General features: G+C 38.8%; 1 long non-coding RNA gene across 1 annotated transcript; it reads left to right on the top strand.

The window, feature by feature from the left end:
* Window positions 1-17,551: 17,551 nt before the first annotated feature.
* Window positions 17,552-48,661, top strand: LOC128652849 (uncharacterized). The gene is made up of 2 exons (XR_008401308.1): window positions 17,552-17,635; window positions 48,191-48,661. It is a non-coding gene; the product is annotated as an uncharacterized LOC128652849 (long non-coding RNA).
* Window positions 48,662-72,089: the final 23,428 nt, after the last annotated feature.

Here is a 72,089-nt window from a genome sequence, read left to right as displayed (position 1 = left end):
TTCATTTTAAAAATGTCAATGAGTATTACATTTAAAAGCATAACAATGTGCATACAAATACAGAGTAAATCTCACACTTATTAAAACCTTATGTTAAAAAGGCCTGTATGTCTAAATCAATATTTAACCCTTGTGGATAAAGAAAATCCAACTTTTTTATCCAGAATGTTTCTCGTTGTCGTAGTTTGAGCAGCCTGTTGGTGTCCCATATGTTTGGAGGGACCCATTCTATAACTTTAATTTCTAAATCTTTCGGATCACAGTTATGGGCCAGCTTAAAGTGCTGGGACACGCTATGAGTTTCCAGCCCCTTTTCAATATTATTAAGGTGTTCCCTAAATCGATACTTTATTTTTCTTTTAGTTCTACCTACATAGATATAATTGCATTTGCACTTAAGGTGATATACCACATGGGTACTCATACAGGTACACCTATCCTTATTAGAAAACTGTCTCGAATTATTAAAATTTTCAATGACATTGTGGTTATTAGGTATATGTGGGCACATTACACAATCTTTCTTCTTGCATTTGAATGTACCGGTACTCGTCCCCCAGTCTGATATCTTTACTGATGGTTTGCTCCGAAGTTTACTAGGAGCCAAGATATTTTTTAAGTCTCTATTTTTCCTAAATACCATTTCTGGTTTCTCTCCCAATAATTTCTTTAGGATGGGGTCCAGTTGTAACACCTTCCAGTGTTTATTCATTATGTCCTTAATCTTATAATGTTGGTTATTGTATCTTGTGATACATTTTGGATTTTTATTCTCCAATACCTGATGTTTATTGGCTTTTTTGCTATTTATTTTGTCTAATAATTGTTTTCTATCCATCAGATCCACCTTATTTTTCATTGTAGAAAGGAGCTCACTGTTATACCCTTTGTCTAAAAAATTTTTAGTTAAGATATTAGCTTCATGATTATAATCATTTTCATTAGTACAATTGCGCCTAATGCGCTGGTACTGTCCCAGTGGTATGTTGTTTTTCCACTGTTTATAGTGGCCACTTCTTGCATTTAAAAGGCCATTTCTATCGGTTTCTTTTCTAAAAAATTTTACTGCTATTTTGTTTTTATCTATAAATAATGTTAAATCCAGGAAACTGATCTTCGTCTTTGATTGTGTATATGTAAACTCTAGATTATAATCATTATGCCAACGTATATATGTACTATAGGTACATAGACGATATCATTATGATTTGGGAGGGAGAGTCCAAAGAAATAGAGACATTTATAGAACATATGAATCATAATGATTATAATCTAGAGTTTACATATACACAATCAAAGACGGAGATCAGTTTCCTGGATTTAACATTATATATAGATAAAAACAAAATAGCAGTAAACATTTTTAGAAAAGAAACCGACAGAAATGGCCTTTTAAATGCAAGAAGTGGCCACTATAAACAGTGGAAAAACACTCTTGTAAGGTGTATCCAGTCCACGGATCATCCATTACTTGTGGGATATTCTCATTCCCAACAGGAAGTTGCAAGAGAACACCCACAGCAGAGCTGTAATATAGCTCCTCCCCTAACTGTCATAGCCAGTCATTCTCTTGCAACTCTCAACAAGCAAGGACGTTGTAGGAGAGAGTGGTTAAATATAGTTAGTTTATTTTCTTCAATCAAAAGTTTGTTATTTTTAAATAGTACCGGAGTTGTGCTATTTTATCTCAGGCAGTAAATAGAAGAAGAATCTGCCTGAGGTTTCTATGATCTTAGCAGGTTGTAACTAAGATCCATTGCTATTCTCACATATGTCTGAGGGGATTACACAGATGAGGTAACTTCAGCGAGAGAATGGCGTGCAGTTTATTCTGCTATCAGGTATGTGCAGTTATACTTTTTTCTAGAGATGGAAAACACTAGAAAATGCTGCTGATACCGGATTAATGTAAGTTAAGCCTGAATACAGTGATTTAATAACGACTGGTATCATGCTTACTCCCAGGGGTAATACCCTTATGATATAAAACAATATAAAACGTTTGCTGGCATGTTTAATCGTTTTTATATATGCTTTGGTGATAAAACTTTATTGGGGCCTAGTTTTTTCCACATGGCTGGCTTAAATTTTGACTAGAAACAATTTCCACTGTTGTAGTATAAAAGTTACAGTTGGTGCAGTTAAAATTACAAACTGTGACATCCAGCTTCCCTCAAAGGCCCTCTGAATGCTATAGGACATCTCTAAAGGGCCCAAAGGCTTTCCAAAGTCGTTTATTGGGGAAGGTAGGGCCACAGCTTGCTGTGGCTGTTGGTTGTCACTGTTAAAAAATGTCTATTTCGTTTTTTTTTTTTTATCCGTTTTTTGAACTAAGGGGTTAATCATCCATTTGCAAGTGGGTGCAATGCTCTGTTAGCCTATTATACACACTGTAAAAATTTCGTTTGATTTACTGCATTTTTTCACTGTTTTTCAAATTCTGACAAAATTTGTTTCTCTTAAAGGCACAGTAACATTTTTTATATTTGCTTGTTAACTTGATTTAAAGTGTTTTCCAAGCTTGCTAGTCTCATTGCTATTCTGTATAAACATGTCTGACATAGAAGAAACTCCTTGTTTATTATGTTTAAAAGCCATGGTGGAACCCCCTCTTAGAATGTGTACCAAATGTACTGATTTCATTTTATGCAATAAAGATCATTTTCTGTCTTTAAAAAATTTATCACCAGAGGAATATGACGAGAGGGAAGTTATGCCGACTAACTTTCCCCACGTGTCAGACCCTTTGACTCCCGCTTAAGGGACTCACGCTCAAATGGCGCCAAGTACATCTAGGGCGCCCATAGCGTTTACTTTACAAGACATGGCGGCAGTCATGGATAATACACTGTCAGCGGTATTAGCCAGACTACCTGAACTTAGAGGTAAGCGAGATAGCTCTGGGGTGAGACAAAATGCAGAGCATACTGACGCTTTAAGAACCATGTCTGATACTGCCTCACAATATGCAGAAGCTGAGGAAAGAGAGCTTCAGTCAGTGGGTGATGTTAATGACTCAGGAAAGATACCTGATTCTAATATTTCTACATTTAAATTTAAGCTTGAACACCTCTGCGTGTTGCTTAGGGAGGTTTTAGCTGCTCTGAATGACTGTGATACCATTGCAGTGCCAGAGAAATTGTGTAGACTGGATAAATACTTTGCAGTGCCGGTGTATACTGATGTTTCTCCAAATACCTAAAAGGTTTACAGAAATTATTAATAAGGAATGGGATAGACCAGGTGTGCCGTTCTCTTCCCCTCCTATTTTTAGAAAAATGTTTCTAATAGACGCCACCACACGGGACTTATGGCAGTCAGTCCCTAAGGTGGAGGGAGCAGTTTCTACTCTAGTAAAGCGTACTACTATCCCTGTCGAGGACAGTTGTGCTTTTTTTTTTAGATCCAATGGATAAAAAATTAGAGGTTACCTTAAGAAAATATTTATTCAACAAGGTTTTATCCTACAGCCCCTTGCATGCATTGCCCCTGTCACTGCTGCTGCGGCGTACTGGTTTGAGTCTCTGGAAGAGGCTTTACAGGTAGCGACTCCATTGGATGACATACTTGGCAAACTTAGAGCACTTAAGCTAGCCAATTCTTTTATTTTGATGCCATTGTTCATTTGACTAAACTAACGGCTAAGAATTCTGGTTTTGCTATACAGGCGCGCAGAGCGCTATGGCTTAGATCATGGTCAGCTGACGTGACTTCAAAATCTAAGCTACTTAACATTCCCTTCAAGGGGCAGACCCTATTCGGGCCTGGTTGAAGGAGATTATTGCTGATATCACTGGAGGAAAAGGTCATGCCCTTCCTCAGGACAGGTCCAAATCTAGGGCCAAACAGTCTAATTTTCGTGCCTTTCAAAACTTCAAGTCAGGTGCGGCATCAACTTCCTCTAATAATAAACAAGAGGGAACTTTTGCTCAATCCAAGATGGTCTGGAGACCAAACCTGACCTGGAAAAAAGGTAAGCAGGTAAAAAAGCCTGCTGCTGCCTCTAAGACAGCATGAAGGAACGGCCCCCTATCCGGGAACGGATCTAGTAGGGGGCAGACTTTCACTCTTTGCCCAGGCGTGGGCAAGAGATGTTCAGGATCCCTGGGCGTTTCTAAATTATATCCCAGGGATATCTTCTGGACTTCAAAGCTTCCCCCCCCCTTCACCTTTCACAATTATCTGCACACCAGATAAAGAGAGAGGCATTCTTACACTGTGTACGAGACCTCCTAGTTATGGGAGTGATCCATCCAGTTCCAAAGAAGGAACAGGGACAGGGTTTTTACTCAAATCTGTTTGTGGTTCCCAAAAAAGAGGGAACCTTCAGACCAATTTTGGATCTAAAGATCTTAAACAAATTCCTCAAAGTTCCGTCGTTCAAGATGGAAACTATTCGTACCATCCTACCACTGATCCAGGAGGGTCAATATATGACTACAGTGGATCTAAAGGATGCTTATCTTCACATTCCGATACACAAAGATCATCATCGGTTTCTCAGGTTTGCCTTTCAAGACAGGCATTACCAGTTGTAGCTCTTCCCTTGGGATTAGCTACAGCCCCAAGAATCTTTACAAAGGTTCTAGGGTCGCTTATGGCGGTCCTAAGGCCGCGGGGCATAGCAGTAGCCCCTTATTTAGATGACATCCTGATACAGGCGTCAAACTTCCAAATTGCCAAGTCTCATACGGACGTAGTACTGGCATTTCTGTGGTCGCATGGGTGGAAAGTGAACGAGGAAAAGAGTTCTCTATCCCCACTCACAAGAGTTTCCTTTCTAGGGACTCTGATAGATTCTGTAGAAATGAAAATTCACCTGACGGAGTCCAGGTTATCAAAGCTTCTAAATTCCTGCCGGGTTCTTCATTCCATTCCGCGCCCTTCGGTGGTTCAGTGTATGGAAGTAATCGGCTTAATGGTAGCGGCAATGAACATAGTGCCGTTTGCACGCTTACATCTCAGACCGCTGCAACTATGCATGCTCAGTCAGTGGAACAGGGATTACACAGATTTGTCCCCTCAACTGAATCTGGACCAAGAGACCAGGGATTCTCTTCTCTGGTGGCTATCTCGGGTCCATCTGTCCAAAGGTATGACCTTTCGCAGGCCAGATTGGACAATTGTTACGACAGATGCCAGCCTTCTAGGTTGGTGTGCAGTCTGGAATTCCCTGAAGGCTCAGGGATCGTGGACTCAGGAGGAGTCTCTCCTTCCATTAAATATTCTGGAACTAAGAGCGATATTCAAGGCTCTTCAGGCTTGGCCTCAGTTAGCAACTCTGAGGTACATCAGATTTCAGTCGGACAACATCACGACTGTAGCTTACATCAACCATCAAGGGGGAACGAGAAGTTCCCTAGAGATGTTAGAAGTTTAAAAAATAATTCGCTGGGCAGAGATTCACTCTTGCCACCTATCAGCTATCCATATCCCAGGTGTAGAGCACTGGGAGGCGGATTTTCTAAGTCGTCAGACTTTTCATCCGGGAGAGTGGGAACTCCATCCGGAGGTATTTGCACAACTGATTCATTGTTGGGGCAAACCAGAACTGGATCTCATGGCGTCTCGCCAGAACGCCAAGCTTCCGTGTTACGGATCCAGGTCCAGGGATCCCAAGGCGACACTGATAGATGCTCTAGCAGCACCCTGGTCTTTCAAGCTGGCTTATGTGTTTCCACCGTTTCCTCTGCTCCCTCGACTGATTGCCAAGATCAAGCAGGAGAGAGCATCGGTGATTCTGATAGCACCTGCGTGGCCACGCAGGACCTGGTATGCAGATCTAGTGGACATGTCATCCTTTCCACCATGGTCTCTGCCTCTGAAACAGGACCTTCTACTTCAGGGTCCTTTCAACCATCCAAATCTAATTTCTCTGAGGCTGACTGCCTGGAGATTGAACGCTTGATTTTATCAAAGCGTGGCTTCTCCGAGTCAGTTATTGATACCTTAAGACAGGCACGAAAGCCTGTCACCAGGAAAATTTACCATAAGGTATGGCGTAGATATCTTTATTGGTGTGAATCCAAGGGTTACTCATGGAGTAAGGTCAGGATTTCTAGGATATTATCTTTTCTCCAAGAAGGTTTGGAAAAAGGATTGTTAGCTAATTAAGCGTCTGGCAGATGTTCCAGACGTTCAGGCATTTTGTCAGGCTTTAGTTAGAATCAAGCCTGTGTTTAAACCTGTTGCTCCACCATGGAGCTTAAACTTGGTTTTTAAGGTTCTTCCGTTTGAACCTCTTCATTCCATAGATCAAGCTTTTATCTTGGAAAGTTCTTTTTTTGGTAGCTATTTCCTCGGCTCGCAGAGTCTGAGCTATCTGCCTTACAATGTGATTCTCCTTATCTGATTTTTCATACGGATAAGGTAGTCCTGCGTACCAAACCTGGGTTCTTACATAAGGTGGTATCTAACAAGAATATCAATCAAGAGATTGTTGTTCCATCCTTGTGTTACACAATCTGGACGTGGTCCGTGCTTTAAAGTTTTACTTACAAGCTACTAAAGATTTTTGTCAAACATCTGCTTTGTTTGTTGTCTACTCTGGACAGAGGAGAGGTCAAAAGGCTTTGGCAACCTCTTTTTCTTTTTGACTAAGAAGCTTAATCCGCTTAGCCTATGAGACTGCTGGACAGCAGCCTCCTGAAAGGATTACAGCTCATTCCACTAGAGCTGTGGCTTCCACTTGGGCCTTTAAAAATGAGGCTTCTTTTGATCAGATTTGCAAGGCGAAGACTTGGTCTTCGCTTCATATTTTTTCAAAATTTTCAAAATTTGATACTTTTGCTTCTTCAGAGGCTTTATTTGGGAGAGAGGTTTTACGGGCAGTGGTTCCTTCCATTTAAGTTCCTGCCTTGTCCCTCCCTTCATCCGTGTACTTTAGCTTTGGTATTGGTATCCCACAAGTAATGGATGATCCGTGGACTGGATACACCTTACAAGAGAAAACACAATTTATGCTTACCTGATAAATTTATTTCTCTTGTGGTGTATCCAGTCCACGGCCCGCCCTGTCATTTTAAGGCAGGTAATTTTTAAATTTAAACTACAGTAACCACTGCACCCTATGGTTCCTCCTTTCTCGGCTTGTTTTCGGTCGAATGACTGGCTATGACAGTTAGGGGAGGAGCTATATTACAGCTCTGCTGTGGGTGTCCTCTTGCAACTTCCTGTTGGGAATGAGAATATCCCACAAGTAATGGATGATCCGTGGACTGGATACACCACAAGAGAAATAAATTTATCAGGTAAGCATAAATTGTGTTTTTTTTGTTGCATCAAAATCTTGTAAAAACAAAAAGAAGCGGTGCTACGGGATAAAATTAAGAGTCCAAAATTACTTTATTGGTTTGTACCACAGCATGGAACAAATAAAACAAACACTTGCAAGTGCAAATTAAGAGCTTGACGCGTTTCGGCTTACGCCGTCATCAGAAGCTATAACTCTATGATCCTCCATCTATCCTTATAAAGGCTCTACTTCTTACTGATTTGTTAACAGATGTATTACATCACCAGATAATTAACACAGTAATTAACCTCTTACAAACTGTTCTTCCATGTTCAAAAACCTCCTATGCTGGTGTGTTTATTACCAGAAAGTCTAAATGCTTTTGTTTAATACATATGAACTCATGTGCTATATATCAATGATAAGTCTATACTGTATGCTTTTTATTTGTATTTTTACTTAGTTATAAGCTTAGATAACAAACTTGATTAGTTAAGCATATCTACAAGTATACTCAATTGTTGTATATCTCTATTAAGTTTATACTATATTAATACAATTGCTTTCTTACTTGAATAAGCTTGGGTAACATATTTTGTTTATTCTCCCTTAAACCTTTGCTTTATACTATATAAACCACCAGTTGATAGGAACGGTCTTGTTTTTTATTTTTTATTTTTTATATGTACAAAAACTCTTTACCTCCATACATTAATTAAATCTGCTTCAGTATTGAAACCTAATGGAAGGCGGGTTTGCATGGAAAATATCCAAAATGCCTCTCTTTTGGATAATAGCAAGTCAATATTTCCACCTCTCTCTTTAGGGCACACTTTTTCTATCACTTGCCACCTGAAGGTCTTTACATTTTCGTTGTGATATGTTATGAAGTGTGCTGCTAGTGCAGAGCACGGGGTTGCGCTAGAGATGTTATTTAAATGCTCTCTAATGCGCTCTCTCACCTCCCTGGTGGTCATGCCCACGTATTGCATCTTACATTCTGTGCATTGTACCATGTAAATAACATATTTGGATCTACAGTTTGTACAACTTGTAGCCTCATAAACACGCTGTGTTGTGCAAGATTGAAATCGTTTAGATACAACTGTATGCCCACATGCTTTGCAATTAGGCTTGTGACATTTAAAGTGTCCTTTACATGTTAACCAACTACTTTGTTCTACTTTCTTCTGGTTGACTACACTAGGAGATAGATAATTACCAAGAGTGCGGTTCCGTTTAGACACAAAACAACAGCCTTTCTTGACAGTTTCGTATAAGACATTATCTCCTTTGAGAATTGGAAAATGTTTTTCCACTATCTTTACAATTCTGCCGTACTGGTTGCTATATTTTGTTATAAAGGTGGGCATATCTTTATTGCGTTCCCTTCTAGGTTTAATTTTGTCCAATAAGAGCTCCCTTCTATCTAAACCTTCCGATTGTACTATAGCTTTATCTATTACTTCACTCTTGTAACCCCTCTCTAAAAAGCGTTGCTTTAATTTGAGACACTCTGTTCTATATGCACTGTCTTCTGAGCAATTTCTCCTCAGTCTGATGCATTCCCCTTTAATTATCCCAAACCCAGTGTATTTGGGATGTAGGCTCCTAGCATGGAGGATAGCATTTGACTGTAGTGGCTTGCGATACAATTCACTCTTAATTCCCTTCTTCTCTATATCACCTTTCAAAACCACATCCAAAAATGGGATTTTTTATCCACTGCTACTGTATATGTAAATCTTAAGCCAACGTTGTTGGCATTCAGGTATTGGATGAATCCTTCTACCTCCATCACTGAACCTCGCCAGATGAAAATCAAATCATCTATAAAGCGATGATAGAAAAGGATGTGGTCTTTGTAAGGGTTACCATCTCCATAAACGTGGAACAGCTCCCACCAACCCATAAATAGGTTGGCATAGGAGGGGGCAAACTTGGCCCCCATAGCTGTTCCACGCTTCTGGAGATAGTAACCCCCATCAAACAAAAAATAATTGTGATTCAAAAGAAATTTTGTCACTCTAATGACGCACTCCTTTAGAGGTTCGTCATAGTTAGTAAATTTATCAAGAAAGAATCTAACTGCCGTTAATCCTTTACTGTGTGGGATGCAGGAATACAACCCTACTACATCCACAGTTATCCATAGATAACCATCTTTCCACACTTCATTTTCCACTAGTCTCAAGAGATGCTTAGTATCTCTCAGATAGCTGGGGATGAGTTTAAACAGTGGCTGAAGAAATGAATCTATCCAAGAGGAAAGGTTCTCAAAAGGAGAACCTATTCCAGAGACTATTGGCCTTCCCTGCACTTTTTCCAGGGACTTGTGCACTTTTGGAAGATGATGGAAGATTGGTATTATTGGCTCTGTTACAAAAAGGTATTCTAATGTAGAGTCATCTATGATGCCTTCTTCTCTAGCATCATCCAATATATCGTACACAAGTCCCTGGAAAATCCTAGTTGGATTACTATGTAGCTTGCAGTACACCTCTTCATCAGCAAGCTGCCTCTCTGCTTCTTTGATATAATCCTTTTTCCACATAATAACTGTATTACCCCCCTTATCTGCCTTTCTATACACAATATTATCTCTCTCACGGAGTGATTTTAGTGCCTGTCTTTGTTCATGATTAAGGTTATTAGTACCTTTTTCTATCTGTATCTTGGAATGCAATAATTTTAGATCATCCTCTACACGTTTATGGAAGGTTTCTAATACCTCCCCTCTAGTTTTAGTAGGGTAAAAAATAGATTTCGGTTTAAAGCCCACACTGCCTTTTACAAGCCCAATGTTGTTTCTATAAGTCTCCATTTCCAACTCTAATAGAGACATATAATCTTTCGCTTCATCAAAGACTACATCACAATGAGCACCCATACTTAAGGGGGACAAGTTTTCTATACCTTCAAATGATATTTCATTAATGTTTGCAAAGTACTTTTTTAATGTAAGTTTTCTCACAAAGCAGTTTAAATCAATGATAGTGTCAAAGAGGTTAAAGTCACAGCTAGGAACAAAATTTAAACCAAGACATAAAACATTCATTTCAGATTGATTGAATGATTCTGTGGTCAAATTTATAACTGCTAAATTTTGTATTTGTTCCTCCCCCTGGCGGCTCTCAGCCCATATCTTTTTGTCACTTGGCCGCTTGCCTCTCCTTTTCCTTTTTCGTGTGCAACCCCTATTCCCTGTTTTGTTACTGCCTGCTGAAAAACCTGATTTTCATCTCTTTTTTTATTAGTTTTAATTGGATTAACATTGCTCGTGTCTGTTGTTTTCTTTCTCACTGATATTTCTGCCTGATTCTGTATGGGGCTTATTACATTGCTATGCTGCACTTCTATTGTTTGTATTAAGTCTCCTGAGCTACTAGCCATACCTTCTGATTGATTTATTTCCTGTGGTTCTCTTGTCTCTTGGGCCTCACTACCACTTAGCGGGTCTTCGTGTGCCTGATCCAATATGCTAGAAACTTGTTCATCATCAGTTGAAGACAGATCTGTATCTGAAAAGGAAAATGACACATGTTTAGTTTTATCCTTTTGTCCTTTTTTCTTGTAAGAACGTTTGGATCTATTTTTTCTTTGCTGGTTATTAGGCCATATGTACACACTATTGCTTTTATAATCAGCAACGTCCCTATCAAATTTCTTTATTTTAAGAGAGTCTATATCACTCTTGATAGCTGTAACTGAGTCCTTGAGTATTTCATCCAATCTCTTGTACTCTTTATGATCCAAGAATATGTTCAAATCTTTTTGCAGTTCTGTTATTTCTGATCTTAAATCTTCCAAGTGTACTTTCTTGTATTTAATTAACATCAACATTAGACCTGATGAACACTCCGATAGAATAAGGTTCCACTCATTGATAAAATCCTGATCCGTAACAATAAATGTAGGGAACTTGTAAACTCTAAGCCCTCTTGGTATAATTTTTAGAGAGATGTACTTCTCCATTATGTTAACATCCCACCATGCTTTATACTCTTTAATTAACAAAACTTCCATTTTTTGAAAGACATCAGTTATAGTAGTCTTTTTGGTTTTGTCCGATAATAACACATCTAGTGATGGTCTCATATGTTCCATATCAGTAACTGCCCTCAAGGAAAATGGCACAATATCCATGTTGCTGTGTATTTATATAAATTTTCTTATATTCAGAATGTACTTAAATTCTCTTAGACAAACCAAAAGCAATGTAATTTGAAAAGAAAAACTTTGGTATTCTAATATGCCCCCTTTGAAACATAAGAAAAAAGTCGCTACAGTTAAGGCAAAATACTGGTGTATCAATACAATGAGAGTCCCATAGAGAACTTCGGCAAAAGAGGGGTACAGCAAGTAATGAGGAAAAGAACAGACTTATCAGTCTAGGAAATGGTCAGCGCTGTCAAACCACTCAATGCTTATTGTTTCTCCCGGCCCATTATATCAGGACCTAACATGTTTTTACATTCGGCAATTATCCATGTTTGTAAAGATAAAACTGGGTATGAAACCCCTTACCGGTTACATCAAGTGACTGTCCGTGTAGATACAGTGGTGTGATTCAAACAATCCGGTTTAGTGCGAAACTTCAAACTACCTGTGCTTGTGTGATCCTTGGGATATCCCCTCTCGATGCTCGTTACTCACGCTCTAGCTTACGCGGTCATCCGCGCTGTCGCACCGCGTGACGTCATCAGGGGCCGACCCCACTCACAGCTCCGTAGCAGTTCCGCAACAAGCTCCGACTCCAGTCCTTGATCACTTGGTAAAACGGAAATCCAGTTAGGTAACGAGTGGATCCTTGATACACCAGTTTGCAAACAGGGCATAGAATACACAAAATCCCGGCAAACCGCTAGCTGACCTCCTCCAGTCAGTGTAAATTAGACTTGAAAAAACAAAAAGAAGCGGTGCTACGGGATAAAATTAAGAGTCCAAAATTACTTTATTGGTTTGTACCACAGCATGGAACAAATAAAACAAACACTTGCAAGTGCAAATTAAGAGCTTGACGCGTTTCGGCTTACGCCGTCATCAGAAGCTATAACTCTATGATCCTCCATCTATCCTTATAAAGGCTCTACTTCTTACTGATTTGTTAACAGATGTATTACATCACCAGATAATTAACTCAGTAATTAACCTCTTACAAACTGTTCTTCCATGTTCAAAAACCTCCTATGCTGGTGTGTTTATTACCAGAAAGTCTAAATGCTTTGTACACACATTAAGTCCTCTAATGCAAGACAAGAGGTAATGAAATAGTTAAATAATTGAACACTGGCTGTAACCGCCTATAAAAGGCAGGCAGTCAGAGATAAGCAACACTCTTGAAAAAGTTCCAGCACGGAACGAAACGTACGTCGAGTGAGGGGGCATTATTATTGCTCTTAAGATTGGGATTTTTACAAGTCCGGTGAGGCCGCAATTGTTGTGTTTTTCCCTTGGATTGAATTACACATAGCGGGCTGAGGACTCTGTATTATGCATGGTTTATTTGCCATTTTCTAGTCCAGTTTAATTATCGCTGTGTGAAAGAGATATATTGCTCTATTGGGAGGAGGATCCTAATCAAGAGCATATACCAGCAGAGACTAACCAACAGCGAGGAGTTGGTTCACGGAAGTAGCCACCGGATTGGTCAAAAATTCAACACACCCACAGACAGCCGGGGTACTGACGCTACAAGCAACGATATTGGAGCTGAAGGAACGGAGAGCTCACCGGGTGATTTTATACACCGCTTGTTTTATTTTTTTAAATTGTGAGTATGATTCTTATGTGAGATATATGTTGTTGGCCTAATAAATTTGTACATGTTGTCTGCACTTAGATGCGTTTGAGCGCTCTCTCTTTTCTATTTTTTCTTAGATTTCTGCATCAAGTTCGTTATGGGACTTTTTTAAGAAGCTGCCCGCATTTTAACTACCCTAAAGGAACATTGACTTTTTTAGAACATTTGCTTTTGGAGAATTGTAAGAACTTATTTTTATATGTCATTTCGAATGTTATCTCTGCACAATATTAGGGGTATTATCTATAAGTGTATTTGAATAATACTACTCAGTAGAGGATAACTGGTACATAGATTGTAAGCAGCGCCTTGTATATCCTTTCTTTTCTGTGTTTTTCCAAAGACAGAATTGTATGGTTGTTAGGGAGAAAGGGATTTAAAATGACGCTCCGTTGACTGTCTCATAGTGATTACAGAGACAGCAGCTGTTTAGGAACCTGCTTTATTCCCTACTTACTCCCTTCCTTCGCACTGACAGTACTTTACCCATTTGCAGTCTGTTACCGTGTTAATCTATGTGTGCTGGTGTGAGGGTAGGTTTACTGTATGCTGAATCTAGGCTACATAACAGTACTTTTTGCATTTTGATTTGTTGATAAGTATCCCCCCTCACACCCCATGTTGCGAAGGTGACGGCCTCCCATGATTCACAGTTTTCTGAGCTTTGAGACTTTGTTCTTTTTTCATATATGTACACACATTATATATATATACATACACACACACACACATATATATATATATACTGCATATATATATATATATATATATATATATATACATATACACACACACATATATATATATACAGTTAAACAGTTACACACACAAACACTGTCACACACACACACAGTCACATGCACACAAACACTGTCACACACACAGTTACATGCACACAAACACTGTCACACACACAGTTACAGCATCTTATAAAGTTACAGCATCTTCCTTATGGGTTAGCAGACCCACAATTTGAGCTGTGTCTTAACTATAGGAGCTATGCCACAAGCTAAATGATGAGCACCCAGGTCTAAAGATACTAGACACAAGAGAACAGCAAAGTAAGATGTTTATTACTAATTATAGAAAGAGAACACAGTAAGAGTCTCATAGTTCAGAGAATCTAAGCAAACATATTTAACCATAATAGGATAAATAAATGATATAATGGAAAGGAAAAGTGTCCCAAAGCATCATTACAGTTTTGCAGAATAAAGAAATAATGAGCAAGGGTCTTGTGTGCTATTGAGATTTCCAGAATTTAAAGAAATTCATCTGATTGCAAACAAGTAATATAAAGAGAAGAGTAATCAGCTCTTAGCTGTCAGAAAGGATTGAAATGCAATGCAATGCCCAATAGACTAAAACACTGTGGAGATGGTACCAGGCCCTGATCAATAGATTTGAATCAGAGTAACAAAAGAGCATTTGCTGCTGTAATACTGGTACTTTACCAGCTGCCAGCGTGCCGTGTCACGATGACATAAAACACGTTTGCTACCCATGGCTTATTGGTAGTGTCTTCTAGCCTTGGCATTAACCCCACTCGCTGAGAATGCCCCGTCGCCCGTTTTACAATGGTAGTTCCCAACGTCCGATTCCGAATCCAACGGAATCATACAGGATGCGGATCATTGTAGAGTAGAGCTTTGTCCACTTTGCTTGGATAATCCAAGCAAAGTGAACAAAGATCTACGCTACAATGATCCCATCCGCGTCCTGTATGATTATGCATTTAGCAGAATTCACTCACCTTACTGTACCCTCACTGCTCAATTGTACAGCACCGAACTGCTCCTGCAGACATCCACTTACACTGCCGGTGATGCAAAATCTACGTCAAGCGTGAAGGTACAAATCAGCTACAGCGCATCTAATATAACATATACGCGAGCCCACCCTGAAATGGCTGTCAAATTGCTGCGCTGGTTTGACATTATGACAGTCTGTCTAGACCGTGGTGTCACCCGGGTGCGGTCCGCACCCCCTAGTGATGCCACTGCATAAAAATATATAATTAAATATTTACAAAAATGTGAGGGGGTACTATAAATATACACACACACACATATACTTTTGAGCCATTCCCAGTCATATAACATGCAATATCATTCATATTCATTTTTAAAATGACCAGATAATTAAATTCACTACCTACACTAAAAAAACAACTGCTATTAACTTAACTGCTATCCGTCAGGAGCTGACCAGTGAGCCAACGTCTGACTTCTAGCCTGGTTGTGAATAACCCTTATGGGGAGCACGTGTGGGTTTCTGCGAGGTGACCAATTAGCCATCGTCCCTGCCCCTAGTCTTCTCTTCACTTGTGACCCTTAAGAATTTGTTTCCAATGACTTTACTGCTTCTAGGGAAGTAGGGAAAAGACAAAGGGGGATATTTATCATAGGTCTGTTGGACCTGATCCGACAGTGCGGATCAGGTCCAACAGATCTCGCTGAATGCGGAGAGCAATACGCTCTCCATATTCAGCATTGCACCAGCAGTTCTTGTGAACTGCTGGTGCAACGCCGCCCCCTGTAGACTCGCGGGCACGCAAGCAGGGGGTGTCAATCAACCCGATCGTACTCGATCGGGTTGAATTCCGGTGATCTCTCTCCACCTGCTTAGAGCAGGTGGACAGGGTTATGGAGCAGCGGTCTTCAGACTCGCCAGAAACACGGGACCTCAAGCTCCATACGGAGCTTGATAAATGGGCCCCAAATAGTTAGTTCTGCCTCACTTCCTGTCTGCCCTCACCTATATTCTTTTCCATGCTCCAACTCTTTCTTTTGTTCTTCCTTGCTGCTGCAGCCCCCTCCCCTCTTACTTGGGGAACTGGCTGCCGCAACTCCCATCCTCTTTTCTATTTACTACTACAGGAGCTCTATCCCTTAAACTGTTCCCCTCACATTCTGTCCAATATGCTGTTATTAATTGGCATTTTCTTAGGAAACAATGAGGTAAGATTTATAACTGCAGTGTTTGCAAATGACTAAACACAACTCAAGCACAGAGGTGTGTAATTGCACAGCACCGAAGGCTTTAAAGTAGATAATGTTTTTTATTACACATAATAAAACATTTTATGCAGAATTCAATTCAGTTTAATATCCCTTTATCTGTTCCATGGATTCTGCACTTATCATTGCTATTGTGGCACTTTTCACTGGAATTTCTTTACACCCACTTATTCATTAGAACTTTCCTGCCAACTTGCCAAGGGTATATCCCATGCCCATCAACTGCTTCTTTCAAATTGCCCCCCATCCTCAAAACCAGGCTGTCTAGGGGTCTAGGCTAGCCGATCCATCTATCTCCATAGTCCCCGTAATTGTTCATTTCAAATCCATTTCAAATGAGCTATGACAATGCTTGAATCTCAAAATAATTTATGTTAGGCTAATAATGTCTTTTTTAAAGGGATAGAAAGGTCAAAATTTAAATGTGCATTTTCAATATACTTTAATTAGCAAAGATGCTTCTAGGAAAAGTGGTTTTCAGCAGCATACTCAGATGCTGTGAGGGCCAGTGCACCAGTATTCAGACATCAGATCTTCTCAGAAAGTCAGCAGTGGCTTAAATGCCACAAATTAAGTCTTCACTGTCACAATACACACAACAACAACTCTCTGAGCTTGAACACTGGTGCACAGGCCCTTACAGGATATGTGCATATGCCGTTGAAAACTGTAATAACTTTTACTAGAAGCATTGTTGCTAATGGAAGTATACTGCTAAAATGCTTCTTTTAAAAATGGAAATGCAGCCATGCACATTCAATTGTGACCTCTCTATCTCTTTAAAAGGATAAGGTTTACTTTCCCCAGAAGGGCAACCACTATTTATTACTAACCATTTATAACACTATTATGAATTTAATGCGCGTTGGGATAGCGCAACTTCAGAGCTCTGGCTAACTGTAACACTCAAATAAAAAATTGCACAAAACTCATCAAAATACATTTACACTCCCAATAACACAATCTAATAAAAATTATTTGTAAAAATTTGCATTAATAAAGTTATAAGGGTTCAAAGATATGAGGTCTCAGGTGCTAGGGGTGGAAAAAGGACAGCAAAGGGCTTAAATATAGAGATACATACATATACATGTCTAAATATATACAGTATATATATATCTGTGTGTGTATCTATCTATCTATCTATCTATCTATCTCTCATCTATCTATCGATATAAATATATATATATATATATATGTATATGTATATATATATATATATATATATATATATATACAGTAGTGCACAGGTAAAGGAAGTGAAAACTCTTGCTTTTACCAGGGGCTGCTCCAGCGTCTCTCCCGGAGTGAAACTCAGCGTTTGCAGACAACATACATAACAAGAAAAAGAATCCCATTTACTGGTACAGCCAAGGTGAGAGAGATGCAAATTTTAGAGAGGCACATAGAGAACTACTACGGAGTGTAAGTAAAATGCGCACCTTTATTGTAGACGGTTAAAACAATCACAGCAGTTGAAAACATGGCAGTGACCAAGGAGCGTAGGTACTATCGGAGGGTGACGTCATCTGACGTTTTTCACGCCTTTCTGGTGCTTTGTCAAAGATAGATGTGCAGGTAAGCGGTGCCTTCTTATACGCTAAGGGATTGAATTTAGGAACCGCCTCTACACATTATACAGGTCACCTCTATTTACGTGTTAACAGTGTTTGCTATACACATATACAAAATATCAAAATTAAAAACACTATTGGCTAGATTATGAGTTGTGCGTTAGGGTAAAAAAGCAGTGTTAAGAGGTCCTAACGCTGCTTTTTTACTCCCGCTGCTATTACAAGTCTTGAAGGTTTAGGGTCACCACACACTTCTTTGGCCTTACTGCAAAACGACTTACGTAAACTTCGTAAAGTCTTTTTTCTATGGGACTTCCATAGCGCCGTTATTATGAGTCTGTCCTGGGAGGCTAAAAAGAGAGCGGTACACCCTCCCCCTCAAGAGTCCTAACGCATTTAAAAGTCAGTAGTTAAGAGTTTTATGGTACAACGCCGTAACATAAAACTCATAACTAAAGTGCTAAAAAGTACACTAACACCCATAAACTACCTATTAACCCCTAAACCGAGGCCCTCCCGCATCGCAAACACTATACTAACATTTTTAACCCCTAATCTGCCTCTCCGGACACCGCTGCCACCTACATTATATTTATGAACCCCTAATCTGCTGCCCCCAACATCGCTGACACCTACATTATATTTATTAACCCCTAATCTGATGCCCCCAATGTCACCGCAACCTACCTACACTTATTAACCCCTTATTAATGCCTCCACTATATTAAAGTTATTAACCCCTAAATCTAAGTCTAACCCTAACACCCGCTAACTTAAATATAATTTAAATCTAAAGAAAATTACTATCATTAACTACATTATTCCTATTTAAAACTAAATACTTACCTATAAAATAAACCCTAAGCTAGCTACAATATAACTAATAGTTACATTGTAGCTAGCTTAGGATTTATTTTTATTTTACAGGCAAGTTTGTATTTATTTTAACTAGGTAGAATAGTTACTAAATAGTTATTAACTATTTAATAACTGCCTAGCTAAAATAAATACAAACTTACCTGTAAAATAAAATCTAACCTAAGTTACACCTAACACTACACTATAATTAAATAAATTAACTAAATTAACAACAATTAAATCAATTGTTGTTTATTATTTTTTGTAATTTAGTGTTTGTTTTTTTGTACTTTAGCTAATTTAATTTAATTGATTTAATTGTTGTTAATTTAGTTAATTTATTTAATTATAGTGTAGTGTTAGGTGTAACTTAGGTTAGGTTTTATTTTACAGGTAAGTTTGTATTTATTTTAGCTAGGCAGTTATTAAATAGTTAATAACTATTTAGTAACTATTCTACCTAGTTAAAATAAATACAAACTTGCCTGTAAAATAAAAATAAATCCTAAGCTAGCTACAATGTAACTATTAGTTATATTTTAGCTAGCTTAGGGTTTGTTTTATAGGTAAGTATTCAGTTTTAAATAGGAATAATGTAGTTAATGATAGTAATTTTCTTTATATTTATTTAAATTATATTTAAGTTAGGGGGTGTAAGGGTTAGGGTTAGACTTAGGTTTAGGGGTTAATACATTTAGTATAGTGGTGGCGACGTTGGGGCGGCAGATTGGGGTTAAGAAATGTAGGTAGGTGGCGTCGATGTTAGGGATGGCAGATTAGGGGTTAATAATATTTAACTAATGTTTGCGAGGCTGGAGTGCGGCGGTTTAGGGGTTAATATGTTTATTATAGTGGCGGCGATGTTGGGGCGGCAGATTAGGGGTTAATAAGTATAGGTAGATTGCGGCGACATTGGGGGCATCAGATTAGGGGTTAATAAATATAATGTAGGTGTCGGCGATGTTGGGGGCAGCAGATTAGGGGTTCATAAGTATAATGTAGGTGGCGGTGGTGTCCGGAGCGGCAGATTAGGGGTTAATAAGAATAATGTAGGTGTCAGCGATGTCGGGGCAGCAGATTAGGGGTTAATAAGTGTAAGATTAGGGGTGTTTAGACTCGGGGTTCATGTTAGGGTGTTAGGTGTAGACATAACTTTTATTACCCCAAAGGAATCAATGGGGCTGCGTTAAGGAGCTTTACGCTGCTTTTTTGCAGGTGTTAGACTTTTTCTCAGCCATCTCTCCCCATTTATTCTTATGGGGAAATCGTGCACAAGCACGTACGACCAGCTCACCGCTGACTTCAGCAGCACTGGTATTGGAGTGCAGTAATGAGCAAAATTTTGCTCAACGCTCACTTCTTGTCTTTTAACGACGGGTTTGTAAAAACTCGTAATACCAGCGCTGTAGGGAAGTGAGCGGTGAGGGAAAACTGCTCGTTAGCACCGCATAGCCTCTAACGCAAAACTTGTAATCTAGCCGTATGTATCTTGTAACAAAGATTTGGATAGCAGTTTGTAATAATATATGCTTATTGAAATTGAGATCAAATGGCAAGAGAGTTAAAGTGAATGTAAACTCTGCTTCCTCTCTAAAGTTCGGCGTAACAGTGACGTTTAAATAACATGACTTTAATTCATCAAATTTTTTAAATAACCGTAATTACCGTGATTTTTAATGTTTATAGCCTTGCACCCGTCATTCTAATCCTCCGCCTGGCATTTGCGATCACTCATTGTCATTTTTATGCACGATCCTTAGAACCAATAACGGCTTTAACCACGGGGGGACCCAACCCCTTTCTATGTCGTCACGCGTCCGTATTGCGCTTGCGTTAGACAGCTCTTCCAACATGCTTATCAGAAACTCATTCACATTTCGCGCATGTGCAATTGAAAACATTTACGGAGTTCATTCATTATAGAAATACTATACCGCTCGGTAAGTTTAATTTTCAAAGAGCTCCGTATTCTCTAATAAAATATGATTACATGCTAAAGGAATAATGCTTATATTTATAGTTTTAAAGATTATTGTTATGATTGCAACAATTAGAAAATATCATATTATATATATATATATATATAGATATATATAACAACATTTTAAATTAGGGGGAGATAAAAGTCGAGTTTAAAATCCTCCACTACGCACAAAATATAGAAAAAATAATTCATTGTGTAGTTCATTAACAAATCTAAACAGGCCCAGAGGCTTGTTTTCCCACAGAAAAACTATGAATTACATTGTTTCCAATGCAGCAAAGGATTCTGGGTAAGATATGCAAATTAAGTACACAATGACACACCTTTTTACTGGCGTAAAGGGAACCTGCTGAAAAGCAGACTGAAGTAAAAAGCCGTCTACTTTACCTGCCTTCGCCGGTCCAATATGCCCGCTTAAGCTCGCCTACCATCGCCGCCGCGGACCTTCAAAATTTCGCCTAAGTTATCAAAAAAGCTGTCAAAAAGCCGCGCACCAAGTACGGGGCGATGAGCAGCGGACTGTGAGAGTTATCACTCATCCGATCTCGCTGCTCTTTGGCTTTTTGACAGCTTTATTGCTAGCCTGTCACTAAGCACCCACACTAACTACACTGTTCTACCCCCTATACAGGCGCCCCCGGAGCCCCCCGCAACTAAATAAAGTTATTAACCCCTAAACTGCCGCTCCTAGACCCCGCCGCAACTCTTATAAATGTATTAACCCCTAAACCGCCGCTCCCGGACCCCGCCGCCACCAACATTATACCTAGTAACCCCTATCCTGCCCCCCCTATACCACCGCCACCTATAATAAAGTTATTAACCCCTATCCTGCGGATCCCGGAGCTCGCCGCAACTAAATAAATAGTTTAACCCCTAAACCGCTGCTCCCGGACCCCGCCGCAACCTTTATTAAACTTATTAACCCCTAATCTGCCCCCCCTACACCAACGCCACCTATAATAAGTTTATTAACCCCTATCCTGCCCCCCTACACCGCCGCCACTGTAATAAAATTATTAACCCCTAAACCTAAGTCTAACACTAACCCTAACACCCCCCTAACTTAAATATTAATTAAATAAATCTAAATAATATTTCTCTTATTAAATAAATTAATCCTATTTAAAACTAAATACTTACCTTTAAAATAAACCCTAATATAGATACAATATAAATAATAATTATATTGTAGCTATTTTAGGATTTATTTTTATTTTACAGGCAAATTTCAATTTATTTTAACTAGGTACAATAGCTATTAAATAGTTATTAACTATTTAATAGCTACCTAGCTAAAATAAAGAGAAATTTACCTGTAAAATAAAAACTAACCTAAGTTACAATTACACCTAACACTACACTATACTTTAATAAATTATTCCTATTTAAAACTAAATACTTACCTGTAAAATAAACCCTAAGATAGCTACAATATAAATAATAATTATATTGTAGCTATTTTAGGATTTATATTTATTTTACAGTTAACTTTGTATTTATTTTAGATAGTTAGAATAGTTATTAAATAGTTATTAACTAGTTAATAACTACCTAGCAAAAAGAAATACAAAATTACCTGTAAAATAAATCCTAACCTAAGTTACAATTAAACCTAACACTACACTATCATTAAATTAATTAAATAAATTACCTACAAATAACTACAATTAAATTAAATTAAATTAAATAAACTAACTAAAGTACAAAAAATAAAAAAAGCTAAGTTACAAAAAATAAAAAAATAAGTTACAAACATTTTAAAAATATTACAACAATTTTAAGATACTTACACCTAATCTAAGCCCCCTAATAAAATAACAAAGCCCCCCCAAAATAAAAAAATGCCCTACCCTATTCTAAATTAAAAAGTTACCAGCTCTTTTACCTTACCAGCCCTTAAAAGGGCCTTTTGCGGGGCATGCCCCAAAGAATTCTGCTCTTTTGCCTAAAAAATTAAAATACAACCCCCCAACATTAAAACCCACCACCCACATACCCCTAATCTAACCCAAACCCCCTTAAATAAACCTAACACTACCCCCCTGAAGATCATCCTACCTTGAGTCGTCTTCAGCCAGCCGACCACCGATGGAACCGAAGAGGAGATCCGGAGCGGCAGAAGTCATCATCCAAGGGGCGCTGAAGAAGTCTTCCATCCGATGAAGTCATCATCCAGGCGGCGCTGAAGAGGTCTTCCATCCGATAGAAGTCTTCATCCAGGCGGCGTCTTCAATCTTCATCCATCCGGAGCGGAGCAGAGCCATCTTCAGACGAGCCGACGCGGAGCCATCCTCTTCTTCCCGACGACTAACAAGGAATGGATATTCCTTTAAGGGACGTCATCCAAGATGGCGTCCCTTCAATTCCGATTGGCTGATAGGATTCTATCAGCCAATCGGAATTAAGGTAGGAAAAATCTGATTGGCTGATTGAATCAGCCAATCAGATTGAAGTTCAATCCGATTGGTTGATCCAATCAGCTAATCAGTTTGAGCTCGCATTCTATTGGCTGATCAGAACACCCAATAGAATGCAAGCTCAATCTGATTGGCTGATTGGATCACGCCCCCTGGATGAAGACTTCTATCGGATGGAAGACCTCTTCAGCGCCGCCTGGATGATGACTTCATCGGATGGAAGACTTCTTCAGCGCCCCTTGGATGATGACTTCTGCCCCTCCGGATCTCCTCTTCGGTTCCATCGGTGGTCGGCTGGCTGAAGACGACTCAAGGTAGGATGATCTTCAGGGGGGTAGTGTTAGGTTTATTTAAGGGGGGTTTGGGTTAGATTAGTGTTATGTTTGTGGTGGGTTTTAATGTTGGGGGGGTTTCTATTTTTATTTTTCAGGCAAAAGAGCAGAATTCTTTTGGGCATGCCCCGCAAAAGACCCTTTTAAGGGCTGGTAAGGTAAAAGAGCTGGTAACTTTTTAATTTAGAATAGGGTAGGGCATTTTTTTATTTTGGGGGGCTTTGTTATTTTATTAGGGGGCTTAGATTAGGTCTAAGTAGCTTAAAATTATTGTAATATTTTTTAAATGTTTGTAACTTATTTTTTTATTTTTTGTAACTTAGTTTATTTAATTTAATTTAATTGTAGTTATTTGTAGGTAATGTATTTAATTAATTTAATGATAGTATAGTGTTAGGTTTAATTGTAACTTAGGTTAGGATTTATTTTACAGGTAATTTTGTATTTCTTTTAGCTAGGTAGTTATTAAATAGTTAATAACTATTTAATAACTATTCTAACTATCTAAAATAAATACAAAGTTACCTGTAAAATAAATATAAATCCTAAAATAGCTACAATATAATTATTATTTATATTGTAGCTATATTAGGGTTTATTTTAAAGGTAATTTTGTATTTCTTTTTGCTAGGTAGTTATTAACTAGTTAATAACTATTTAATAACTATTCTAACTATCTAAAATAAATACAAAGTTAACTGTAAAATAAATATAAATCCTAAAATAGCTACAATATAATTATTATTTATATTGTAGCTATCTTAGGGTTTATTTTACAGGTAAGTATTTAGTTTTAAATAGGAATAATTTATTAAAGTATAGTTTAGTGTTAGGTATAATTGTAACTTAGGTTAGTTTTTATTCTACAGGTAAATTTCTCTTTATTTTAGCTAGGTAGCTATTAAATAGTTAATAACTATTTAATAGCTATTGTACCTAGTTAAAAATAAATTGAAATTTGCCTGTAAAATAAAAATAAATCCTAAAATAGCTACAATATAATTAGTATTTATATTGTAGCTATATTAGGGTTTATTTTAAAGGTACGTATTTAGTTTTATATAGGATTAATTTATTTAATAAGAGAAATATTATTTAGATTTATTTAATTAATATTTAAGTTAGGGGGGTGTTAGGGTTAGTATTAGACTTAGGTTAAGGGGTTAATAATTTTATTACAGTGGTGGCGGTGTAGGGGGGGGCAGGATAGGGGTTAATAACTTTATTATAGGTGGCGACGGTATAGGGGGGGCAGGATAGGGGTTAATAGGTATAATGTAGGTGGCGGCGGGGTCCGGGAGCAGCGGTTTAGGGGTTAACATATTTATTATAGTGGCAATGGGCTCCGGGAGCGGCGGTTTAGGGGGTAATACATTTATTTAGTTGCGGCGGTGTAGTGGGGACAGATTAGGGGTGTTTAGACTCGGGGTACATGTTAGGGTGTTAGGTGCAGACATCTCCCATAGGAATCAATGGGATGTCGGACAGCAGCGAACATGAACTTTCGCTATGGTCTGACTCCCATTGATTCCTATGGGATCCGCCACCTCCAGGGCGGCGGTTTGAAAACCAGGTACGCTGGGCCGGAAAAGTGCCGAGCGTACCTGCTAGTTTTTTGATAACTAGCAAAAGTAGTCAGATTGTGCCGCACTTGTGTGCAAAACATCTGTAGTGACGTAAGAATCGATCTGTGTCGGACTGAGTCCGGCGGATCGAAGCTTACGTCACTAAATTCTACTTTTGCCAGTATCTAGGGCTTGATAACTAAGGCGAATCAGCCTCGCCACAAATACGCTGCGGAATTCCAGCGTATTTTAGGTTGACAGCTTGATAACTAGGGGCCTATATCTCTTTCTCTTGCTCTCTCTTTTTCGCTCTCTCTTTCTCTCTCTTTATCTCTCTATTTCTTTATCTCTATATATTGCTATCTCTATTTCTTTATTTTTCTTTCTCTATATGTCTATTTCTCTCTCTATATTACACTCTCTATCTCTATCTTTCTCTTTTTCTCTCTTTCAATCTTTGTCTTTTACTCTATTTCTCTTGCTCTCTCTATCTCTCTCTCTCTCGCTATCACTCTTTCTTTTTTACTCTCTCTCTCACTCTCTCTCTATTTATTTATCACTCTCTTTAATTATCTCTCTCTTTTTCTCTTTCTCTCTATTTCTATCTATTTATTTATTTGTCTCTCTTTATCTCTCTCTCTGTTTATCTCTCTCCATATATATATATTTCTTTCTCTTTCTTACTTTCTCTCCATCTATTAGTCTATCTTTCTATCTTTATTTATATCTCTCTTTATCCATCACTTTATATATATCTTTTTTCTCTTTATATTCCCTCTTTCTATTTCTATATCTCTTTTTTTTAATTTTCTTTCTCTCTCTCTTTTTCTCTCTCTCTCTATCTCACTTTCTCTTTCACACTTTATCTCTCTTCCTCTCTCTTGTTTTATCTTTATATTTTTCTCTTTCTTTATCTCTCTCTCTTTTTCGATATTTCTCTCTTTTTCTATATCTCTTTATCTTTTAATCTCTCTCTTTCTCTCTCTATTTATCTTTCTCTATCTCTCTTTTTAGCTATCTCTCTTTCTCTTTATCTCTGTCATTCTCTCTCTTTCTATATTTCTATCTCTCTCTCTCTCTCTCTCTCTCTACTTATCTTTTCTCTTTCTATTAATCTTTCTCTCCCTGTATCTTCTCTCTCTCTCTTTCTCTTTCAAATTTTCTCTTTTTCTATCTTTCACTCTCTCTTCATCTTTCTCTCTATATTTCTCTATTTCTCACTCTCTTTCTCTTCTTTCTTTCTCTTTATCTTTTTCTACCTCTCTCTTTTATTTATTTCTCTCTCTATTGTCTCTCTTTTCTCTCTTCTATCTCTCTCGCTCTATCGCTGTCTATCTCTATATTTCTGTCTTTCTCTCTCTCTTTTTATTTATCTTTCAATTCTCACTATCTTTCTCTCTGTCTCTTTATCTTTCTCTGTCTATCTATGTCTCTCTCTCTTTATCTTGCTATATTTATTTTTCTTTCTCTCTTTTTCTCCAACATTGGTGTGTCCGGTCCACGGCGTCATCCTTACTTGTGGGATATTCTCTTCCCCAACAGGAAATGGCAAAGAGTCCCAGCAAAGCTGGTCACATGATCCCTCCTTGGCTCCGCCCACCCCAGTCATTCTCTTTGCCGTTGCACAGGCAACATCTCCACGGAGATGGTTAAGAGTTTTTTGGTGTTTAAATGTAGTTTTTATTCTTCTATCAAGAGTTTGTTATTTTAAAATAGTGCTGGTATGTACTATTTACTCTGAAACAGAAAAGGATGAAGATTTCTGTTTGTAAGAGGAAGATGATTTTAGCAGACAGTAACTAAAATCGATTGCTGTTTCCACATAGGACTGTTGAGATGAAGTAACTTCAGTTGGGGGAAACAGTTAGCAGACTCTTCTGCTTAAGGTATGACTGGCCATATTTCTAACAAGACTTTGTAATGCTGGAAGGCTGTCATTTCCCCTCATGGGGACCGGTAAGCCATTTTCTTAGTCAAAAACAAACAGAATAAAGGGCTTATTATGGGCTAAAAAACTGGTAGACATTTTTATGGGCTAAATCGATTGCTTTATTTGTGCATATTATTCAAATTTAGGCTAACTATTGACATTTATAATCTGGGGAACGTTTATAAAACGGCAGGCACTGTATTGGACACCTTTTTCAGTCAGGGGGCCTTTCTAGTCATAGACTGAGCCTCATTTTCACGCCATTAATGCGCAGTTGTTTTTTGAGAGCAGGGCATGCAGATGCATGTGTGAGGATCTAAGAATCTCTGAAAAAGCTTTTAGAAGGCGTCATTTGGTATCGTATTCCCCTCAGGGCTTGGTTGGGTCTTAGCAAAGACTGTATCTGGGACTGTATAGGGGTTAAATTGAAAAACGGCTCCGGTTCCGTTATTTTAAGGGTTAAAGCTCTGAAATTTGGTGTGCAATATTTTTAAGGCTTTAAGACACTGTGGTGAATTCCTTCATACTTTTTCACATATTCAGTAATAAAGTGTTTTCTGTTTGAAATTTAAAGTGACAGTAACGGTTTTATTTTAAAACGTTTTTTGTGCTTTGTTGACAAGTTTAAGCCTGTTTAACATGTCTGTACCTTCAGATAAGCTATGTTCTATATGTATGAAAGCCAATGTGTCTCCCCATTTAAATTTATGTGATAATTGTGCCATAGCGTCCAAACAAAGTAAGGACAGTACTGACACAAATAATGATATTGCCCAAGATGATTCCTCAAATGAGGGGAGTAAACATGATACTACATCATCTCCTACTGTGTCTACACCAGTTTTTCCCATGCAGGAGGCCCCTAGTACATCTAGTGCGCCAATACTTATTACCATGCAACAATTAAAGGCTGTAATGGATAACTCCATAGCAAATCTTTTATCCAAAATGCCTACTTATCAGAGAAAGAGCGATTGCTCTGTTTTAAACACTGAAGAGCAAGAAGACGCTGATGATAATTGTTCTGTCATACCCTCACACCAATCTGAAGGGGCCATGAGGGAGGTTTTGTCTGAGGGAGAAATTTCAGATTCAGGAAAAATTTCTCATTAAGCTGAACCTGATGTTGTGACATTTAAATTTAAATTAGAACATCTCCGCGCACTACTTAAGGAGGTATTATCTACTCTGGATGATTGTGACAATTTGGTCATTCCAGAGAAATTATGCAAGATGGACAGGTTCCTAGAGGTTCCGGTGCCCCCCGACGCTTTTCCTATACCCAAGCGGGTGGCGGACATAGTAAATAAAGAGTGGGAAAAACCCGGCATACCTTTTGTTCCTCCCCCTATGTTTAAGAAATTATTTCCTATGGTCGACCCCAGAAAGGACTTATGGCAGACAGTCCCCAAGGTCGAGGGGGCAGTTTCTACTCTAAACAAACGCACTACTATTCCTATCGAAGATAGTTGTGCTTTCAAAGATCCTATGGATAAAAAATTGGAGGGTTTGCTTAAAAAGATTTTTGTACAGCAAGGCTACCTTCTACAACCAATTTCATGTATTGTTCCTGTCTCTACGGCAGCGTGGTTCTGGTTCGAGGAACTAGAAAAGTCGCTCAGTAGAGAAACTCCATATGAGGAGGTTATGGACAGAGTTCACGCACTTAAATTGGCTAACTCTTTTATTTTAGATGCCGCTCTGCAATTAGCAAAATTAGCGGCGAAAAATTCAGGGTTTGCTATCGTGGCGCGCAGAGCGCTTTGGCTACTATCTTGGTCAGCGGATGTGTCATCCAAGACAAAATTGCTTAACATTCCTTTCAAAGGTAAAACGTTATTTGGACCTGATTTGAAAGAGATTATTTCAGACATCACTGGGGGAAAGGGCCACGCCCTTCCACAGGATAGGTCTTTGAAGGCTAAAAATAAGCCTAATTTTCGTCCCTTTCGCAGAAATGGACCAGCCTCTAATTCTGCATCCTCTAAGCAAGAGGGTAATGCCTCACAACCCAAACCAGCCTGGAAACCAATGCAAGGCTGGAACAAGGGTAAGCAGGCCAAGAAGCCTGCCACTGCTAACAAAACAGCATGAAGGAGTAGCCCCCGATCCGGGACCGGATCTGGTGGGGGGCAGACTCTCTCTCTTTGCTCAGGCTTGGGCAAGAGATGTTCAGGATCCTTGGGCGCTAGAGATAGTTTCTCAAGGTTATCTTCTGGAATTCAAGGAACTACCCCCAAGGGGAAGGTTCCACAAGTCTCACTTATCCTCAAACCAAATAAAGAGACAGGCATTCTTACATTGTGTAGAAGACCTGTTAAAGATGGGAGTGATACACCCAGTTCCAATAAAGGAACAAGGAATGGGATTTTATTCCAATCTGTTCGTAGTTCCCAAAAAAGAGGGAACGTTCAGACCAATTCTGGATTTGAAGATCCTAAACAAATTCCTCAGGGTACCATCGTTCAAAATGGAAACTATTCGAACGATTCTACCCACCATCCAGGAAGGTCAATTTATGACTACCGTGGATCTAAAGGATGCGTACCTACATATCCCTATCCACAAGGAACATCATCAGTTCCTAAGGTTCGCTTTTCTGGACAAACATTACCAGTTTGTGGCTCTTCCATTCGGATTAGCCACTGCTCCAAGGATTTTCACAAAGGTGCTAGGGTCCCTTCTAGCGGTTCTAAGACCAAGGGGCATTGCAGTAGTACCTTACTTGGATGACATTCTAATACAAGCGTCGTCTCTGTCAAAGGCAAAGGCTCATACGGACATTGTTCTAGCCTTTCTCACATCTCACGGATGGAAAGTGAACAAAGAAAAGAGTTCTCTGTCCCCGTCAACAAGAGTTCCCTTCTTGGGAACAATAATAGATTCCTTAGAAATGAGGATTTTTCTGACAGAGGTCAGAAAATCAAAACTTCTAAGCTCTTGTCAAGTACTTCATTCTGTTCCTCGTCCTTCCATAGCGCAGTGCATGGAAGTAATAGGATTGATGGTTGCAACAATGGACATAGTTCCTTTCGCACAAATTCATCTAAGACCATTACAACTGTGCATGCTCAAACAGTGGAATGGGGATTATACAGACTTGTCTCCAATGATTCAAGTAGATCAAAAGACCAGAGATTCACTCTGTTGGTGGCTGACCCTGGACCATCTGTCCCAGGGAATGAGCTTCCGCAGGCCAGAGTGGGTCATTGTCACGACCGACGCCAGTCTAGTGGGCTGGGGTGCGGTCTGGGAATCCCTGAAAGCTCAGGGTCGATGGTCTCGGGAAGAGTCTCTCCTCCCGATAAACATTCTGGAACTGAGAGCGATATTCAATGCTCTCAGAGCTTGGCCTCAACTAGCAAAGGCCAAATTCATAAGGTTCCAATCAGACAACATGACGACTGTTGCTTATATCAATCATCAAGGGGGAACAAAGAGTTCCCTGGCGATGAAAGAAGTGACCAAAATAATTCAATGGGCAGGGGATCACTCCTGCCACTTGTCTGCGATCCACATCCCAGGAGTGGAAAATTGGGAAGCGGATTTTCTGAGTCGTCAGACATTTCATCCGGGGGAGTGGGAACTCCATCCGGAAATCTTTGCCCAAATAACTCAATTATGGGGCATTCCACACATGGATCTGATGGCGTCTCGTCAGAACTTCAAGGTTCCTTGCTACGGGTCCAGATCCAGGGATCCCAAGGCGACTCTAGTAGATGCACTAGTAGCACCTTGGACTTTCAACCTAGCTTACGTATTCCCACCGTTTCCTCTCATTCCCAGGCTGGTAGCCAGGATCAATCAGGAGAGGGCCTCGGTGATCTTGATAGCTCCTGCGTGGCCACGCAGGACTTGGTATGCAGACCTGGTGAATATGTCATCGGCTCCACCATGGAAGCTACCTTTGAGACAGGACCTTCTTGTTCAAGGTCCATTCGAACACCCAAATCTGGTCTCCCTCCAACTGACGGCTTGGAGATTGAACACTTGATTCTATCAAAGCGTGGGTTTTCAGATTCGGTGATAGATACTCTGGTTCAGGCCAGAAAACCTGTAACTAGAAAAATTTACCATAAAATATGGAAAAAATATATCTGTTGGTGTGAATCCAAAGGATTCCCATGGGACAAGATAAAAATTCCTAAGATTCTATCCTTTCTACAAGAAGGTTTGGAGAAAGGATTATCTGCAAGTTCTCTAAAGGGACAGATCTCTGCTTTATCTGTCTTACTACACAAAAGACTGGCAGCTGTGCCAGATGTTCAAGCATTTGTTCAGGCTCTGGTTAGGATCAAGCCTGTTTACAGACCTTTGACTCCTCCCTGGAGTCTAAATCTAGTTCTTTCAGTTCTTCAAGGGGTTCCGTTTGAACCCTTACATTCCGTAGATATTAAGTTACTATCTTGGAAAGTTTTGTTTTTGGTTGCAATTTCTTCTGCTAGAAGAGTTTCAGAGTTATCTGCTCTGCAGTGTTCTCCTCCTTATCTGGTGTTCCATGCAGATAAGGTGGTTTTGCGTACTAAGCCTGGTTTTCTTCCGAAAGTTGTTTCTAACAAAAATATTAACCAGGAGATAGTTGTACCTTCTTTGTGTCCGAATCCAGTTTCAAAGAAGGAACGTTTGTTACACAATTTGGACGTTGTCCATGCTCTAAAGTTCTATTTAGAGGCTACTAAGGATTTCAGACAAACATCTTCCTTGTTTGTTGTTTATTCTGGTAAAAGGAGAGGTCAAAAAGCGACTTCTACCTCTCTTTCCTTTTGGCTTAAAAGCATTATCCGTTTGGCTTATGAGACTGCCGGACGGCAGCCTCCTGAAAGAATCACAGCTCACTCCACTAGGGCTGTGGCTTCCACATGGGCCTTCAAGAACAAGGCTTCTGTTGACCAGATATGTAAGGCAGCGACTTGGTCTTCTCTGCACACTTTTGCCAAATTTTACAAATTTGATACTTTTGCTTCTTCGGAGGCTATTTTTGGGAGAAAGGTTTTGCAAGCTGTGGTGCCTTCCGTTTAGGTGACCTGATTTGCTCCCTCCCTTCATCCATGTCCTAAAGCTTTGGTATTGGTTCCCACAAGTAAGGATGACGCCGTGGACCGGACACACCAATGTTGGAGAAAACAGAATTTATGCTTACCTGATAAATTACTTTCTCCAACAGTGTGTCCGGTCCACGGCCCGCCCTGGTTTTTTAATCAGGTCTGATGAATTATTTTCTCTAACTACAGTCACCACGGTATCATATGGTTTCTCCTATATATATTTCCTCCTGTCCGTCGGTCGAATGACTGGGGTGGGCGGAGCCTAGGAGGGATCATGTGACCAGCTTTGCTGGGACTCTTTGCCATTTCCTGTTGGGGAAGAGAATATCCCACAAGTAAGGATGACGCCGTGGACCGGACACACCGTTGGAGAAAGTAATTTATCAGGTAAGCATAAATTCTGTTTTTCTCTCTTTTTCTCTCTATTTCTCTCTCTCTCTTTCTCTCTCTTTCACTATTTTGAATTTAATTCTGAATTTTATTTACAGTTACAAGGCACGGCGATGGGGACAACTTTTGCCCCATCATATGCCAATTTATTTATGAGTTCTTTTGAGAATAGATTTATTTGGTCAAATAATCCTTATGTGAAACATCTTATTAGCTATTTCCAATATATTGATGATATTATTATAATTTGGAAAGGCGAGGAACAATCTGTGCATGACTTCATAGAATATATCAACACTAATCCTATGAACCTTAAGTTCACTAGTAATATACAGAATGAAAGCATTGAATTCTTAGATCTGATTTTATATGTTGATAAAGATAATAATATCGCTGTACGCAATTATAGAAAACCTACAGATAAAAATGGTTTCTTAAGTGCCAATAGTGGACATTTGCCCAGGTGGAAACATAATATTCCACTTGGGCAATATCAAAGAATTAGAAGAAACAGTACATATTTGGAAATTTTCGAGAAAGATTCTGAAAATTTAGACTCCAGGTTTAGGGAGAAGGGGTATAAAGAGAGTCTTTTGTCCTCCGTAAAAGAAAAAGTTACCAAAATGGATAGAACCACTATGCTAATGCCCAAAGATAATAATACAAATAGAGGTACAAGACACAACAAAACACTGGATAATAACATTAGGTTCATTACCACCTACAATCAGGGAAGCAAAGATATTGAACACATCCTTAATAAACACTGGGGAATTCTAACTTCAGACCCCATACTTGGGTATACATTACCCAATAAACCAATTGTAACCTATAAGAAGAACCAGGATTTTAAAAACATTTTAGCACCTTCTAAATTTAAAACAATACACAGATCACCACATATAGAGAAAAAACATTGGCTGAGTAGAACAAATGGAACTTGGCCATGTGGTATTAAGAACTGTAATACAGGGAGTGCAGAATTATTAGGCAAGTTGTATTTTTGAGGATTCATTTTATTATTGAACAACAACCATGTTCTCAATGAACCCAAAAAACTCATTAACCCCTTAGTGACCAGACCACTTTTCAATTTGTTGACCATCTGGGACCAAGGCTATTTTTGCATTTCTGCGATGTTTGTGTTTAACTGTAATTTTCCTCTTACTCATTTACTGTACCCACACATATTATATACTGTTTTTCTCGCCATTAAATGGACGTTCTAAAGATATGATTATTTTCATCATATCTTATAATTTACTATAAAAAAAAATATAAAATATGAGGAAAAAATGAAAAAAATGCACTTTTTCTAACTTTGAGCCCCAAAATCTCTTACACATCTACAACCACCATAAAATACCAATGCTAAACAGTTTCTAAATTTTGTCCTGAGTTTATAAATACCCAATGTTTACATGTTCTTTGCTTTTTTTGCAAGTTATAGGGCAATAAGTACAAGTAGCACTTTGCTATTTCAAAACCATGTTTTTTCAAAATTGGCGATAGTTACATTGTAACACCAATATCTGTCATGAATCCCTGAATAACCCTTCAAATGTATATATTTTTTAAAAGAAGACAACCTAAGGTATTAAACTTGGGGTATTTTGACTTTTTTCATGCAACCATTTTACCACCAATCTATGCCAAAGTTTGGGGGGGGGGGAAAAATAATTTGATTTTTTGACAAAATAGCAATTTAAGAATACATTTACTGATAATATTAAGGGTTACTGCCAAATAACACCCTCATATGTCTTCAGCAGCATCTCCTGGGTACAGTGATACCACCCATGTATAGGTGTGTCGGGTTCTCGGGGGGCTAAAAGCTCTTATTTTTAGGGAGCGCATTCCAGTTTTTCAACTTGGAATTTTCACATCGGTCATCATGCACCCATGTCCTATTTGGGACATTTCTGAAGCTGGTCAATGGAATTTACCCCCATCAAACCATATATTTTTGAAAAGTAGACACCCTAGGGTATTTCAAATGCTTGTATTTTAACACTTTCCATGCACTAATTCAACCATCAGTCTTTGTCAAACTTTTGGGTAGTCATTATTTTGTGTTATTTTTCACACACATTGTACTTTAGGCATGGATTCTCAGTTCCTGTTATGTGTTACTGCCAAAAAACACCTCAATATGTGTTCAACAACATCTCCTGAGTACAGTGATACCACCCATGTATAGGTGTGTCGGGTTCTCTGGGGGCTAAAAGGCCTTAATTTTAGGAAGCGCATTCCAGTTTTTCAACTTGGAATTTTCACATCGGTCATCATGCACCCATGTCCTATTTGGGACATTTCTGAAGCTGGTCAATGGAATTTACCCCCATCAAACCATATATTTTTGAAAAGTAGACACCCTAGGGTATTTCAAATGCTTGTATTTTAACACTTTCCATGCACTAATTCAACCACCAGTCTTTGTCAAACATTTGGGTAGTCATTATTTTGTGTTATTTTTCACACACATTGTACTTTAGGCATGGATTCTCAGTTCCTGTTATGTGTTACTGCCAAAAAACACCTCAATATGTGTTCAACAACATCTCCTGAGTACAGTGATACCACCCATGTATAGGTGTGTCGGGTTCTCTGGGGGCTAAAAGGCCTTAATTTTAGGAAGCGCATTCCAGTTTTTCAACTTGGAATTTTCACATCGGTCATCATGCACCCATGTCCTATTTGGGACATTTCTGAAGCTGGTCAATGGAATTTACCCCCATCAAACCATATATTTTTGAAAAGTAGACACCCTAGGGTATTTCAAATGCTGGTATTTTAACACTTTCCATGCACTAATTCAACCACCAGTCTTTGTCAAACTTTTGGGTAGTCATTTTTTTGTGTTATTTTTCACACACATTGTATTTTAGGCATGGATTCTCAGTTCCTGTTATGTGTTACTGCCAAAAAGCACCTCAATATGTGTTCAACAACATCTCCTGAGTACAGTGATACCACCTATGTATAGGTGTGTTGGGTTCTCTGGGGGCTAGAAGGCCTTATTTTTAGGAAGCGCATTCCAGTTTTTCAACTTGGAATTTTCACATCGGTCATCATGCACCCATGTCCTATTTGGGACATTTCTGAAGCCGGTCAATGAAATTTACCCCCATAAAACCATATATTTTTGAGAAGTAGACCCCCTAGGGTATTTGAAATGCTGGTATTTTCACACTTTCCATGAACTTATTTAACCACCAGTCTTTGTCAAACTTTTGGGTAGTCATTTTTTTTTTGTTATTTTTCACACACATTGTACTTTAGGCATGGATTCTCAGTTCCTGTTATGTGTTACTGCCAAAAAACACCTCAATATGTGTTCAACAACATCTCCTGAGTACAGTGATACCACCCATGTATAGGTGTGTTGGGTTCTCTGGGGGCTAGAAGGCCTTATTTTTAGGAAGCGCATTCCAGTTTTTCAACTTGGAATTTTCACATCGGTCATCATGCACCCATGTCCTATTTGGGACATTTCTGAAGCCGGTCAATGAAATTTACCCCCATAAAACCATATATTTTTGAGAAGTAGACCCCCTAGGGTATTTGAAATGCTGGTATTTTCACACTTTCCATGAACTTATTTAACCACCAGTCTTTGTCAAACATTTGGGTAGTCATTATTTTGTGTTATTTTTCACACACATTGTACTTTAGGCATGGATTCTCAGTTCCTGTTATGTGTTACTGCCAAAAAACACCTCAATATGTGTTCAACAACATCTCCTGAGTACAGTGATACCACCCATGTATAGGTGTGTCGGGTTCTCTGGGGGCTAAAAGGCCTTAATTTTAGGAAGCGCATTCCAGTTTTTCAACTTGGAATTTTCACATCGGTCATCATGCACCCATGTCCTATTTGGGACATTTCTGAAGCTGGCCAATGGAATTTACCCCCATCAAACCATATATTTTTGAAAAGTAGACACCCTAGGGTATTTCAAATGCTGGTATTTTAACACTTTCCATGCACTAATTCAACCACCAGTCTTTGTCAAACTTTTGGGTAGTCATTTTTTTGTGTTATTTTTCACACACATTGTATTTTAGGCATGGATTCTCAGTTCCTGTTATGTGTTACTGCCAAAAAGCACCTCAATATGTGTTCAACAACATCTCCTGAGTACAGTGATACCACCTATGTATAGGTGTGTTGGGTTCTCTGGGGGCTAGAAGGCCTTATTTTTAGGAAGCGCATTCCAGTTTTTCAACTTGGAATTTTCACATCGGTCATCATGCACCCATGTCCTATTTGGGACATTTCTGAAGCCGGTCAATGAAATTTACCCCCATAAAACCATATATTTTTGAGAAGTAGACCCCCTAGGGTATTTGAAATGCTGGTATTTTCACACTTTCCATGAACTTATTTAACCACCAGTCTTTGTCAAACTTTTGGGTAGTCATTTTTTTGTGTTATTTTTCACACACATTGTACTTTAGGCATGGATTCTCAGTTCCTGTTATGTGTTACTGCCAAAAAACACCTCAATATGTGTTCAACAACATCTCCTGAGTACAGTGATACCACCCATGTATAGGTGTGTTGGGTTCTCTGGGGGCTAGAAGGCCTTATTTTTAGGAAGCGCATTCCAGTTTTTCAACTTGGAATTTTCACATCGGTCATCATGCACCCATGTCCTATTTGGGACATTTCTGAAGCCGGTCAATGAAATTTACCCCCATAAAACCATATATTTTTGAGAAGTAGACCCCCTAGGGTATTTGAAATGCTGGTATTTTCACACTTTCCATGAACTTATTTAACCACCAGTCTTTGTCAAACATTTGGGTAGTCATTATTTTGTGTTATTTTTCACACACATTGTATTTTAGGCATGGATTCTCAGTTCCTGTTATGTGTTACTGCCAAAAAGCACCTCAATATGTGTTCAACAACATCTCCTGAGTACAGTGATACCACCTATGTATAGGTGTGTTGGGTTCTCTGGGGGCTAGAAGGCCTTATTTTTAGGAAGCGCATTCCAGTTTTTCAACTTGGAATTTTCACATCGGTCATCATGCACCCATGTCCTATTTGGGACATTTCTGAAGCCGGTCAATGAAATTTACCCCCATAAAACCATATATTTTTGAGAAGTAGACCCCCTAGGGTATTTGAAATGCTGGTATTTTCACACTTTCCATGAACTTATTTAACCACCAGTCTTTGTCAAACTTTTGGGTAGTCATTTTTTTGTGTTATTTTTCACACACATTGTACTTTAGGCATGGATTCTCAGTTCCTGTTATGTGTTACTGCCAAAAAACACCTCAATATGTGTTCAACAACATCTCCTGAGTACAGTGATACCACCCATGTATAGGTGTGTTGGGTTCTCTGGGGGCTAGAAGGCCTTATTTTTAGGAAGCGCATTCCAGTTTTTCAACTTGGAATTTTCACATCGGTCATCATGCACCCATGTCCTATTTGGGACATTTCTGAAGCCGGTCAATGAAATTTACCCCCATAAAACCATATATTTTTGAGAAGTAGACCCCCTAGGGTATTTGAAATGCTGGTATTTTCACACTTTCCATGAACTTATTTAACCACCAGTCTTTGTCAAACTTTTGGGTAGTCATTTTTTTGTGTTATTTTTCACACACATTGTACTTTAGGCATGGATTCTCAGTTCCTGTTATGTGTTACTGCCAAAAAACACCTCAATATGTGTTCAACAACATCTCCTGAGTACAGTGATACCACCCATGTATAGGTGTGTTGGGTTCTCTGGGGGCTAGAAGGCCTTATTTTTAGGAAGCGCATTCCAGTTTTTCAACTTGGAATTTTCACATCGGTCATCATGCACCCATGTCCTATTTGGGATATTTCTGAAGCCAGTCAATGAAATTTACCCCCATAAAACCATATATTTTTGAGAAGTAGACCCCCTAGGGTATTTGAAATGCTGGTATTTTCACACTTTCCATGAACTTATTTAACCACCAGTCTTTGTCAAACTTTTGGGTAGTCATTTTTTTGTGTTATTTTTCACACACATTGTACTTTAGGCATGGATTCTCAGTTCCTGTTATGTGTTACTGCCAAAAAACACCTCAATATGTGTTCAACAACATCTCCTGAGTACAGTGATACCACCCATGTATAGGTGTGTTGGGTTCTCTGGGGGCTAGAAGGCCTTATTTTTAGGAAGCGCATTCCATTTTTTACACTTCCCATTTTCACATCCCATGCACCCATGTTCTATTTAAGACATTTCTGAAGCCGGCCAATGTAATTTACCCCCATAAAACCATATATTTTTGAAAAGTAGACATCCTAGGGTATTTCAAATGCAGGTGTTTTAACACTTTCCATACACTAATTAAACCACTAGTCTTTGTCAAACTATTGGGCATTCATTTCTTTGTGTTATTTTTCACATACATTGTACTTTAGACATGGATTCACAGCTCCTGTTATGTGTTACTACCAAAGAAGACACCAATATGTGGTCACCAACATCTCCTGAGTTCAGTGATACCACCTATGCATATGTTTGGTGGCTTGTTTGGGCGGTGCAATGCCAAATGTCTGACATGTGTTTGTGATTTTTTTTCACATTTAACATATTTTCTTTGCCTATCGTCTTTTTTGGGGGTCTTTTAACATACCCCAATTTATTTGTTTTCCATAAATGTGATTATATTTAAAAGTTGACCCCCCAAGGTATTATACATGGAGTGGTTTGATGACTTTGATGCAACCGTTTTAGCCCAAAAAATTGGAGAAAGTATATGGTGGTAATTTTTCAATTTTCATTGTTACAGACACATTGCTTTTTTACTATGATTTGGGAGAGACTGTTGTAAGTTATTGCAAAAGAATACTTCAGGTTGTTTTCTGCAAGGCACCCTGAGTACACCTATGCCCCCCATGCATAGGTTTGCCAGGATTTTGGGAAGGTTATGTTACATGATTTTAGTTATTAAAAATGAGAGTATTTCTTCTGATAGGCCTATCTTTAGTTTGGGGCCTATCACATACCCCACTTTTATTTATTGCATTCAAAGTGTATATTTTTTAAATGTTGACACCCCAAGGTATTGTATATGGTGTGCTTTGATGCCTTTGAAGCAACCGTTTTAGCCCAAAAAATTGGAGAAAGTATATGGTGGTAATTTTTAAATTTTCATTTTTACAGACACATTGCTTTTTGACTATGATTTAGGAGAGATTGTTGTAAGTTATTGCAAAAGAATACTTCAGGTTGTTTTCTGCAAGGCACCCTGAGTACACCTATGCCCCCCATGCATAGGTTTGCCAGGATTTTGGGAAGGTTATGTTACAATTTTATGACTTGTGATTTTAGTTATTAAAAATGAGAGTATTTCTTCTGATAGGCCTATCTTTAGTTTGGGGCCTATCGCATACCCCACTTTTATTTATTGCATTCAAAGTGTATATTTTTTAAATGTTGACACCCCAAGGTATTGTATATGGTGTGCTTTGATGCCTTTGAAGCAACCGTTTTAGCCCAAAAAATTGGAGAAAGTGTATGGTGGTAATTTTTCAATTTTCATTTTTACAGACACATTGCTTTTTGACTATAATTTAGGAGAGACTGTTGTAAGTTATTACAAAAACATACTTCAGGTTGTTTTCTGCAAGGCACCCTGAGAACACCTATGTCCCCCATGCATAGGTTTGACAGGGGTTTTGGTTTAAAGAAAACAGGCCCAATTTTAGAAAAAAATAGAGTAGTGAAATGTAAAAATCTAGCACAGTAAAAGTAAAAAAAACAAAAAAAAATCTAACTGTAAACATAACCAAAAAAAAATATATATATATATATGTAACAGCAAATGTATTTATTTTTTTAAAAATTGACCATTGTATGGTACCGCTTGAAGCAGTCCCCAATGCAGAGTGCAGGCTGTCCAGGGCAATCAGGACAGTAATATATGGTGTCCCTTCTCTTCCCCCTCTTGGTACAGACTCTGCATTTTTTTTGTGGTTTCTGCTTTGTGGCAGTAAGGGGGATTTTAAAAATAAAATGGGTAGCCCCAATTCTGCTCTCTCCCATCACCGCCCGGGGAGCAGGTGCATCATGGTACAAAATCCCCGTAATAATCTGGAGCTGAAACTGTAAAAAAGTCTTTTTAACTCTGGGGTTTGCTTTTTTGAACAACAAAAAAGCGTTGTGGGTTGCAATCTGCATTAGGTAAATTGCAACCTTTTTGTACCAGGCCCTTGTCTTCCGCATAATTAGGTAGGGCTGCAGCAGCTGATCAGCCAGATCAACCCCACCCATATGCCGGTTATAAGATGCACACTGGCTTCCTTATGATCTCAGCTCTGCCACGTACAGAAACCGCCACCGTCCTCTCTGTGTGGATGGTGGTAAGAAGGTATACATCCTTCTTGTCTCTGTACTTCAGTGCCAACAGCTCCTCTTGGCGCAGAGCTGAGGTCTCCCCCCCTTCGTAGCCGGGTGCGTACAAGCTGTCCTGGGAAACCTGCGCGGTTCTTTTTAATTGTACCGCAAGCTACTGTATCAAAGCAATACAGTAGCTTGAACAAAAGGACACTTGTATAAAAATTGTCTAAGTACAAGTGATACCCTTTGTTCATTAGGGGTAATATCAGGTCCCAGACAATCTTGCCAGTGGTTCCCATATGTTCTGGGCAACCTGGAGGGTCAAGGTGGCTATCCTTTCCCTCATACACCCGGAAGGCCTGAGCAGGGCCGCCATCAGGGGGTGACAGGGGTGACTCCTGTCAGGGGCCCAATGGGCCAGGGGGGCCCCATGAGGCAAGAACTAAAAAAAAAAAATTTTTTTTTTTTTTTTTTTTTTTTTTACATTTTGGCAGCCACCAGTGGGTACTACAGCAGAGTGCTAATTGAGCATGGGAATTGTTATTACAAGGAGTAAAGTATTAGCATTTGAGAGGATTTCTGAGTGTGCACTAAACCACTATGCACATAAACATTGTCTGTTCTTTTTTAGGACATTGTGACCTTACTACTAATTATTCACATCTTTCTACAAACTTTGAGACTAACAAGACCTTTCCGGAAGTCACCAATCCACCATTTAACCTTTAAATTATTGTTTAGGCTGTTCAGGGCCCTTCCTTTCAGCCACTGCATGCTGTTGTCATCATTTAGTTGGCATCTTCCTTTGCAAAAAATATAATCAGAACTCCATATTTTGTTTCACAAAACTGTAGTTTACCTCATTACTTGTCAGGTCAACGTAAACAAGTGCTGAGTGTCTGTGTCTGAGTGCGTTTCTTTGCATGTCTGCTAGAATGTCTATATGTGAATCCTTATGTGTGAGTGTGTGTGTGTGTTTCAGTGTATGAGTGTGTTTGTGTGTGTGTATGTTACTACCTTTACAACAATTCCAATTTAAATAGACACTTAAGAATAAAGTGCATATACGTTTTAGTCACTTGGTCAAAAATTGCACGTCAAAGGAGGGGGGGGGCCCTGATCAATGGTTAAGTCAGGGGCCCCAAAATTTCTAGTGGCGGCCCTGGGCCTGAGTATACCCAGTCTCGCTGTCACAGAGCTTATACACCTTTACCCCATATCTGGAGCGTTTGGAAGGAATATACTGCTTGAATCCCAGCCTTCCCTTATACTTCATTAGGGATTCATCAACGCATATATTCCTTCCAGGTGTATAAGCCTCTGCAAACCTGGCAGAAAAGTGGGTTATCAGGGGGCGGATTTTATACAGCCTGTCAAATTGGGGATGCTCCCTAGGGGGGCACAGGCTGTTGTCGCTGAAGTGCATGAAATGCAGAATCATTTCATACCTCTTTCTCGACATAGTCTGGGAGAAAATGGGGGTAGAGCAGATGGGGCTAGTACTCCAGTAGGAGCGAATGGAGGGTTTCTTTATGATGCCCATCAGCATAGTCAATGCCCAGAATTTTTTGAATTCTGGCACATTGATGGGGGCCCATTGCTGCTTTGCCAAATATGTTCCAGGCTTTGCAGCACGGAACTGATGGGCATATAAATTAGTTTGGGCGACAATGTTCCCCAATATATCATCGCCCAGAAACACTTCCAGAAACTGCTGGGGGCTAAAACCTGCCACATCTATATTTATGCCAGCATTTGCTGTGAAGGGTGGGATATCTGGCCTCTGGAGATGAGGCGTTACCCACTCTTCAGCAGCAATGGCAGCAACACGCCTCCTTCTGGCAGGGGGGCTAGCAGCCACAGATACATCACTATCAGTTGAGACTGCATCTAGTGATGTATCTGAGCACATGGCAGGGTCAAAATTGGGGTCTGAGTCAGAAATAGAGGCATCTGACTCTGACGCAAGGATGGCATACGCCTCCTCAGCACTATATCTTTTCTGTGACATTTTTGTATCTGTCACAGAAAACAATTACTAAAAAAAATTAAATTAACTAAATTAATTAACTAAATTAACTAGCAAAAAAGTACAGCTATGCTACTGCCAGTGATTTATAGCGATCACTGGCAAGCTAGGGGTTAATGGCTCTGAAAATTAAATTAAATTAACTAAATGTTTCTGAAAAGAGCCTTTGGGTTTTTAAAAAATTACAACAACAAAATTAACCCCTAAAAAAAATGCACAGACAGCAAAAAAGTACAGCTATGCAACTGCCAGTGATTTATAGCGATCACTGGCAAGCTAGGGGTTAATGGCTCTGAAAATTAAATTAAATTAACTAAATTAATTAACTAAATTAACTAGCAAAAAAGTACAGCTATGCTACTGCCAGTGATTTATAGCGATCACTGGCAAGCTAGGGGTTAATGGCTCTGAAAATTAAATTAAATTAACTAAATGTTTCTGAAAAGAGCCTTTGGGTTTTTAAAAAATTACAACAACAAAATTAACCCCTAAAAAAATGCACAGACAGCAAAAAAGTACAGCTATGCAACTGCCAGTGATTTATAGCGATCACTGGCAAGCTAGGGGTTAATGGCTCTGAAAATTAAATTAAATTAACTAAATGTTTCTGAAAAGAGCCTTTGGGTTTTTAAAAAATTACAACAACAAAATTAACCCCTAAAAAAATGCACAGACAGCAAAATGCAGCAAAAAAAAAGTGCACCTATGCTACTGCCAGTGATATATAGTGATCACTGGCAAGCTAGGGGTTAATGGCTCTGAAAATTAAATTAAATTAACTAAATGTTTCTGAAAAGAGCCTTTGGGTTTTTAAAAAATTACAACAACAAAATTAACCCCTAAAAAAATGCACAGACAGCAAAATGCAGCAAAAAAAAAGTGCACCTATGTTACTGCCAGTGATATATAGTGATCACTGGCAAGCTAGGGGTTAATGGCTCTGAAAAGAGCCTTTGGTTCTATATTTTTTAACAAATAAAAGAAATAAATCTCTCTCTCTGCTAAATACAGGTCTCTCTCTCTCTCCAACAAAATGGCAAGTGAGGAGAGGGAGGGAGATCCACACTGATCATAGTCAATATTTACAAATATTGACATGATCAGACAAATGGGGTATTTTATTATTATTTTTTTTTAGGGTGGGAGGCTCAGATTGGGTGACCCTAGCTTGCCCCTATGATGATGCAGGCTAGGGACACCCCCAGAGGCCCCATGATGCACTGGGCATCGCCATCTTGGATGCCTAGTGAAGGGGGAGGGGGGGGGGCTATTTAGGGCTTTTTTTTATTTTAATCGTTTTTTTTTTTTTTATTTTTTTACTTTTATTTTACAACTAACTAAGTGCCTTGACCCACCGAGGCACTTAGCACACAAGCAGAGCATCGGAAGCGTGTCCGATCGCTTCCGATGCTCTGAAACACTGCCGGGCTCCACGTGGAGCGAAACCGGAAGTGATCACTCGTGGGGGAGTGATCAATCCGGTCCCGGCACTCGGGAACAGTATTGCAGGATGCCTAGACATCAAGGCAAGCCTGCAATACTGTTAGAGCAGCTGGAAGCGATTTCGATCGCTTCCAGTGCTCTGTTAAACCGACGACGTATGCCATACGTCCTCGGTCGTTAAGTGCTTTTTTTTTGAGGACGTATGGCATACGTCGTCGGTCGTTAAGGGGTTAATAACAAAGCTGAATAGTTTTGGAAGTAGTTTTTAGTTTCTTTTTAGTTATAGCTATTTTAGGGGGATATCTGTGTGTTCAGGTGACTATTACTGTGCATAATTATTAGGCAACTTAACAAAAAACAAATATATACCCATTTCAATTATTTATTTTTACCAGTGAAACCAATATAACATCTCAACATTCACAAATATACATTTCTGACATTCAAAAACAAAACAAAAACAAATCAGTGACCAATATAGCCACCTTTCTTTGCAAGGACACTCAAAAGCCTGCCATCCATGGATTCTGTCAGTGTTTTGATCTGTTCACCATCAACATTGCGTGCAGCAGCAACCACAGCCTCCCAGACACTGTTCAGAGAGGTGTACTGTTTTCCCTCCTTGTAAATCTCACATTTGATGATGGACCACAGGTTCTCAATGGGGTTCAGATCAGGTGAACAAGGAGGCCATGTCATTAGATTTTCTTCTTTTATACCCTTTCTTGCCAGCCACGCTGTGGAGTACTTGGACGCATGTGATGGAGCATTGTCCTGCATGAAAATCATTTTTTTCTTGAAGGATGCAGACTTCTTCCTGTACCACTGCTTGAAGAAGGTGTCTTCCAGAAACTGGCAGTAGGACTGGGAGTTGAGCTTGACTCCATCCTCAACCCGAAAAGGCCCCACAAGCTCATATTTGATGATACCAGCCCAAACCAGTACTCCACCTCCACCTTGCTGGCGTCTGAGTCGGACTGGAGCTCTCTGCCCTTTACCAATCCAGCCACGGGCCCATCCATCTGGCCCATCAAGACTCACTCTCATTTCATCAGTCCATAAATCCTTAGAAAAATCAGTCTTGAGATATTTCTTGGCCCAGTCTTGACGTTTCAGCTTGTGTGTCTTGTTCAGTGGTGGTCGTCTTTCAGCCTTTCTTACCATGGCCATGTCTCTGAGTATTGCACACCTTGTGCTTTTGGGCACTCCAGTGATGTTGCAGCTCTGAAATATGGCCAAACTGGTGGCAAGTGGCATCTTGGCAGCTGCACGCTTGACTTTTCTCAGTTCATGGGCAGTTATTTTGCGCCTTGGTTTTTCCACACGCTTCTTGCGACCCTGTTGACTATTTTGAATGAAACGCTTGATTGTTCGATGATCACGCTTCAGAAGCTTTGCAATTTTAAGAGTGCTGCATCCCTCTGCAAGATATCTCACTATTTTTGACTTTTCTGAGCCTGTCAAGTCCTTCTTTTGACCCATTTTGCCAAAGGAAAGGAAGTTGCCTAATAATTATGCACACCTGATATAGGGTGTTGATGTCATTAGACCACACCCCTTCTCATTACAGAGATGCACATCACCTAATATGCTTAATTGGTAGTAGGCTTTCGAGCCTATACAGCTTGGAGTAAGACAACATGCATAAAGAGGATGATGTGGTCAAAATACTAATTTGCCTAATAATTCTGCACTCCCTGTATGTGTAATAAGATTATTAGAGGGGATTCTTTTAATGATCTCAATAATTCAAAGACCTTTAAAGTTAAATACCAATTCACTTGTAAATCCACTTTTGTGGTATATCTACTAATATGCAATTGCCAATATTATTATATAGGGCGTACCAAAAGACTTATTAGAAATAGGTTCAATGAACATTTTAACAATATAAAAAATAAAGTAGAAAATCATAGCGTCCCCCTTCATTTTTTAAATCATCATGGAGCAGATCCACTGGGATTAAAAATTATGATACTTGATTGGATACCTCCCAATAGTTCTAAGAACAGGCTTAGAAGTCTTAGACAACGTGAAACGTTCTGGATTCACGAATTACAGACCCTAAATAACATTAATGATAAAGGTCTGAATATAGACCTGGATCTACAAGCATTCATGTGATATTATTATATATTTTTAATTTTTAATATTGTGAAAATATATATATTTTTAATATAGCTATATTAATTCATACATAAATTTTTCAACTAGTATTTTTTTATCAATTGCTTTTAATTAGCCAGCTAAAATCATATTTATAAACAGCTTTTAAAATTTTTAAAATGAATATCAAATTTCTTGTTTCTCATAATATATAAAACATAATTTATGTAAGAACTTACCTGATAAATTCATTTCTTTCATATTAACAAGAGTCCATGAGCTAGTGACGTATGGGATATACATTCCTACCAGGAGGGGCAAAGTTTCCCAAACCTTAAAATGCCTATAAATACACCCCTCACCACACCCACAAATCAGTTTAACGAATAGCCAAGAAGTGGGGTGATAAGAAAAAAAGTGCGAACCATATAAAATAAGGAATTGGAATAATTGTGCTTTATACAAAAAAATCATAACCACCACAAAAAAGGGTGGGCCTCATGGACTCTTGTTAATATGAAAGAAATGAATTTATCAGGTAAGTTCTTACATAAATTATGTTTTCTTTCATGTAATTAACAAGAGTCCATGAGCTAGTGACGTATGGGATAATGACTACCCAAGATGTGGATCTTTCCACACAAGAGTCACTAGAGAGGGAGGGATAAAATAAAGACAGCCAATTCCTGCTGAAAATAATCCACACCCAAAATAAAGTTTAACAAAAAACATAAGCAGAAGATTCAAACTGAAACCGCTGCCTGAAGAACTTTTCTACCAAAAACTGCTTCAGAAGAAGAAAACACATCAAAATGGTAGAATTTAGTAAAAGTATGCAAAGAGGACCAAGTTGCTGCTTTGCAGATCTGGTCAACCGAAGCTTCATTCCTGAACACCCAGGAAGTAGATACTGACCTAGTAGAATGAGCTGTAATTCTCTGAGGCGGAATTTTACCCGACTCAACATAGGCAAGATGAATTAAAGATTTCAACCAAGATGCCAAAGAAATGGCAGAAGCTTTCTGGCCTTTCCTAGAACCGGAAAAGATAACAAATAGACTAGAAGTCTTACGGAAAGATTTCGTAGCTTCAACATAATATTTCAAAGCTCTAACAACATCCAAAGAATGCAATGATTTCTCCTTAGAATTCTTAGGATTAGGACATAATGAAGGAACCACAATTTCTCTACTAATGTTGTTGATTGAAGGTAAGAAAAAATATGATAATTTAAAGCATAATCCCAAATATGAAACTGACTGTCTGGAAATAAGGAAAGTTGAACATTCTGAGTCAAGGCAAATAAATGTTTGAATACATATATTTAGAACTTTATAAATAAAGTGCCCAACCATAGCTTAGAGTGTCACAGAAAATAAGACTTACTTACCCCAGGACACTCATCTACATGTTTGTAGAAAGCCAAACCAGTACTGAAACGAGAATCAGTAGAGGAAATGGTAAATATAAGAGTATATCGTCGATCTGAAAAGGGAGGTAAGAGATGAATCTCTACGACCGATAACAGAGAACCTTATGAAATAGATCCCGTAGAAGGAGATCACTGCATTCAATAGGCAATACTCTCTTCACATCCCTCTGACATTCACTGCACGCTGAGAGGAAAACCGGGCTCCAACTTGCTGCGGAGCGCATATCAACGTAGAATCTAGCACAAACTTACTTCACCACCTCCCTTGGAGGCAAAGTTTGTAAAACTGATTTGTGGGTGTGGTGAGGGGTGTATTTATAGGCATTTTAAGGTTTGGGAAACTTTGCCCCTCCTGGTAGGAATGTATATCCCATACGTCACTAGCTCATGGACTCTTGTTAATTACATGAAAGAAATATAAATATATGTATCCTTTTGTTTGAGTTTGTTAATTCTCCATGCTCCATTCCTATATATCTTATTATCAATATTGAGATTTTTAGAATAAAGGTTTTAAACTTCGTTATAAATATACTTTATATTACGTATACCCGAATACGAATAATTAGCTGTTTTGATAGTAATCGTCCAAATAATTGTTTTCTCTCTGATGTGATGATATGTAACTATGTAACTATATAATCTGTTATTTATTATATAATTTTTTCCTATATTTCTAATAGCGTTAATGAACTTTAACTATTGGCCCATATTATATGGGAGCTGTCTGGACAATCAGCCAATCACAACGGAACACCAAAGGCAAGCGTCAGTCCAATGAGAATCTGAGAAGCTAAGGGCGCGCTTTTGCTAGAACTTTTAAACTACCAACCATCGGAACAAACACATCCTCTTTAGAAAGTCAAGCCGGAGCTTGACGAAACGCATAGAGGTCCTTGGTCACCTTCACCCGCCTCAGTTAGAAGATACTGGCTCAGCTACGGGAAACTCCCTTGCACCTGTCGTGAGATCCTGAAACTTTCCGGAGAGTGTAGGAAGGAAATCACAGACTGCTTTAACACCGGAGACATACACTGATGCTGGCGAATCGGACTGTGGTGATATGATTGTGCCTGTTTTTAACTTATATCTTGTACGTGCATTACTAGCACTGGTTTTTAATTGAATGTTAAATTAAAACATTATTACCCTTAGAGTGGGTTGCGCTCTCTTTCTTTTCATATCTTTGCAGTGTGTCGTAATATCAGGAGCACAGCCCTGATCGTTCTTTGAGAGCAGCACCCACCAGTCTACCTGCAATACCTGGGAAGTACAATACTTAAATGTACCTCTGATAATCTTTGGCAATTTTTGATGTTTATAACACCTATGTTTGTATGTTAAAAGTGTTCATTCATATTGACTGAGTTTTTACTTGGGATTCTACATTTCCCTCATACACTTATATTTTATGTTTGAATACACTATCATCTGAGCAAATTGCTTTATACAATACCACACCTCCTGCCTATTTTAATAGATATAGTAACGTTGTTATATCTATCACTCTGTGCAAAGAAGCGCAGCTTATACGTTGCTAATTGTATGTTTCACTTGCTGTCTCTGTTTTTCTCTATCTCTTTATCTCTATCACTATTTTTTTTTTCTATCTCTATTTCATTATCTTTATTTCTTTCTATTTATCTTTCTATCTATCTTTTTTATCTATATATATTTCAATCTCTTTCTCTTGATCTCTCTATTTGTCTCTCTATCTGTATTACTCTATCTTTCTATCTCTCTCTTTACTTTTCTCTCTCTTGATCTATAATTCTCTATTTCACTCTCTGGCCTCTAGTTATGAAGCTCCGTACGTACCTGCCTTCGCCGGCCCCAATACGTTTGCCTAAGTTCGCCTCACATCGCCGCCGCGGACCTGAATACATTTGCAAAAGTTATCAAAAAAGCTGTCAAAAAGCCGTGCACCAAGTACGGGGCGATGAGCAACGGACTGTGATAGTTATCACTCATCCGATCTCGCTGCTCTTCGGCTTTTTTACAGCTTTATTGATAAGCTGTCACTAAGCACTCACACTATACTATACTGTTCTACCCCCTATACAGGCGCCCCCGGAGCCCCCCGCAACTAAATAAAGTTATTAACCCCTAAACCGCCGCTCCTAGACCCCGCCGCAACTATAATAAATGTATTAACCCCTAAACCGCTGCTCCCGGACCCCTCCGCCACCTACATATTACCTATTAACCCCTATCCTGCCCCCCCCATACCGCCGCCACCTATAATAAAGTTATTAACCCCTATCCTGCAGATCCCGGACGCCGCCGCAACTAAATAAATTGTTTAACCCCTAAACCGCCGCTTCAAGACCCCGCCGCCACCTATATTAAACTTATTAACCCCTAATCTGCCCCCCTACACCGTCGCCACCTATAATAAAGTTATTAACCCCTATCCTGCCCCCCCTATACTGCCGCAATCTATATTAAACTAATTAACCCCTATCCTGCCCCCCTATACCGCCACAACCTATAATAAAGTTATTAACCCCTAAACCTAAGTCTAACCCTAACACCCCCCTAACTTAAATATTAATTAAATAAATCTAAATAAATATTACTCTTATTAAATAATTATTCCTATTTAAAACTAAATACTTACCTATAAAATAAACCCTAATATAGCTACAATATTAATAATAATTATATTGTAGCTATTTTAGGATTTATTTTTATTTTACAGGCAAATTTAAATTTATTTTAACTAGGTACAATAGCTATTAAATAGTTATTAACTATTTAATAGCTACCTAGCTAAAATAAAGAGAAATTTACCTGTAAAATAAAAACTAACCTAAGTTACAATTACACCTAACACTACACTATCATTAAATAAATTATTCCTATTTAAAACTAAGTACTTACCTGTAAAATAAACCCTAAGATAGCTACAATGTAATTAATAATTACATTGTAGCTATCTTAGGATTTATATTTATTTTACAGGCAACTTTGTATTTATTTTAACTAGGTACAATAGTTATTAAATAGTTATTAACTATTTAATAACCACCTAGCCTAGTACAGAAAAAACAAACACTAAATTACAGAAAATAAAAAAAGATTACAAGAATTTTAAACTAATTACACCTAATCTAAGCCCCCTAATAAAATAAAATAAAATAAAAAATAATAGCCCCTACCCTATACTACATTACAAAGTAACCAGCTCTTTTTCCAGCCCTTAAAAGGGCTTTTTGCGGGGCATGCCCCAAAGTAATCAGCTCTTTTGCCTGTAAAAAAAAATACAACCCCCCCAACATTAAAACCCACCATTAGTGATGTCGCGAACCTAAAAATTTGGGTTCGCGAACGTCTAACTCGAACTTCCGCAAAAGTTTGCGAACCAGCGAACCGGGCGAACCGCCATAGACTTCAATAGGCAGGCGAATTTTAAAAACCACAGGGACTCTTTCTGGCCACAATAGTGATGGAAAAGTTGTTTTAAGGGGACTAACACCTGGACTGTGGCATGCCGGAGGGGGATCCATGGCAAAACTCCCATGGAAAATTACATAGTTGATGAAGAGTCTGGTTTTAATCCATAAAGGGCATAAATCACCTAACATTCCTAAATTGTTTGGAATAACGTTCTTTAAAACATCAGGTATGATGTTGTATCGATCAGGTAGTGTAAGGGTTACGCCCGCTTCACAGTGCGCAGTGTAGGTGATATACCTGCCCTGACCATGCTTTGCAGACCAGGTATCAGTGGTCAGATGGACCCTTGCCCCAACACTGTGTGCCAGACATGCCATTATAGCAGACTTATATGGCTTTGGCGTTGCTTTTTGGTAATTAGAAGGCTGCTAAATGGGTTAATTAGGGAGCATGTAGGCAGCTTGTAGAGTTAATTTTAGCTTAAGTGTAGTGTAGTAGACAACCCAAAGTATTGATCTAGGCCCATTTTGGTATATTTCATGCCACCATTTCACCGCCAAATGCGATCACAAACTTTAGGTTTCTCACAGAAATTATTTACAAACAACGTATGCAATTATGGCATAAATGGTTGTAAATGCTTCTCTGGAATCCCCTTTGTTCAGAAATAGCAGACTTATATGGCTTTGGCATTGCTTTTTGGTAATTAGAAGGCTGCTAAATGCCACTGCGCACCACACGTGTTTTATGCCCAGCAGTGAAGGGGTTAATTAGGGAGCATGTAGGCAGCTTGTAGAGTTAATTTTAGCTTAAGTGTAGTGTAGTAGCCAACCCAAAGTATTGATCTAGGCCCATTTTGGTATATTTCATGCCACCATTTCACCGCCAAATGCGATCAAATTTAAAAAACAACTTAAATTTTTTCGCAATTTTAGGATTCTCACTGAAATTATTTACAAACAGCTTGTGCAATTATGGCACAAATGGTTGTAAATGCTTCTCTGGGATCCCCTTTGTTCAGAAATAGCAGACATATATGACTTTGGCGTTGCTTTCTGGTAATTAGAAGGCCGCTAAATGCTGCTGCGCATCACACGTGTATTATGGCTAGCAGTGAAGGGGTTAAGGGGCCTAGTTATCAAGCCGTCAACCTCAAATACGCTGGAATTCCGCAGCGTATTTGTGGCGAGGCTGATTCGCCTTAGTTATCAAAGGCTCGAGACCGGCAAAAGTAGAATTTTGTGACGTAAGCATCGATCCGCCGGACTCAGTCCGACACAGATCGATTCTTACGTCACTCCAGATGTTCCGCACACAAGTGCGGCACATTCTCACTACTTTTGCTAGTTATCAAAAAACTAGCAGGTACGCTCGGCACTTTTACGGCCCAGCGTACCTGGTTTTCAATCCGCCACCCCTGGAGGCGGCGGATCCCATAGGAATCAATGGGAGTCTGACCATAGCGAAAGTACAAGTTCGCTGCTGACAGACATCCCATTGATTTCTATGGGAGCTGTCTACACCTAACACCCTAACATGTACCCCGAGTCTAAACACCACTAATCTGTCCCCCCTACACCGCCGCAACTAGATAAAGTTATTACCCCCTAAACCGCCGCTCCCGGAGCCCACCGCAAGCTACTCTATACATATTAACCCCTAAACCGCCGCTCCCGGAGCCCACCGCAAGCTACTCTATACATATTAACCCCTAAACCGCCGCTCCCGGAGCCCACCGCAAGCTACTCTATACATATTAACCCTTAAACCGCCGCTCCCGGAGCCCACCGCAACTATAATAAATGTATTAACCCCTAAACCGCCGCTCCCTGAACCCGCCGCAACCTATATTAAATGTATTAACCCCTATCCTGCCCCCCCTACACCGTCGCCACCTATAATAAATGTATTAACCCCTAATCTGCCCCCCCTACACCGTCGCCACCTATAATAAATTTATTAACCCCTATCCTGCCCCCCACTACGCCGCCGCCACTGTAATAAAATTATTAACCCCTAAACCTAAGTCTAACCCTAACCCTAACGCCCCCCTAACTTAAATATTAATTAAATAAATCTAAATAAATTAACTCTTATTAACTAAATGAATCCTATTTAAAACTAAATACTTACCTTTAAAATAAACCCTAATATAGCTACAATATAAATAATAATTATATTCTAGCTATCTTAGGATTTATATTTATTTTACAGGTAACTTTCAATTTATTTTAACCATGTACAATAACTATTAAATAGTTATTAACTATTTAATAGCTTACCTAGCTAAAATAAAGAGAAATGTACCTGTGAAATAAATCCTAACCTAAGTTACAATTACACCTAACACTGCACTATACTTTAATAAATTATTCCTATTTAAAACTAAATACTTACCTGTAAAATAAACCCTAAGATAGCTACAATATAATTAATAATTATATTATAGCTATCTTAGGATTTATATTTATTTTACAGGTATCTTTGTATTTCTTTTAGCTAGTTAGAATAGTTATTAAATAGTTAATAACTATTTAATAACTACCTAGCTAAAAGAAATACAAAATTACCTGTAAAATAAATCCTAACCTAAGTTACAATTAAACCTAATACTACACTATCATTAAATTAATTAAATAAACTACCTACTAATAACTACAATTAAATACAATTACATAAACTAAATAAAGTACAAAAAATAAAAAAAGCTAAGTTACAAAAAATAAAAAAATAAGTTACAAACATGTTAAAAATATTACAACAATTTTAAGCTACTTACACCTAATCTAAGCCCCCTAATAAAATAACAAACCCCCCCAAAATAAAAAAATTCCCTACCCTATTCTAAATTAAATAAATTTCAAAGCTCTTTTACCTTACCAGCCCTTAAAAGGGCCATTTGTGGGGGCATGCCCCAAAGAAAACAGCTCTTTTGCCTGTAAAAGAAAAATACAACCCCCCCAACATTAAAACCCACCACCCACATACCCCTAATCTAACCCAAACCCCCCTTACAAAAACCTAACACTAATCCCCTGAAGATCATCCTACCTTGAGTCGTCTTCACTCAGCCGAGCCACCGATGGAACTGAAGAGGACATCCGTATCGGAAGAAGTTAATCCTCCAAGCGGCGCTGAAGAAATCTTCCATCCGATGAAGTCATCATCCAGGCGGCGCTGAAGAAAAGTCTTCGATCCGGCCGATGTCATCTTCAAAGAGGCGCTGAAGAGGTCTTCTATCCGGGCGAAGTCATCTTCCAAGCCGGGTCTTGAATCTTCCTTCCGCCGACACGGAACCACCTTCTTCACCGACGGACTACGACGAATGACGGCTCCTTTAAGGGACGTCATCCAAGATGGCGTCCCCTCAATTCCGATTGGCTGATAGGATTCTATCAGCCAATCGGAATTAAGGTAGGAAAAATCTGATTGGCTGATGGAATCAGCCAATCAGATTGAGCTCGCATTCTATTGGCTGTTCCGATCAGCCAATAGAATGCGAGCTCAATCTGATTGGCTGATTGGATCAGCCAATCGGATTGAACTTGAATCTGATTGGCTGATTCCATCAGCCAATCAGATTTTCCTACCTTAATTCCGATTGGCTGATAGAATCCTATCAGCCAATCGGAATTGAGGGGACGCCATCTTGGATGACGTCCCTTAAAGGAGCCGTCATTCGTCGTAGTCCGTCGGTGAAGAAGGTGGTTCCGCGTCGGCGGAAGGAAGATTCAAGACCAGGCTTGGAAGATGACTTCGCCCGGATAGAAGACCTCTTCAGCGCCTCTTTGAAGATGACATCGGCCGGATCGAAGACTTTTCTTCAGCGCCGCCTGGATGATGACTTCATCGGATGGAAGATTTCTTCAGCGCCGCTTGGAGGATTAACTTCTTCCGCTCCGGATGTCCTCTTCAGTTCCATCAGTGGCTCGGCTGAGTGAAGACGACTCAAGGTAGGATGATCTTCAGGGGATTAGTGTTAGGTTTTTGTAAGGGGGGTTTGGGTTAGATTAGGGGTATGTGGGTGGTGGGTTTTAATGTTGGGGGGGGTTGTATTTTTCTTTTTTAAAGGAGCCGTCATTTGTCGTAGTCCGTCGGTGAAGAAGGTGGTTCCGCGTCGGCGGAAGGAAGATTCAAGACCAGGCTTGGAAGATGACTTCGCCCGGATAGAAGACCTCTTCAGCGCCTCTTTGAAGATGACATCGGCCGGATCGAAGACTTTTCTTCAGCGCCGCCTGGATGATGACTTCATCGGATGGAAGATTTCTTCAGCGCCGCTTGGAGGATTAACTTCTTCCGCTCCGGATGTCCTCTTCAGTTCCATCGGTGGCTCGGCTGAGTGAAGACGACTCAAGGTAGGATGATCTTCAGGGGATTAGTGTTAGGTTTTTGTAAGGGGGGTTTGGGTTAGATTAGGGGTATGTGGGTGGTGGGTTTTAATGTTGGGGGGGGGTTGTATTTTTCTTTTACAGGCAAAAGAGCTGTTTTCTTTGGGGCATGCCCCTACAAATGGCCCTTTTAAGGGCTGGTAAGGTAAAAGAGCTTTGAAATTTATTTAATTTAGAATAGGGTAGGGAATTTTTTTATTTTGGGGGGGTTTGTTATTTTATTAAGGGGCTTAGATTAGGTGTAAGTAGCTTAAAATTGTTGTAATATTTTTAACATGTTTGTAACTTATTTTTTTATTTTTTGTAACTTAGCTTTTTTATTTTTTGTACTTTAGTTAGTTTATGTAATTGTATTTAATTGTAGTTATTTGTAGGTAGTTTATTTAATTAATTTAATGATAGTGTAGTATTAGGTTTAATTGTAACTTAGGTTAGGATTTATTTTACAGGTAATTTTGTATTTCTTTTAGCTAGGTAGTTATTAAATAGTTATTAACTATTTAATAACTATTCTAACTAGCTAAAAGAAATACAAAGATACCTGTAAAATAAATATAAATCCTAAGATAGCTATAATATAATTATTAATTATATTGTAGCTAACTTAGGGTTTATTTTACAGGTAAGTATTTAGTTTTAAATAGGAATAATTTATTAAAGTATAGTGTAGTGTTAGGTGTAATTGTAACTTAGGTTAGGATTTATTTCACAGGTACATTTCTCTTTATTTTAGCTAGGTAAGCATTAAATAGTTAATAACTATTTAATAGCTATTGTACCTGGTTAAAATAAATTGAAAGGTACCTGTAAAATAAAAATAAATCCTAAGATAGCTAGAATATAATTATTATTTATATTGTAGCTATATTAGGGTTTATTTTAAAGGTAAGTATTTAGTTTTAAATAGGATTCATTTAGTTAATAAGAGTTAATTTATTTAGATTTATTTAATTAATATTTAAGTTAGGGGGGCGTTAGGGTTAGGGTTAGACTTAGGTTTAGGGGTTAATAATTTTATTACAGTGGCGGCGGTGTAGTGGGGGGCAGGATAGGGGTTACTAGGTATACTGTAGGTGGCAGCGGTGTCCGGGAGCGGCGGTTTAGGGGTTAATACATTTATAAGACTTGCGGCGGGGTCTAGGAGCGGCGGTTTAGGGGTTAATACATTTATAAGACTTGCGGCGGGGTCTAGGAGCGGCGGTTTAGGGGTTAATACATTTATAAGACTTGCGGCGGGGTCTAGGAGCGGCGGTTTAGGGGTTAGTAACTTTATTGAGTTGCGGGAGGCTCCGGGGGCGCCGGTATAGGGGGTAGAACAGTGTAGTTTAGTGTGAGTGCTTAGTGACAGGCTAGCAATAAAGCTGGGAAAAAGCCGAAGGGCAGCGAGATCGGATGAGTGATAACTGTCACAGTCCGCTGCTCATCGCCCCGCGGCTTTTTGACAGCTTTATTTGATAACTTAGGCGTATTTTTTAAGGTCCGCGGCGGCGAAGGTAGGTGAGCTTAGGCGGGCGTATTGGGCCGGCGAAGCTAGAAAAGTAGACGGCTTGATAACTACCCCCCCAATTAGGTAGTTTGTAGAGAGCTTGCAGGGTTAATTTTAGCTTTAGTGTAGAGATCAGCCTCCCACCTGACACATCATACCCCCTGATCCCTCCCAAACAGCTCCCTTCCCTCCCCCACCCCACAATTGTCCCCGCCATCTTAAGTACTGGCAGAAAGTCTGCCAGTACTAAAATAAAAGGTTTTTAATTTTTTTTTTATTTTAGCATATTTACATATGCTGTGGTATAGCATCCCCCCTTAGCCTCCAACCTCCCTGATCCCCCCCAAAACAGCTCTCTAACCCTCCCCATCTGCCTTATTGGTGGCCATCTTGGGTACTGGCAGCTGTCTGCTATTATTTCACAGTCAAAAAAGTGTTATTTTTTTTAAATGTACACTACTGTTACACCAGATATGAGTGGTGGCACTGGGCAAGTGGGCACAGTATACGCTGTGAGCCTGACACACACGCTGGCAGGCAGGCAACTGCAATTAGATTACACAGGAAAAAAAAAAAGCAGACTGATGTTCTAGCCCTAAAAAGGGCTTTTTGGGGTGCTGTCCTTAAAGCAGAGATCAGATGAGTCCTTCCAGACTGTAGTGGACACTGAATACACTAGCCTAGCTATTGATTTCTCTATTAAATCAGCAGCAGCTACACTGTCCCTCCTCTCACTAAGAATGCAGCTTCCAAATTAATCTAAAATGGATGCTGTCCAGGAGGTGGGAGGGAGGGTCTGCTGCAGATTGGCTGTAATGTGTCTCCTGACTTTGAGGTACATGGTCAAAGTTTACTCAATGATAACGAATAGGGGGCGGATCGAACATTGCATATGTTCGCCCGCTGCGGCGGACGCGAACATGCTATGTTCGCCTGGAACTATTCGCCGGCAAACTATTCCTGACATCACTACCCACCACCCACATACCCCTACTCTAACCCACCCAAACCCCCCTTAAATAAACCTAACACTACCCCCCTGAAGATCTCCCTACCTTGAGTCGTGTTCACCCAGCCAGGTCGAAGTCATCATCCAATGGGCGCTGAAGATGTCTTCCATCCGATAGAAGTCTTCATCCAAGGGGCGCTGAAGATGTCTTCCATCCGATAGAAGTGATCGGAACAGCCAATAGAATGCAAGCTCAATCTGATTGGCTGATTGGATCAGCCAATCGGATAGAACTTCAATCTGATTGGCTGATTGAATCAGCCAATCAGATTTTTCCTACCTTAATTCCGATTGGCTGATAGAATCCTATCAGCCAATCGGAATTCGATGGACGCCATCTTGGATGACGTCACTTAAAGGAATATTCATTCGGCGAGTAAGCGTCGGTTGAAGAGGATGGATCCGCGTCGGCTGCTTTGAAGATGGCTCTGCTCCGCTCCGGATGGATGAAGATTGAAGACGCCGCCTGGATGAAGATTTCTATCAGATGTAAGACCTCTTCAGCGCCCCTTGGATGAAGACTTCTATCGGAAGGAAGACATCTTCAGCGCCCCTTGGATGATGACTTCGGCCCGGCTGGGCGAACGCGACTCAAGCTAGGGAGATCTTCAGGGGGGTAGTGTTAGGTTTATTTAAGGGGGGTTTGGGTGGGTTAGAGTAGGGGTATATGGGTGGTGGGGTTTAATGTTGGGGGGTTGTATTTTTTTTTACAGGCAAAAGAGCTGATTACTTTAGGGCATGCCCCGCAAAAAGCCCTTTTAAGGGCTGGTAAAAGAGCTGATTACTTTAGGGCATGCCCCGCAAAAAGCCCTTTTAAGGGCTGGTTAAAGAGCTGGTTACTTTGTAATGTAGTATAGGGTAGGGACTTTTATTATTATTTTTTTTTTAATTATTTTATTAGGGGGCTTAGATTAGGTGTAATTAGTTTAAAATTCTTTTTTTATCTTCTATCTTAATCTTTTTTTATTTTCTGTAATTTAGTGTTTGTTTTTTCTGTACTTTAGTTAGTTTATTTAATTGTATTTAATCGTAGCTACTTACTTAATTTATTTTATTTAATGATAGTGTAGTGTTAGGTTTAATTGTAACTTAGGTTAGGATTTATTTTACAGGTAATTTTGTATTTCTTTTTATTTCTTTTAGCTAGGTGGTTATTAAATAGTTATTAACTATTTGATAGCTATTGTACCTAGTTAAAATAAATTTAAATTTGCCTGTAAAATAAAAATAAATCCTAAAATAGCTACAATATAATTATTAGTAATATTGTAGCTATATTAGGGTTTATTTTATAGGTAAGTATTTAGTTTTAAATAGGATTCATTAACGCCTAGATTTAGAGTTTGGCGTTAGCCGTCAAAAGCAGCGTTAAGGGGTCCTAACGCTGCTTTTTACCGCCTGCTGGTATTTAGAGTCAGGCAGGAAAGGGTCTAACGCTCACTTCCGAGCCGCGACTTTTCCATACCACAGATCCCCTTACGCCAATTGCGTATCCTATCTTTTCAATGGGATCTTCCTAATGCTGGTATTTAGAGTCTTGGCTGAAGTGAGCGGTAGAGCCTCTACCGACAAGACTGCATCCGCAGGAAAAAGTCAGTAGTTAAGAGCTTTCTGGGCTAACGCCGGTTTAACTACTGTGCTATAAAGTACACTAACACCCATAAACTACCTATGTACCCCTAAACCAAGGTCCCCCCACATCGCCGCCACTATAATAAAATTTTTTAACCCCTAATCTGCTGACCACACACCGCCGCCACCTACATTATCCCTATGAACCCCTAATATGCTGCCCCTAACATCGCCGACACCTACATAATATTTATTAACACCTAATCTGCCCCCCCCAACGTCGCCGCTACCTACCTACACTTATTAACCCCTAATGTGCCGACCGGAGCTCGCCGCTACTCTAATAAATGTATTAACCCCTAAACCGCCACACTCCCGCCTCAAAAACCCTATAATAAATAGTATTAACCCCTAATCTGCCCTCACTAACATCGCTGACACCTAACTTCAAGTATTAACCCCTAATCATGCAACTTTATATTTTTTTTAACTAGGTACAATAGCTATTAAATAGTTATTTACTATTTAATAGCTACCTAGTTAAAATAATTACAATTATTGATCGGAACAGCCAATAGAATGCAAGCTCAATCTGATTGGCTGATTGGATCAGCCAATCCGATTGAACTTGAATCTGATTGGCTGATTCAATCAGCCAATCAGATTTTCCTACCTTAATTCCGAATGGCTGATAGAATCCTATCAGCCAATCGGAATTCGAGGGTAGCCATCTTGGATGACGTCATTTAAAGGAACCTTCATTCGGCGAGTAGGCGTCGGTAGAAGAGAATGGATCCGCATCGGCTGGAAGAAGATTGCTCCGCTCCGCTCCGGATGGATGAAGATAGTAGATGCCGCTTGGATGAAGATGTCTACCGGTCTGGATGTCCTCTTCTGCCCGGATAGGATGAAGACTTCTGCCGCTCCAGATGTCTTCTTTTGGTCCATCGGTGCCCGGTTGGGTGAAGACGACTCAAGGTAGGGAGATCTTCAGGGGGGTAGTGTTAGGTTTATTTAAGGGGGGTTTGGGTTAGAGTAGGGGTATGTGGGTGGTGGGTTGTAATGTTGGGGGGTGGTATTGTGTTTTTTTTACAGGCAAAAGAGCTGATTTCTTTGGGGCATGCCCCGCAAAAAAGCCCTTTTAAGGGCTGGTAAGGTAATAGAGCTGTTAACTTTTTTAATTTAGATTAGGGTAGGGAATTTTTTTATTTTGGGGGGCTTTGTTATTTTATTAGGGGGCTTAGAGTAGGTGTAATTAGCTTAAAATTCTTGTAATCTTTTTTTATTTTTTGTTATTTAGTGTTTGTTTGTTTTTGTAATTTAGTTTAGTTTATTTAATTGTAGGTACTTGTAGTTAATTGATTTAATGTATTTATTGATAGTGTAGTGTTAGGTTTAATTGTAACTTAGGTTAGGATTTATTTTACAGGTAATTTTGTAATTATTTTAACTAGGTAGCTATTAAATAGTAAATAACTATTTAATAGCTATTGTACCTAGTTAAAATAAATACAAAGTTGCCTGTAAAATAAATATAAATTCTAAAATAGCTACAATATAATTATTCATTATATTGTCGCTATATTAGGGTCTATTTTACAGGTAAGTATTTAGTTTTAAATTGGAATACTTTAGTTAATAAGAGTTAATTTATTTTGTTAAATTAAAATTATATTTAAGTTAGGGGGGTGTTAGGGTTAGATTTAGCTTTAGGGGTTAATACATTTATTAAAGTAGCGGCGAGGTCCGGTCGGCAGATTAGGGGTTAATACTTGAAGTTAGGTGTCGGCGATGTTAGGGAGGGCAGATTAGGGGTTAATACTATTTATTATAGGTTTTTTGAGGTGGGAGTGAGGCGGTTTAGGGGTTAATACATTTATTAGAGTAGCGTCGAGCTCCGGTTGGCAGATTAGGGGTTAATAAATTAGGTAGGTAGCGGCGACGTTGGGGGGGGCAGATTAGGGGTTAATAAATATAATATAGGGGTCATCGGTGTTAGTGGCAGCAGATTAGGGGTACATAGGGATAATGTAGGTTGCGGCGGTGTCCGGAGCGGCAGATTAGGGGTTAATAATATAATGCAGGGGTCAGTGATAGCGGGGGAAGCAGATTAGGGGTTAATAAGTGTAAGATTAGGGGTGTTTAGACTCAGGGTTCATGTTAGGGTGTTAGGTGCAGACTTAGAAAGTGTTTCCCCATAGGAAACAATGGGGCCGCGTTAGGAGCTTAACGCTGCTTTTTTGCAGGTGTAAGGTTTTTTTTTCAGCCCAAACTGCCCCATTTTTTCCTATGGGGGAATCGTGCACGAGCACGTTTTTTCCAGCTAGCCGCTACCGTAAGCAACGCTGGTATTGAGAGTTGAAGTGGCGGTAAATATGCCTTTATGCTCCCTTTTTGGAGCCTAACGCAGCCCTTCAAAGAACTCTCAATACCAGAGTTGTTTAAAAGGTGCGGGGGGAAAAAAGGAGCGTTAGCTACGCGGGTCTTTACCGACAAAACTCTAAAATCTAGCCGTTAGTTAATAAGAGTAATTTTTATTTAGATTTATTAAAATAATATTTAAGTTAGGGGGTCGTTAGGGTTAGTGTTAGACTTAGGTTTAGGGGTTAATTAGTTTAATATAGATGGCGGCGGTATAGGGGGGGCAGGATAGGGGTTAAAAAATTTATTATAGATGGCGACGGTGTAGGGGGGGCAGATTAGGGGTTAATAAGTTTAATATAGGTGGCGGCGGGGTCCGGGAGCGGCGGTTTAGGGGTTAAACAATTTATTTAGTTGTGGCGGGGTACGGGATCGGCAGGATAGGGGTTAATAAATTTATTATAGGTGGTGGCGGTATAGGGGGGCAGAATAGGGGTTAATAGGTATTATGTAGGTGGCGGCGGGGTCCGGGAGCGGCGGTTTAGGGGTTAACATATTTATTTTAGTTGCGACGGGGTCCGGGAGTGGCGGTTTAGGGGTTAACATATTTATTATAGTTGCGGCGGGGTCCGGGAGCGGCGGTTTATGGGGTTAATAAGTTTATTAGAGTGGCGGTGGGCTCCGGGAGCGGCGGTTTAGGGGTTAACATGTTTAATATAGGTGGCGGCAGTGTAGGGTGGGCAGATTAGGGGTGTTTAGGCTCGGGGTACATGTTAGGGTGTTAGGTGTAGACAGCTCCCATAGCAATCAATGGGATGTCGGGCAGCAGCGAACATGAACTTTCACTATGGTCAGACTCCCATTGATTCCTATGGGATCCGCCACCTCCAGGGCGGCAGATTGAAAACCAGGTACGCTGGCCCGGAATAGTGGCGAGCGTACCTGGTAGTCATTTGATAACTTCCAAAAGTAGTCAGATTGTGCCGAACTTGCGTTCGGCACATCTGGAGTGACGTAAGAATCGATCTGTGTCGGACTGAGTCCGGTGGATCGTAGCTTACTTCACAAAATTCTACGTTTGCCGGTGTGTAGGGCTTGATAACTTAGGCGAATCAGCCTCGCCACAAATACGCTGCGGAATTCCAGCGTATTTGAGGTTGACGGCTTGATAACTAGAGGCCTCTATCTCTATTTTTTCTCTTTATCTCTCTCTCTTTCTATTTCATTATTTTTATTCTTTAGTTTTCTGAATCATATTTCATTCTTAATTTAAAAAAAAAATAATTCTTTAAAAGTTTAAGATTATTATTAGTTATATTTTTGAATTTTAAAAATAAAAATCTGAAAATACTTTGTTTTATCTTTTTGTATTTTCTTTGTTAATCAATAAAATTACAATATAAATTATTCAATTACAATATGATTATATCTATCTATGTCTATATGGATTTCAAAGAGAGGCTGCCTATAGTTGTGCACAACTTGTTTTTAACTTTTTTCTAATCAGTTTGTAACAATACTTTATCATTGATGAGTGCATTACTCTACGATACATTTGTGTGCTGCTTATCTTGGTAATACATATACTGTTAGTATCAGCTAATCTCTTGTTTAAAAGCATTGTTCAACTATTTGAAAATTGGAGTGCATTTACAGAATGTGAGTAATATGCACTATCTTTGTACTCTCCTTCAGTTGTTGATAGTTTCACACATACGTCGAATACATCCAATTACAGTTCCTTTATTATATTATGTTTTCTAATCTATATATATCTATAAAAACATATATATATATATATATATATATATATATATATATATATATATAATATTGTAAATTACTAACGGCTAGATTTAGAGTTTGGCGGCCAAAGGGGTGCGTTAGCTACGCATGCTTTTTTCCCCCCGCACCTTTTAAATACCGCTGGTATTTAGAGTTCACAGAATGGCTGGGTTTTCAGTGCGTTAGGCTCCAAAAAGGGAGCGTAGAGCATAATTTAACGCCACTGCAGCTCTAGATACCAGCGGTGCTTACGGACGCGGCCAGCTTCAAAAACGTGCTCGTGCATGTTATAGAAAACAATGGGGCCATTTGAGCTGAAAAAAAACCTAACACCTGCAAAAAAGCAGCGTTCAGCTCTTAACGCAGCCCCATTATTTTCTATGGGGAAACACATCCTAAGTCTGCACCTAACACCCTAACATGAACCCCGAGTCTAAACACCCCTAACCTTACACTTATTAACCCCTAATCTGCCGCCCCCGCTATCGCTGACACCTGCATATTTTTTTTAACCCCTAATCTGCCGCTCCGTAAACCGCCGCTACCTACATTATCCCTGTGTACCCCTAATCTGCTGCCGCTAACACCGCCGACCCCTATATTTATATTTATTAACCCCTAATCTGCCCCCCACAACGTCGCCTCCACCTGCCTACACTTATTAACCCCTAATCTGCCGAGCGGACCGCACCGTTACTATAATAAAGTTATTAATCCCTAATCCGCCTCACTCCCGCCTCAATAACCCTATAATAAATAGTATTAACCCCTAATCTGCCCTCCCTAACATCGCCGACACCTAACTTCAATTATTAACCCCTAATCTGCCGACCGAATCTCGCCGCTACTGTAATAAATGGATTAACCCCTAAAGCTAAGTCTAACCCTAACAATAACACCCCCCTAAGTTAAAATAATTTTTATCTAACGAAATAAATTAACTCTTATTAAATATATTATTCCTATTTAAAGCTAAATACTTACCTGTAAAATAAACCCTAATATAGCTACAATATAAATTATAATTATATTATAGCTATTTTAGGATTAATATTTATTTTACAGGCAACTTTGTATTTATTTTAACCAGGTACAATAGCTATTAAATAGTTAATAACTATTTAATAGCTACCTAGTTAAAATAATTACAAAATTACCTGTAAAATAAATCCTAACCTAAGTTACAATTAAACCTAACACTACACTATCAATAAATTAATTAAATAAAATACCTACAATTATCTACAATTAAACCTAACACTACACTATCAATAAATTAATTAAATAAATAATTAAAATATTAAATATTACAACAATTTTAAACTAATTACACCTACTCTAAGTCCCCTAATAAAATAACAAAGACCCCCAAAATAAAAAAATGCCCTACCCTATTCTAAAATAAAAAAGTTAAAAGCTCTTTTACCTTACCAGCCCTGAAAAGGGCCCTTTGCGGGGGCATGCCCCAAAGAATTCAGCTCTTTTGCCTGTAAAAAAACCCATACAATACCCCCCCCCAACATTACAACCCACCACCCACATACCCCTAATCTAACCCAAACCCCTCTTAAATAAACCTAACACTAAGCCCCTGAAGATCTCCCTACCTTGTCTTCACCTCACCGGGTTCACCGATCGGTCCAGAAGAGGGTCCGAAGTCTTGATCCAAGCCCAAGCGGGGGGCTGAAGAGTGACGTCCATCCTCGGGCTGAAGTCTGGATCCAAGCGGCGGCTGAAGAACTCCATCATCGGGCTGAAGTCGGAAGTCCATCATCGGGATGAAGTCTTCTATCAAGCCGCATCTTCAATCTTCTTTCTTCCGGAGCGGAGCGGAGCCATCTTCTTCCAAGCCGACGCGGAACATCCTCTTCAACCGACGCCTACTAGCCGAATGACGGTTCCTTTAAATGACGTCATCCAAGATGGCGTCCCTCGAATTCCGATTGGCTGATAGGATTCTATCAGCCAATCGGAATTAAGGTAGGAATATTCTGATTGGCTGATGGAATCAGCCAATCAGATTCAAGTTCAATCCGATTGGCTGATTGGATCAGCCAATCAGATTGAGCTCGCATTCTATTGGCTGTTCCGATGAAATATAAATGTAAATAAAAAGAAATTATTGTTCATATTTTAAATTTGTTTATTTTTCACAATCTTCAAAAAAATCAAAATCAACTTTTAAATGTTATATCAAAAAGTATATATCTAACAATCATAAATGAAAATATTATACAAAATTAACTTTTTAATTTTTTATTAACAAATATTAAACATTGAAAAATTATTAATAGTTTCTATATTTTCATCATCTGAAGTTTTGTTCAACTTATGTTTGAAAAATCTCAATTGACATTAAACTTTAATAATGACATTATATATGAAAAAAAAAAAAATATATATATATATATATATATATATGTAAATATATCTAGATCTTGAATACATGATATCCATCTATATATATATATATATATATATATATATATATATATATATATATATATATATATATATATATATATATATATATATATATATATAAATATATATATATTTACAAATATATATATATATTTAAATGTAAAACACATTATTGTTGTAATTGTACATGTCTAATAATTGTATTCTTGAATCTTAATTGGTTCAAAATCTGGATTGATGTTTTTCAATCAATAATTTTTTGTCTGGTTTTGGAGTAGAGGCAATGTTAGGGGGTAAATGTATGTTTCTCGATGACCAGAAGTAAGTAGATTTTCCTTCAATTAAATCAAGAACTTCAGTATTCATGTCAAAAATGTAAGACAAGTCCATGTCCTCATACACTGGTCTAACCATCCATTCGGCTAGATTACGAGTTTGGTGTTAGCTTTAAAAAGCAGCGTTAAGGGGTCCTAATGCTGCTTTTTAACGCCCGCTGGTATTACGAGTCAAGGAGGTACAGGTGTACTGCTCACTTTTCTTCCGTGACTTTTCTATACCGCAAATCCCCTTACGTCAAGAAGTGAGCGGTACAGCCTCTATCTCCAAGACTCCTACCGCATATGAGTCAGTAGTTAAGAGTTTTATGGGCTAACGCCAGAACATAAAGCTCTTAACTACAGTGTTACAAAGTACACTAACACCCATAAACTACCTATAAACCCCTAAACCGAGGCCCCCCCCACATCGGAAACACTAAAATAAAAATGTTTAACCCCTAATCTGCCGACCGGACATCGCTGCCACCTACATTATACCTATGAACCCCTAATCTGCTGCCCCTAAAATCGCCGACACCTACATTATATTTATTAACCCCTAATCTGCCCCCCCAATGTCGCCACCACCTAACTACAATTATTAACCCCTAATCTGCCGACCGGACATCGCCGCCACTATAATAAATGTATTAACCCCTAAACCTAAGTCTAACCCTAACCCTAACACCCCTCTAACTTAAATCTTTTTTTAATACATCTAAATAAAATTTCTATAATTAAATAAATTATTCCTATTTAAAACTAAATACTTACCTATAAAATAAACCCTAATATAGCTACAATATAACTAATAGTTACATTGTAGCTATTTTAGGATTTATATTTATTTTACAGGCAACTTTGTATTTATTTTAACTAGACATGTGCGATTCGTTTCGGATTAATTTCGAAATTCGGAAAATTCTGTAAATTCGGAGATTCGGATCGATTCGAATTTCCGAATTCAAATACTTCCGAATCTACTGAATGAATCCGAATTAGCTGCTGTATCTACCGAATAAATCTGAATTAGCTCGGTAAATTCGGCATTCCCCCATAGGAAACAATGGGGCAGTTTCGGCTGAAAAAAAACCTAACACCTGCAAAAAAGCAGCGTTCAGCTCTTAACGCAGCCCCATTGTTTCCTATGGGGAAACACTAAGTCTGCATCTAACACCCTAACATGAACCCCGACTCTAAACACCCCTAATCTAGCACTTATTAACCCCTAATCTGCCGCCCCCGCTATCGCTGACACCTGCATTATTTTATTAACCCCTAATCTGCCGCTCCGGACACCGCCGCCACCTACATTATAGCTATGTACCCCTAATCTGCTGCCCCTAACATCGCCGACACCTACATAATATTTATTAACCCCTAATCTGCCCCCCCAATGTCGCCGCAACCTAACTACAAGTATTAACCCCTAATCTGCCGACCGGACCTCGCCGCTACTATAATAAATGTATTAACCCCTAAACTGCCGCACTCCCGCCTCGCAAACCCTATAATAAATAGTATTAACCCCTAATCTCCCCCCCCAACGTCGCCGCAACCTAACTACAAGTATTAACCCCTAATCTGTCGACCGGACACCGCCACCACCTACATTATAGCTATGAACCCCTAATCTGCTGCCCCTAACACCGCCGACCCCTATATTATATTTATTAACCCCTAATCTGCCCCCCCCAACGTCACCGCAACCTAACTACAAGTATTAACCCCTAATCTGCCGACCGGACATCGCCGCCACTATAATAAATGTATTAACCCCTAAACCGCTGCACTCCCGCCTCGCAAACACTATAATAAATTTTATTAACCCCTAATCTGCCCTCCCTAACATCGCCGCCACCTACCTACAATTATTAACCCCTAATCTCCCGCCCCCAACGTTGCCGCTACTATAATAAAGTTATTAACCCCTAAACCTGAGTCTAACCCTAACACTCCCCTAACTTATATATAATTTAAATAAAACGAAAATAAATTTACTATAATTAAATAAATGAATCCTATTTAAAACTAAATACTTACCTGTAAAATAAACCTTAATATAGCTACAATATAACTAATAATTACATTGTAGCTATTTTAGGATTTATATTTATTTTACAGGCAACTTTGTATTTATTTTAACTAGGTACAATAGCTATTAAATAGTTAATAACTATTTAATAACTACCTAGATAAAACAAATACAAAATTACCTGTAAAATAAATCCTAACCTAAGTTACAATTACACCTAACACTACACTATCATTAAATTAATTAAATAAATTAATCCTATTTAAAACTAAATACTTACCTGTAAAATAAACCCTGATATAGCTACAATATAACTAATAGTTACATTGTAGCTATTTTAGGATTTATATTTATTTTACAGGCAACTTGTATTTATTTTAACTAGGTACAATAGCTATTAAATAGTTATTTACTATTTAATAGCTACCTAGTTAAAATAATTACAAAATTACCTGTAAAATAAATCCTAACCTAAGTTACAATTAAACCTAACACTACACTATCATTAAATAAATTAAATAAATTAAATACAAATACCTACAAATAAATACAAATAAATACACTAACTAAAGTACAAAAAATAAAAAAAGAACTAATTTACAAAAAATAATTTTTTTTTACAAACATTATAAAAATATTACAACAATTTTAAGCTAATTACACCTACTGTAAGCCCCCTAATAAAATAACAAAGCCCCCCAAAATAAAAAAATTCCCTACCCTATTCTACATTAAAAAGTTACCGGCTCTTTTACCTTACCAGCCCTTAAAAGGGCCTTTTGCGGGGCATGCCCCAAAGAATTCTGCTCTTTTGCCTGTAAAATAAAAATACAAGACCCCCCCAATTCTTCATCCAATCCGGGCGATGTCTTCATCCAAGCGGGGGCTGAAGAGGTCCATCATCCGGCTGAAGTCTTCATCCAAGCGGGGGCTGAAGAGGTCTTCCATCCGGCTGAAGTCTTCTATCAAGCGGCATCTTCAATCTTCTTTCTTCCGGCTCCATCTTCATCCCACCGACGCAGAACATCCTTCCTCCACGACAAACTCCCGACGAATGACGGTTCCTTTAAGTGACATCATCCAAGATGGCGTCCCTCGAATTCCGATTGGCTGATAGGATTCTATCAGCCAATCGGAATTAATGTAGGAAAAATCTGATTGGCTGATTTAATCAGCCAATCAGATTCAAGTTTCATCCGATTGGCTGATCCAATCAGCCAATCAGATTGAGCTTGCATTCTATTTGCTGTTCCGATCAGCCAATCGAATGTGAGCTCAATCTGATTGGCTGATTGGATCAGCTAATCGGATTGAACTTCAACCTGATTTGCTGATTAAATCAGCCAATCAGATTATTCCTACCTTAATTTCCGATTGGCTGATAGAATTCTATCAGCCAATCGGAATTCGAGGGACGCCATCTTGAATGACGTCATTTAAAGGAACCTTCATTCGTCGGGAGTTCGTCGTGGAGGAAGGATTTTCCGCGTCGGTGGGATGAAGATTGAGCTGGAAGAAAGAAGATTGAAGATGCCGCTTGATAGAAGACTTCAGCCGGATGGAAGACCTCTTCAGCTCCCGCTTGGATGAAGACTTCAGCCGGATGATGGACCTCTTCAGCCCCCGCTTGGATGAAGACTTCGGCTCGGCTGAGTGAAGACGACTCAAGGTAGGAAGATCTTCAGGGGGGTAGTGTTAGGTTTTTTTAAGGGGGGTTTGGGTTAGATTAGGGGTATGTGGGTGGTGGGTTTTAATGTTGGGGGGGGGTTGTATTTTTATTTTACAGGCAAAAGAGCAGAATTCTTTGGGGCATGCCCCGCAAAAGGCCCTTTTAAGGGCTGGTAAGGTAAAAGAGCTGGTAACTTTTTAATGTAGAATAGGGTAGGGAAATTTTTTATTTTGGGGGGCTTTGTTATTTTATTAGGGGGCTTAGATTAGGTGTAAGTAGCTTAAAATTGTTGTAATATTTATATAATGTTTGTAAATTATTTTTTTATTTTTTGTAACTTAGTTCTTTTTTTATTTTTTTGTACTTTAGTTAGTGTTTTTATTTGTATTTATTTGTAGGTATTTGTATTTAATTTATTTAATGATAGTGTAGTGTTAGGTTTAATTGTAACTTAGGTTAGGATTTATTTTACAGGTAATTTTGTAATTATTTTAACTAGGTAGCTATTAAATAGTAAATAACTATTTAATATTTATTGTACCTAGTTAAAATAAATACAAAGTTGCCTGTAAAATAAATATAAATCCTAAAATAGCTACAATGTAACTATTAGTTATATTGTAGCTATATTAGGGTTTATTTTACAGGTATTTAGTTTTAAATAGGATTAATTTATTTAATTAATTTAATGATAGTGTAGTGTTAGGTGTAATTGTAACTTAGGTTAGGATTTATTTTACAGGTAATTTTGTATTTATTTTAGCTAGGTAGTTATTAAATAGTTATTAACTATTTAATAGCTATTGTACCTAGTTAAAATAAATACAAAGTTGCCTGTAAAATAAATATAAATCCTAAAATAGCTACAATGTAACTATTAGTTATATTGTAGCTATATTAGGGTTTATTTTACAGGTAAGTATTTAGTTTTAAATAGGATTAATTTATTTAATTATAGAAAATTTATTTCGTTTTATTTAAATTATATTTGTTAGGGGGGTGTTAGGGTTAGGGTTAGACTTTATTATAGTAGCTGCGACGTTGGGGGCGGGAGATTAGGGGTTAATAATTGTAGGTAGGTGGCGGCGATGTTAGGGAGGGCTGATTAGGGGTTAATAATATTTATTATTGTGTTTGCGAGGCGGGAGTGCGGCAGTTTAGGGGTTAATACATTTATTATAGTGGCGGCGATGTCTGGTCGGCAGATTAGGGGTTAATACTTGTAGTTAGGTTGCGGCGACGTTGGGGGGGCAGACTAGGGGTTAATAACTATAATGTAGGGGTCGGCGATGTTAGGGACAGCAGATTAGGGGTTAATAGCTATAATGTAGGTGGCGGCGGTGTCCGGTCGGCAGATTAGGGGTTAAATAATTTTATGATAGTGTTTGCGATGTGGGGGGGCCTCGGTTTAGTGGTTCATAGGTAGTTTATGGGTGTTAGTGTACTTTAGCACTGTAGTTAAGAGCTTTATATTCCGGTGTTAGCCCATAAAGCTCTTAAGTACTGACTTTATTCGGTAAATTCAGATGGCCATAATAGTACATAATACTAGTCTAATACACAGCATATCCCACCTAAAACATACCGAAATTCCGAATTTCGGAATCGAACCGAATTCAGCCGAATTTATCCGAATCCGAATAAATCCGAAATAAATTCATTCGAATCCGAATAAATCCGAAATGAATTCATTCAAATTTTGCCGAATTCGAATTGATCCGAACCGAAATTCGAAAAATCTGAATCAATACGAACAGAAACCGAACCGATTTTTTTCACCATGCACATATCTAATTTTAACTAGGTACAATAGTTACCTAGTTAAAATAAATTAGGTACCTAGGTACCTAGTTAAAATAATTACAAAATTACCTGTAAAATAAATCCTAACCTAAGTTACAAATACACCTAACACTACACTATCAATAAATTAATTAAATAAATGAACTACAATTATCTAAAATACAATACAATTAAATAAACTAAACTATATTACAAAAAAACAAACACTAAATTACAAAAAATAAAAAAATATTACAAAAAGTTTAATCTAATTACACCTAATCTAAGCCCCCCGATAAAATAAAAAAAGCCCCCCAAAATAATAAAAATCCCTATCCTAGACTAAATTACAAAT

Source organism: Bombina bombina, chromosome 3, assembly GCF_027579735.1.
Source record: "Bombina bombina isolate aBomBom1 chromosome 3, aBomBom1.pri, whole genome shotgun sequence".
Classification (NCBI taxonomy): Eukaryota; Metazoa; Chordata; class Amphibia; order Anura; family Bombinatoridae; genus Bombina; species Bombina bombina.
Note: the sequence above shows the minus strand (reverse complement) of the source record. Positions and strands in the feature narration are given on the sequence as shown.